Source organism: Ostrinia furnacalis, unplaced genomic scaffold (genome assembly GCF_004193835.3).
Source record: "Ostrinia furnacalis isolate ACB-3 unplaced genomic scaffold, ASM419383v2 OfSCF1734, whole genome shotgun sequence".
Classification (NCBI taxonomy): Eukaryota; Metazoa; Arthropoda; class Insecta; order Lepidoptera; family Crambidae; genus Ostrinia; species Ostrinia furnacalis.
The window spans coordinates 54,548-126,636 of NW_021131973.1; the positions used below are offsets into that span (position 1 = coordinate 54,548).

The 72,089-nt window shown below is 36.9% G+C and overlaps 3 protein-coding genes across 3 annotated transcripts; 2 read left to right on the top strand and 1 right to left on the bottom strand.

The window, feature by feature from the left end:
- Positions 1 to 19,509: 19,509 nt before the first annotated feature.
- On the bottom strand, positions 19,510 to 21,479 carry LOC114353540 (endoplasmic reticulum-Golgi intermediate compartment protein 2). The gene has a single exon (XM_028305582.1). It carries the CDS (start codon positions 21,382 to 21,384, stop codon positions 20,227 to 20,229), a length of 1,158 nt encoding a protein of 385 aa, XP_028161383.1. The 5' UTR covers positions 21,385 to 21,479; the 3' UTR covers positions 19,510 to 20,226.
- A 3,162-nt stretch (positions 21,480 to 24,641) lies between these two features.
- Positions 24,642 to 28,398, top strand: LOC114353536 (ragulator complex protein LAMTOR1-like). Its single transcript, XM_028305576.1, has 4 exons — positions 24,642 to 24,853; positions 25,600 to 25,745; positions 27,279 to 27,480; positions 28,027 to 28,398. Exons 1-4 carry the CDS (start codon positions 24,746 to 24,748, stop codon positions 28,117 to 28,119), a joined length of 549 nt encoding a protein of 182 aa, XP_028161377.1. The 5' UTR covers positions 24,642 to 24,745; the 3' UTR covers positions 28,120 to 28,398.
- An 8,945-nt stretch (positions 28,399 to 37,343) lies between these two features.
- On the top strand, positions 37,344 to 46,988 carry LOC114353532 (nuclear pore complex protein Nup214-like). Its single transcript, XM_028305570.1, has 8 exons — positions 37,344 to 37,581; positions 37,723 to 37,861; positions 38,234 to 38,400; positions 38,581 to 38,753; positions 39,232 to 39,443; positions 39,852 to 39,972; positions 40,159 to 40,246; positions 46,908 to 46,988. Exons 1-8 carry the CDS (start codon positions 37,543 to 37,545, stop codon positions 46,986 to 46,988), a joined length of 1,020 nt encoding a protein of 339 aa, XP_028161371.1. The 5' UTR covers positions 37,344 to 37,542.
- Positions 46,989 to 72,089: the final 25,101 nt, after the last annotated feature.

Below are 72,089 nucleotides of genomic sequence, written 5' to 3' on the forward strand. Positions count from 1 at the left end.
ACAGAATTCAAAACCCTGACGGGATCATTACCACATTTCATTTGCCAGAACATGTTCGAACCTAAATTGGCTGTCAAAATGGAACTGAGACTAAAATTGCCCTGAGAATTTGAATTAAACTTGAATGAGTTAACTAATCGTGATTGATGACAAACTGATTAATATTAAGCTGACCAGTTTGTGTACAAAGAAAATATTTAATTTACAAAACTGACGGCCTACGTACGACGCCTACGACGTATTAGGAAAACTGACAAAAAAGAAGTAAGTAGAGGAAATTCTTTTAAATTCTCTTTCTTTACTCCTAAAGTGTAGGAGTGACCTACTGTTGTTCCAGTTCCAGCTATTAAGAACACAATGTAATGAGTTGCCATAGACAAGTCCCTGACAAACCAAAAAATAAGACGTCCTCAACGATAGTATACATTCGTCAGGCTCTACCGCAGTACGTTCATGTCGCAAATGCTGTAACCTACCGTCTGTATAAATTATCTAATTTATAATTCAGGGTAACTTCCCGCATCCTCCATGGACCAAAATAAAAAGGTGGAAGAGTGGCGGCTTGCCTAATGGGGTTAATAAAATAACCTTGCTGTCTTGTACCCTCCTGGACCCCAGTGTAATGGTTTAAGAGTGGAGCTGTCAAGTCAAGACTCGGGAGGCTCTTGGTTCAATCCCTAATAACTTTAATGGATTAGATATTTGGCAGAAATTAGGACATGTAAGCTGAAAATGAATAGATAGTATGTACGAATACGAGTATTATTGAGAATATTAATAGTTTCATAATGAAAATGAATATCTATGGTGATTATTCTATGAAGGAGTTTATTGGGAAAGGAAATGGCTGTAATTAGTATGTAAACCCATGTAGATGAAAATTCAAGTTTTGGTTTATGCTTTAAATCAAGACTTTGATTTTTTTTATCCACAACGAGGAAGCTCTTGGCCTGTATCTCACCTGATGGTAAGTGACGATCAGGCCGAAGGTGGAAGCGAGCTTCACCCGGAATCAGCCAGGCGGACTTAGAACAAGCCCTACCACCATTTGATTTGAGCAAATGTAAGCAATAAAAATAGCTTTCTATGGGACGATTCGAAATCTAAGCGGAAAAAAGTTGAGGGCAGAAATTAGTAGCTAGTACGATCCTAACATTTTTTAGTATTTTGGAGTAGTTATGTCCATTGGATAGATGGAGTCTATAGAGATACTACTACTTTCTTTTCTATTACTATGGTTGACCCAAATAGCGATGGTGTAAAGATCAAAGTTCATGAGGGCCGGCCTGATCCCCATCAATAATGGAGGTAAAGATATCACAAGTCAAGTTTTGGTGCTTTTATAAAATAACTTATTCTGTATGTCTAGTTTGAAAAAAATTGTACAGGATCGATTGGTTTCAAACATGTCCAGTTATTCGGTAGTTGAGGCTGAAAGCATGGTACTATTACTTATTCTGTGCTGAAGCAGATAGCTTCTGATTCTATACAAAGATCAGCTTTTTATAATTCACGTGGTAAATACAAGGCACATCAAGCTAACTTCTTCCATTGACGATTTATTGATTCCATCTATATGAATGATAAAACTACAAATCGAGAGGACTTTATCACACAGAATCGTCAAACAACGTCTTTTCAGAGAAAAAGGGTAGAATGGAATCCACACAACGTATTTCGTTGCATCCACATAGAAACTCGATTGGTCAATTATCCTTTTGACTGGAGAACATCACAGTCGACAATTCTTTCGTAAATAAAACAATGTATTTATTGAAAAAGTTAAATACCAATACTAGTGTTGATATAGCTGGTAAACTCTACAGACGTGACAAAAAATCACATTTATAGCCTGACCAGGAACATAAAAACCCTGGCATAGAGGCGCGTCAATTGCATTTGATAGTGCAACACTGAGTACAGTCGTACCTGTGTTAAATTAATAGCCTAACTTTACGTATCAGGATTCAGGATTACGTCCTAATTTGATGTTTTCATAAATTAACGAATAAAGATTGTATAGGTAACCTGGTTTAAATAAATTAAATGAAACCATCAATCGAGCTAGTAGGATTTATTTTATTATTCATCAATAATCAAATTCAGAACTTGAATATTCCACTGCAATGTCTGCTCATGAACGCTTCAAACTCGGTACTTCTTTCCCAATTCCATAAAATTCAACACTTAGAAAGTGACAAAAATCTTTAAAATAGGTAGTTGAAACAAACCACAGCTAATTTTCATAGTGGACTGTACTATACGATAAACATGTCAGTCAATTTGACAACCTTTGTCGGAAACATTATTCAATGAAAATATTGTCCGAACCCTTAGTATTTCTCTTCGACAAATACTTTAACACATTGTGAACCACTTTTCTTTCACGACTATAAAAAGATTTTAGCAATTTAATTCACAAAATCAATTGCGCACATTTAAAATAAAGTTTGTTTACACTTTGACAGCAATAGACTGACATGCAAGGTGACATATCAATGAAGTTTTCAGTTACTGTTGCCATTAAAAGAAATTAGTACCATTAGTTTTCCGCAACATGGCGAGGGTTTTTATGTTCCTGGTCAGGCTATACGTAAAGATATCGATTGATGTCATGACGTCTGCGACAGCTGCATAACACCACGAAGACTTAATTAATTACTAATTAACAAGTTTCTGCGGTACTAATGAGTGAGCTTTAGTGTGAGTTTACATCGTCCTCACTAGTGAGCGCGTTAAAAAAATGTATGAAAATTTTAGTTTTTGAAAGTTTCCGCTAGGGGCGCTGTACAATCCGTCATACATTTAATGTCTTTTTTTACGTGCTCACTAGTGAGGACTTTTGATGTAAACTCACACCCAGTCCTCTGATCTTCTTCTGAATATCTAGAGCGGGTTCGACTCTCATCGGTGGCAAATTTCTGTGAAGGGTTCATGGAAGTAGGTATTTTGTATGTGTGGCTAGATAGCCACACATACAAAATACCTACTTCCATCTGATCTGATTAATGCCCGTTTTCACCACCAATCCCTAATTTTAAAGTGAATGAAAATAAAATTCCTGTTATGTGTTACCATAGAGGTCACTTAAAAATTAGGGATTGATGGTGAAAACAGGCATAAGTCCCTTATTATGTTTACAAGTAAGTACAATATTTAGTTGCTTTGACACTTGGGGCTATTATTAGATTAGTGTTACTTAAAGTAAAGGACAGCAGGTCAGACTATACATTTTACAGCAAAATAACATCTAAGGTGCTATTTAGCTTGATGTGGCATCGTGTAACATACTTCGAGGCTGTGCGTGTTACATTTTGTGTAAAATGGATGACATGCGTGAGCAACGTTACACCATACTTAACGAGACACTGCTGTATACATTTGTAGTGTGGCAATATGTTCATAATCAGTTTATTACATCACAACGATAATTTAAAAGTAATAACAAAAAGACCACAATGAATCTACTAATTAAACGAGAAAGTAGAGAAAACGGTATTATCTACGTATGTATAAATTATTTCACGTAAACGTGTTTCGTAATAATAATTTATGTAATACGAATTCCTCATTTACGACAAGTAATGAGGATATTAAGTTGTCGCAAAGGATTGACAATTTATATCAAAATACTAGCTTTTTCCCGCGTCTTTACCCGCGTGTAATTTCATTTGTCACAAATCGTCATAAGTTATGTTATAGCCTATAATGTATGTTATTCTGGGCTATAAAGTTTCATCAAAATCCGTTCAGTAGTTTTTGCGTGAAAGAGTAACAAACATCCAGACAACCAAACTTATAATATTAGTAGGATCAGTAGGATAAAAATACTTTTGTTCTGACAAGAAAGGTCGGATAAGTATTTCATTTGACCTCTACCGAGAAGACTTCAATCCAAACAACGTAGGCTAGACAAATAAAATAAATGCCTACTGAGATAAAGTATGAGCCCAAAACAGCCTCAAAATAGTATGTATCATTATACAATATACAATATACAAATCCTACACTTTATAATAAGAAATCATGGATTCTTTACCTCCCCTTTCTAGAAAATTTTGTCACGAAAGCTAGCCACTTCTGTCCTTATAAGGGTCCAATCTATCTCTGGATAAATCTAAATCTTTAAGACTGGGTTGCACCATCTTACTATAACTTTGACTAACATCAAAAATCTGTCTATCTCCATAATTTATTTATTTATAATGTACAAAAAATACCGATTAACGTTATAGTTACGGTCAAAGTTAGGTGTGCAACTCATAATGTTAAAACATTCTAAACAGACGCCTTTTAGCGCTAGTCAAATCGTGTTTCTAAACTCCCCATAACATTTAATTTCATGGATATTGAAATATACATTTTGCACGGTAAAAACAAACTATTTATATAGGCTTTCTTATTGTATTACAGAGCTATGACTAATTCTAGTTACGATCTGCTAGATTCCGTTTGACACAGCATGAGTCATACAAAAGTACCGGGACACTATCCTCCCTGAATACATGACGCACGTTTCCTGGAAAACCGGGAATAGCCGGATTAAGGGAAGAATCCTTGTGAATTGAATTTTCCGCGAAGTAATATGAAGGCAGATTTTCTTTGTTTGTGCTACTACAATATGCTGGAGTGTGTTGGTTGAAATAATGTTTGTTAATGATAAAGGTTTCCAAAATAAAGGTTCTGATCCAGGAGAGGCATGTTAAAGTCATAAAGCCATAGTCAATAGGTAGCACGTTAAGAAAAAGTACCTATTCAAGAAAGCGATTAAGCGTCTAACGAACTGCTACACGTGCACCATTATAAGTTCAATAGCATTTATTGACCTTGTCACTGCCATACTTATGATATCATTGTACGCTTCTGTCAAGATTCATACTCGTGTTATGATTTGTAAAATGTAAAAAATAAAAGATACTTTATTGGAATACATGCACTTGATACGTCCACAACTTATTAAGCCCACAAAGGCTTTCAACAAGTTCAACCAAGTGGTATATTTCCTGTCATCGCCAATCAGCGTTCAACAATCGCGTCTGTCACCAATCGATGACGACAAATTACTGCTCAGCAGACCGAGGCCGAGTGACTTTGGCATTACCATTTGCTTTGAACTCCTCAATTACGGAGTTTCACTTTCTGTTATTCTCTCCACTTGAAACGCATCATGTTTCCCAGTAAGGAATGATGATAAGGCATGCGACTGTGCCAAGATAATGGAGACTCAATACCATAGGTAAGGACCATAGATATCAAGACAAAGACTGTGGTATCTTAAATTACATGACTGTATTTGGTAATATTTTGCAACAACGATGTAACGATATGCTGTCGCAGCACCTACCTACGAGTACTTACGTACATACAGGTTTGTATAACGCTAAAACTGGTATCTGATCTTGACCTCAACTTTCCGCTCCGAGGGATAGGTTAGGATAGGTTATGCCGTAAGGATACACAGTAAGAAGCTTCTTTTATTGAATTTAGTCTCACAACGAATTAGCAAAATGGATGCCAAATAATGATAAATGTATTTTGAATAGATTAGATTAAGCAAAAAAGTGAAAAACAAGTGAGTTTTCTCTTACAAATGGTAACTCGTGAGCGAGGCGCGATGGCATACCGGCCACTAAATAGTGCTTACAACGCCACGCACCGTGACGCGTTGTCATCAGGTTTCTACCGACTCCGCAGAATGTGAATAAATGAGCACACGACTCAAGTATTTGATTAAAAACCACCAGAGATAACACGATGATTAACCATTTGTCAATTCTCGTTGAGGAATGTTTCCTAGGATTTTGTTTGATGTTAGATTCTTCTTCTTCTTGTCTTGTCGACAACAAACACACAAGAAAGGCGTTGTCAGTTACATTTCTTGCGCTACATTCGAGTTGATTAAATCTGACCCAGGATTGTTGTGACCTCTGTAGTTGTGTAACCTAAACCCACCTTCGCCATAGAAAAAGAAGCCCTTTAGATTTATTTGAATGTCAAACTTTATTTCACTCGCAACACAATACAATGCTGTAGGTATTTTATTTTCACAACAAACAATTAACTAGAAATACGTTTTGTATTGGAATATCTAACTACCATCTTACTAAATAAATAAGAATTCCGAAGTTATCAGAAGAATCTATTTTACGTAGACAAGTGGACGTTACTTTTGGCTTACAAAACAAATGAGTTTTATTCTATTGTTCGACTAAAGAATACACGCCTACACACAGCAATAACTTACGACTTGTGCATCTAGTTAATAAATAAATAAATGTTCAAACTATTATGTTTAGGTCCAAACTCAGAGAGAATTTATCAAATACTAGCTTTCCGCTCGCGGCTTCGCCCGCGTGGAATTTTGTCTGTCACAGAAAAACAATATCGCGCGCATATTTGCTCACCGTTTAGACCTACCCTGGACTACGACAAACATTTTAAAACCAAAATCAGCTCAATCGGCCCAGTCGTTCTCGAGTTTTAATCAGACTAACGAACATCAATTCATTTTTATTTATATAGATTAGTGATAAACAAGGTTCGGTAAATATACGCGTGTGTGTCCGTAATACGGGTATCGGAAATCCCATTTTCGGGATCACCTGTAGATTGGAAATATGGGATATGATATGGAATATTCATCCAGGCGAACGCTACGCTATTACGGGATATCACATTCGTTACAGGTTTTTTACGTCCAAAAGATTGTAGGTTCTGTTTTATACCGATTTTAAAACATAAACTCAGAACTTTTGTTATAGCACAGCAACTTCAACTAGCTCGGAAAGTTTCAAGTTTTATGTTTCAAATGCTTGGTTCGGGCACTCTGGAAAATGTCCCAGATGGTTCCCTTTATAAATCACTAGCTTTTGCCCGCGGCTTCACCCGCGTGAAATTTAGTGTCACAGATCGGCATAAATTATAGCCTTTATGTTAATCTAGGTTACAAACAATAATACTGTAAAGTTTCAACAAAATCCGTTCAGTGGTTTTTGCGTGAAAGAGTAACAAACATCCAGACATCCAAACTTTCGCATTTATAATATTAGTAGGATACTAATATTATAAAGCTGAAAAGTTTGTTTGTTTACTTGAACGCGCTAATCTCAGGAACAACCGGTCCGATTTGAAAAATTCTTTCAGTGTTAGAAAGCCCATTTATCGAGGAAGGCGCTATCACGCTAAGAGTAATAGATGCAGAGGAAAAAAAATGAAAAATGTTGCGAAAACGGGTTTTCGCGCGTACGAAGTCGCGGGCACAGCTAGTATAGTAATATTAGCGAGTGCACCAAGTTATATTTGCTCATAGCAAAGTTTTACAAACGATCCTTTAGAAAAATCTATTTATTCTTCTTTGTTTAGCTTAATCCAGTTTCTAACACCGAAACTATAAGGACTTTTGTTTTTTAATTAGCATTTCGCACTACTGAAGAAAACACTAATTTAATGGCCTGACGGCGGATGTCTGGGTCCAATAAATTAGTAACTTAGTTTGACATTGACACGGAAAGAAAAAGAAGTAGGTAATTAGATGGTCAAACTAGAGTAGAGCCTGGCTTCTTACTAGACTGTTCCTTACCTGGAGTTGAACGCATATTCCCGACGTGAAAAAAAGTATAGAACCTGGCTTTTGATTTGTGGTGGGATTTTCCCCCGGGACAAACTTAACCTTCATTGGTTGGGTTTTTGTGGCGGTTAAGCTGTAGATCCTGGCTACACAGGAGTTGCAGTGGTGGGAACGAGAGGTGGGAATAGTCCTGTTGTGGTGGGATTGTGGGAAGGTTGGTATCTGACCTAGTTACGGTCTAACTATATGGTAATGCCAAACAAAAAGTAACCATAATCGCCCTATATTCTCACGCACGCTTCCTGCGCGCAACAGTTTAGTGTATTATCCAGTAAAAAGTGCATTTGCTGCACGATTGGCCGCGAGCGCGCTTTCTGCGGAAGAATGCCACGAACAGCATAATTGTTAGGAAAAATCCGCTTTTGATTTGTGTTTGTTACGATATGCCTTGGAAAAATATGCGAAAAATTCGGTTGGTTTTAACAGCTTTTTGAAACCTGACCGTAAAGTGTTCATCATTTTTATTTCTTACTCCTAACTCCTTTCTGTCTACACGTGTAGTGTCTAGTTACACGTGGCAAAGACCTATTTTGTTAGGAAAGAAAATTTTATTTTTATACTAGTTATTTTCCCTAGATTTGTATCTATGGAAACCGTTTTCCTTGTGTAGGTACCTACCTATCCTATTACTTATTGAGTGANAAAATTTAAGGAACCATTTGGTCATTACAGAATCTTCTGTAGGTATTTAAAATTACAAAATAAAACTGCGCGCGCGTTGTCTCCCCACCGCCCCCTCAAGCCCTCCGCCGGCCTAGCGCGCCCATCGAATACATTTTTAGCCGTTTCGTTTTGGCTAATGTGCACATTAGCCGGCTAAAGATGGAATATTACGACGCAAACTAACATGTTATCGAACTTTAGCTGCTTCTCGAAGATAAACTTAAGTTTAGCCGGCTAATCTTAAGCTTATGTTCACAACTATCTTTAGCCGTAACATATATACAGGGTGTTAGGTAAATGGGTATATGAGCCGGCACTAGCCCATGTTAACATGGTCATATAAATGGTATGGTGAAGTCAGAAATTCGATATCATCATTTTTATGTTTTTTAATTTTCATACAAAATAAATTTTATAAAATCCGATTTGTATGAAAATTAAAATAATTTAAATGAAGATATCAATTTTCTGACTTCACCATACCATTTATATGACTATGTTAACATGGGCTAGTGTCGGCTCATTACCCATTTACCTAACACCCTGTATATTTAATATTATACCAAATCGGGAGACCTATACAATTTTCAGAGCCCTGTAAAAGGTAACTGAAACACCGTTGAGGAAATTTTATACGTCTACTAAGCCATATTCAATCAGTATAACAGGATTCATTAAGCAGTAAATGACGTGGAATATCCCACCTTACAAACTCAAGATGACTAGTTACATAATAAATACTCTTTATTGCACACCAAAGAACAGAACAGAAAGAAAAGGAACACAAAAGGTATTTGTAAGTAAATAAAATAAATATAAAGAAACACGCTGTTTGACGAGTTACACCCACTAGCACTTAGAACTGCCGTTGGCATTTTAGTTAAAAAAAGAAAATTAATATTTTATTATCACGTCTTTGGAATGTTTATTTTTTTTCTAATACGCCCAAGCAAACGCAGAAAAAAGATTTATCTCTCACTTTTTTTATACTATCATTTGTTTTATTTAATCTTGAACGACCTATAGTAGAACAAAATACAAAATGTTTTATTTCTCACTCCTTTCCTTTAGTCTTTTGTTTTCTTGGTTCCAAACCAAAATAAATGAAGGCAATCTGAACAACTGTCAGATGTAACAATAAAATGCGACGTTTGACACAAACATACATGGTAGCTGACCATTAGTGAGTTATCAGAAGCGGTGACCGATTTCCAAAGCTGTTTACAAGAGCAGCCATTTTGGTCAAGCCACAGTGAAATAAGAAGAGCCAGACGTTTGCTTTTAGATTGATATATTGCGTTAAAATACTGCAGGTAAAAAAAAACAATGTAACAAATAATGTAAGATGTTGTCATGAAATTGCTTTTGCTGTAAGTTTTGCTGGATATTTTTATTGTAATTAACTTGGTTAAGTAGGATGTAGTAGTAAGTTGTATTACAAATTATTTCCGATTGTTGTTCGCTTAATGATCCAGTTAATATCATAACATAAAACATAACCATGTAAGTATAGAAGTATACTTAATAGAAGCAGTATAAACAAAGCAGGCTTATTCTGTAGCTTTCCGCCCGCGGCTTCGCCCGCGTGGAATTGTGTCTGTCACAGAAAAACTTTATCGCGCGCGTCCCTGTTTCAAAAATCGGGATACAAACTATCCTATGTCCTTTCCCGGGACTCAAACTATCTCTATCCCAAATTTCATCAAAATCGGTTTAGTGGTTTAGGCGTGAAAGCGAGACAGACAGACAGACAGAGTTCAACGACCCAAAATGAATCTTGGCCTTCTGTTCTGTTCTGCGCCATCTCTCGCCAGTAATCTAAAGTTTTATCGACCTATTTTCTTTCACAATGGGCTGGCTTATCTCTTTGTCCTATGGTAAGCCACATCGATAGACAATTCCTCGTCCCACATGATCGAATCGCTCATTTAGTGTAATGACCGCCATTAGTATCTTTTGGGGCAGGGTCCACACTTAACGTGGTCATTCGTCAGGGGCCAACGCGGTTAAGTGAGAAAAATTGGTAATTAATTCTTAGTCGGCTATTAACTAATAAGATGCCCCCTCGTTTAATAAAAAAGTCATAGGATGATAAGTTTATTCATCTATGCACATTAATATAAGTACTATTTCGTAGTGCACGAAAACGTTCTATCTTCTGGATGGATTTGGGCCTAAATTGTGCAGTCTCTTTTGGGTACGTTTCGTTCCATTCTAGTTTTGTGCGGTATTCTTTCTACAAAATACTGTAAGTGTGATTTGAAAATTTTAATGATAGGTCAAACACAGTTTTCAACCTTGGTGTGACAATGAGCATGATTCATGCCTGCCATTCAAACCATAAAAATGCATAATGATGTTGTGATGTCTGTCTCAGGTCTAGAAACCAAACCCAAAACCTCCGGCTCTCAACTGGTAGACCAGTGTTATCAAAATATACCTATACATATAACTCAAAGGTGACTGACTGACTGACTGACATAGTGACTACCAACGCACAGCCCAAACCACTGGACGGATCGGGCTGAAATTTGGCATTCAGGTAGATGTTATGACGTAGGCATCCGCTAAGAAAGGATTTTACGAAACTCCATCCCTAAGGGGTTAAAACGGGATCCACGCATAGGAAGTCGCGAGCGGCCGCTAGTCATTCAATATACTCCATGAGTAAAAGCAACCAATGTAGCAGATATGTAAAATTCGTTATTTTCAACCTGGTTTCAATTAAAACGAACATTATCTGACCTTGCCACTCAAACCGGTTTATATCTTTCAAGTTCATTTGTATTTTTCGTTACATTGCAAGTAAGCAATTAACATTTAATTTGCTTGTTTCCTACTTTATAACATGATAAACATCCCACGATCCATTTTAAATTGAAATTATTCGTTTTATGGTCGCGTATTTTCGAAACAACTAACTATATCTGCTGGGTAACCATTGGAACCAACCATACATAACCTTTGGTTAGAAGTACGTACCTATCCTAAGCAACGTTTTAAAAGTAACATTTATTTACAGTATTTAACTAGAGGCCTCGTTTACACTGAACAAGTAGACCTACGGCACTCAAAACCAATAAACTAATTATAAAATAACATCCATGAGGAAAAAATATAAAATTAACAGGTATATCCCTAATAACATATGTTGACAAGGTCAACTTACATTTGGTGGAGAGATTAGGTACCTAATTTTTAGTTAAACTGGAATTTATTTACCATCCAACCAAGTTGATATGTTTGAGCCAACATTTGAACCAATGACCAACTCGTACATGGATGCCATACTGCTAGTATGGATATGGTGGATGGACGACGTTTAAAAAGCGGTCAGGAGCGATAGGTCATGATCGGAACGGGGTCAATCGTGTGATACGTTCGACTTCTAATTATATTAGCAGAAAAATGGAGCAATCTGCTCAGTGCAATTAGAGATCGCGTTGCAGAGATAGGGTTGTCTAATTCTTGATTTATTCATTATTTATTTGGTCTACCAGCAAAAGATACACCGAAAATATCTTATTAAATTATTACTAACAAGAATTACCTAGTGCAAGACCAATTTTAAAAGGTAAAAACGAAAGAGAAGAGCATGAAAGATGAAACTCAGTTTTAAATGCTGTTAATGATGACGATGTCGATATTATTACTGTACTTGGTGTTTAAAATCAACGAGGCTCAAGATTACCAAGTGTTGCCCCACTTACACACACTCATCACCAGCACAAGCACATGATTCGGCTCACTTCATCATAAGAAGCTCTAGTATTTACTCGCCAATGTGTCAATAGAAAATCCTCCCAAATTCCAAATTAACTTCTGAGTGGCAGCCCTAGCAAGCAAGGTAATCCACGGCCTTCATATTTGAACAAGTTCGCCTGCAATTAGTTCGCAGCGAGATCGGCTCACATTAAACTGGAATATTGAGTTCACGAGCAAACTTGCAGGTTTTATTTCATACTCAACTGGCAACGGATTTTCACAGGAAAAATTAAAACCTTTCCACGTGAATCTACATAATATCGTGAACTCTCTAAAAATGAATGGTTTTCTATTTAAAAACCTTAAGGTTGAGATAATGCAATAGGAAATGTGGTGGAAATTGGAATTTAGGAGAATGTAACCTTTCTGGTGAAAATAAGGGGACGACAATTCATCCGTGGACCACTGGGACAATTATTGAGTCCACAATTTTAAAATTCATTTGTAAACCACTCGGCACATTGAGTACCTTTAAAAAACTTGAACCAAACAAAGGCACCAACTTTAAATACTTGCAAAAGGCAGATGTTGCTCACGCGCACAACAGACTTATTCAAAAGGATGTCAAGAACAATGCTCTTATTGTTTTAAAAGCACGTATGTATTGCATAAGTTCATTTATTTATAGCCGACATTTTACACGCGAAATTCGTTCTTATTTAGAAAACGGTAAAGGAGAATGTGCGTTAAAGTATGTTACAACGATTTGCCCGACTGTGGAACAAAAGTTGCGTATCGGGTTGCTGCTGATTTATTAGCAAACCCTGGGTTTTGCACACAAATGTTTTCGATATTTTTTGTTGTGAAGTCGATCTAGAACTTTCTGACGTATTTTATGAGGGTCAGCTAGTTTTAGGACACAGAGAGATGTTCAATGTTCTAGCATTACTTATCATATTAACTACTCTGTCTGACGACTCTGGGTGCAAGGACATTCATTTGATGTGTCATCAGTTACCTACATTAAAGTCCGTTGTTTACTTACTCAGATATGAACAAAAGATGAATTAAGCACTTAATTTGTTTCAATCGTGAAATGAGATGGGCATAATATTATAATATTAGCTAAAAAAGATATTGTAATGATAGCTTACTATGAGAAGTTAGTCTGAATTTTAGAAAGTACTCTACTTACTTCACATCTGCTAAGAGCAATGACATCCGTCACAGTATGCAGCGGTGCAAATTCGTTTTCTTTACTTTTACTCGGTTTACTAACTGTAGCAAGTACATTTCAATCAACTTCTCAAATCCATTCCTGCGGGGGATCCCACAGTGACATCTTAAAAAGTAGGTATATCAATTGATTGTTTTATTGGTCAACGGACCAATAAGTACAAAAACAAGATACACTTTTGTCGCTTAACTAAAACAATCGACAATGTGAGTGTAATTTTAATTAATTTTAGGTTCAAGTAGTTAGGTGCTGATAACGATTTAAGTAGGTACGACACTTATTGCAGTTCTCTCTATCACTGACAAACAACCAGTCAATTCTCATACTTCACTAGAATCAATTTCACTTAAGCACTCTCCCAAATTAAATTCTAGTAACAACTCATTTTCTATAATATCATTAACCCATATAATCGTCTTGTTAAAATCGCAAAGACATCGGTGGAAAATTGTCAATTCTCTGGATCTTAATGGATATCATCGCGACTGTCGTCTGCGCGCACGCACGTCTGTCACGCAGGCCCGCATTTACGAGCCGGCTATTGTCTTAGCTACTGTTATTTTTCACATAAAAATGAGCCCATTCCAGTTCACTAACACTATGCACATAATATACGATCCTAAGCGATCATCATTATACCTCAATGCCACTAATATTATCTAGGTTTAATGTAGCATTCTTAAGCATGTTAACATCATCATCCATCATGACAATTTGAGCCAATGGTAGTCCACTACTGGAGATAAGCTTCCATAAGGAACGCTAGACGCAACAAGTCTCTTTCATCGAGCCCTTGCATCTATTCTGGTTAATGTCATCCGACTATTGAGTAGGTGGACTGGACATTCTACTCTACGTATGTGAGATACTGAGATATGGCCTCTAGACTCCCTTCGAAAAGCCGTTTATTCCAGTCCATTCCTTTCGTCACTTATGGCTGATCCACTGCTAGTTGCAGTTTTTACTTAGTTCTTCTGCTGAATGTCGTTAGATACGCACCATCTTCCATCTTTACAAATGTCTAATCCTGCTGCAAATTAGATACTTATTTATTACTTATGCTTTGAGCTATATTCGTTAGTAGTCTAGTTCTGTTTGGATATCATTTCTGATTATTGATTAAATAAATAAATAAATAAATAAATTAAACTTAAATTGATTTTTTTATAATAATTTGCACAGAAACGCAGAATTGAGACACATGGCTTTTCAAATATACTGCTGTGGCGTAAACGGTGATCCAATGATTTAGATAAATATCGAAACACCATGTAATATGAAACTACTATTTATGCTAAATTATGTATTTTTCATACAAAATACATAATTTAGCATGTCATGCCTTTTAAGAACTTCAAGATTTGTATATGAGTACGGACAGCATAGTTATTTGCGAGATCAATAGCCGGTAATATCAGTAATATAGCTTGTCTACACTGCAATTGGGTATGTAAAAATTACAAATTATTTCACGCCACAATTTTCCAAGATAAATCAATTATGATGAGAATTTCTAAGAGTTCTTCAACGACCGGCTGAAATAGGAGACGTGGGCGAGAATACATATATTATGTTGTAGGGTTGGTAGGTATTTTACTTTCAATAAAGTATTTCAATATTAAAAGTTTCTACGAGCAATTTTCTAAATTGATTACTGAAGAAATTACCTCTATAAAATTTTATAGTTCTAGCGTGGTTTTTCCGCAAACGTAGGTATTCATTAAAACCTTTGTGTATAAGAAATTCCGTAGCTGTGACGTTATATGTTTGCGAAATAAAACATGTTTTGTTAGTCACATGCACAGTGAAACCATCTGTTCACTATGTTCTACACCTGGTTGATGATTGTTTAAGGAAATAAGTCATGTTCTATTAACTACATTGTGTTCATTTGATTTCTAAGACGTGCAACTGTGATGGTATGGTAGTAGAGCATAAGATTGACAGTCTTATAGCTAGAAAGACATTTCTTCCAGACACTTCGGAAGGGGACAAGACAGTCATCAGACAGTCTGATGATTCTAGGAAGATTTAAAGTAGCCGATTCTGAATTTTGATTGTCATGAATGATAGTTATACTTTATTGGCTTGGTGTGGTTAGTGGTAAGAGTAGGTAATGCTATTGGAATAATTGATATAATATACGAACAATAAGATCATACATTTTAATGAAAGAAAGAGGATTACATAAGTCTTGAATGCCGACATAGACAGCATAGTATTACTCGAGAAAGCTATACCCGATAGAAGCCGTAAATAACGAAGCAAACAATTATTCCATCGCTTAATTACACGATCCGACTCTGCCACGGCCGCAATATCAAACACATGTTCAATATTCATGTTAGCTTGTATATTTAGGTCCAAACTACACCACGATGATGATATACATATTTTGCTATGTACATATTTTGCGATACTCGAACTTGTATAAGATCATAAGGTTAACTCGTTTGCTTTAAGGTTGAAAGGTCAAGATCCCTAAGACACTAAACCCTAAAGGTTTTTGATAATCCGTGAAATCCGGGAATCTTGAATGTTTTAAATTCTAAAAATGGGCTTAGGTATCTAAAGAAGAGTTATAAGCAAAAAGCTTCCAAGAATAATTAACGTTAAACTACAAAAGAGGATAAAGCTAGACTACAAAAAAAATAGGCGTTAGACCACTGTTTAAAACACCCCTTTGTTGTCAAGATTTCTCCAAAACAAATTGCAGTGTAGCTTCAGCCTAAGATTTTGCGATACATGTGTCCAAGCGTGACATTGCGGTATAAAAAGTTCAAATGGACGTCATTACAACCGATTAATTAACTTCTAACAAAATAGTAATGAAAGTCGTCATCGTCATAATTCTAAATGCGTCACACGATAAGCCATTCTCCTTCGAAACGATCAAAAATCATTGAACTTTAATCGATTACGTTTAGAGTTAAGTTATTTGTCCTTTCGAAAAGTTAGTTACTTAGATGTCTTTTTACTTTATTTTCGAGCGATAAATCCTATTCTAGTTTGTAGACTTGATGCAAGCGTTGGAAAAGCCTATGTCAAAAGCGATAATGACGAGCTCATTTTCGGCAAATGAGAAACCATTCATGTAAGGAGAGTATGGTGGAGACTTCTTGCATCATTATATTAGTTGTTACACATACTTTGAGATAGGTACTTAGCTTGAACTTATGATGCAATGATTTAGTGCAATGATAACAAAATAATCTACCTTCAGTTAAAGATCATCTTAGTAATGGTTATTATGCAACGCGCTAATAGTAGGATTTATTGGACAGTGTCTTTTAATGTCTTTTACTATTTATTTGATTTCGTACAGCGGAAGACTCGGTTTTTAAGGAAGAATTTATAAATTTAAAACAACTTTACATATTTTTTCTTGTAAATGACAAAGAAGAAATTACTTATTTTGATGATAACCTCATCGCTTCAAGCTTGAAATAAAGTTACGATCCCTTAAATAGAAAAACATAAAAACGCGCGCGTTCATCGATCAACTCGCGCGTTGTCAAGTGTAGTAGTGGATCAAATGACGAAAATAACGTAAAAGCGGCTTACGACACCCGCATCCTGTCTTTTTGAAACTTCAAAATATTGTAGGTACTAACTACATATAAAGCAGACACTTTTTGCCTTAGTGAGATAATAGAAAACCAGGTTATTAAAAATCTTTGTTACTTTAGGGACCTTTGCGATCATACGCTTACTTTATTACTTGAACGATCAAGACAACCGACTGGACATGAACTAAATCCAAGACCAAGTGGAGATGGCTTATAATAATGTAAGTTTGAATTGCTAAGTCAACGAGAACTCACGTTCAGGTTTATGAAGGGAGCATCTAATTTACAATGTCAGTCTTACTATAACTGGAAAGGAAATATTGGAGATAAAAGTCCTAGAAACTAACTGGCTTAGTTCATATATTCGAAAATGAATATTGCTAGAGTTTCTACCCTTTTTATTCAGGATGTAGTCACACACAGGTTCGTGAGTATATTTGAGCCCTTACATTATGACAAAAAACCCGCCCCCACAACTCAGTGTTAAATACCCATAACAACTTGCAGGTGGCTTAAATCAACAGACTCTGTTCAAACATTCATTGTCGAAATTCTGACTTGGAAATTTTCTATTCGCGTGAATGTAAACATTCCCAAAGTTAGGTTTGTAAGTATTTTTGTAGATTCAAATTTTTAAGGTGTTAAGTCATTAAAGAACAGGTAATGATTATAAGGTATGCCATTAAAGACTATTTAGCGATAAGAGTTTAACGAAATAATATTGGTAAACTAACCTTAGTAAACCCCACGACCGCCTTTTGAAATTTTGAAGAACTAACAGGGGGAGAGAGGAGAGCATCCTAGACTTTAGTTTCACGAATTTATATTATTAATTGCTTGATTACCATACCTATCTACATAATTGTTTTGCTTCATCTTGGAAATAGACAGTAGTTATAAGCCTGACCTCGCGTTTTCGTAGTTACACAAACGGGGCGATTTTAATCACTTCACGCGTCGATTATAACCGATGTCGGAACGAATAAACACTCTTAACCAGCAGTGTAAAGATAACCGTTATTTCCTATCGCTGATTGAGTAATTTCGATTTGCGTGTGCAACTTTCTATCTTCCTCCATCTTGTTCCTAATACAAATGCGTTGGGCGAAACAAATTGAAACGGATGCGGATGAAAACAAAGGTTTTTTTCTTCGTTTAAATGTTTATTTTGGACGTAGAAAGATTAGGTAGAAGTAGGTGTTCGACGAACTGGTGGGAGACCGTTTTCTACAGTTAGACGTAATAATTTGTTAAACTTATTGGATTAACAGATAAAGAGCTTTATCACTTAAATCCAGTAAGCAATACCTACGATTAATTTGTCGATTGCCGGTTTTACACATTAATCTCCTTAGTTCCTACCTAAACTTAACTAGGTAGCCTATAGGTAGTAAGTAGGTAGGTACCTACCTACTTTGTACGAAAATAGCCACAACCACAGTCGTTTGGTTAGGAGCCTAACACATTTTTTTCAGTTAGACGGCGTAGGAAAACCGGCTCGACGAGGAATGGCGATGCGAGTCAACAGGTAGGGAACAGGGCACTGACCTACAGTCGCCACTGCACAGCATGAATGGCACCGCTCAACGTTCAGCTGACAATCGAATACAACCTCAAATCGATTCTAAATAACGCCTAACAGTCAAATTATCACACGAAAAGGCTGGTAAACACTCTTATCTCACACGTTACTGCATAAAATAAACAATCACGCGTGTTATATTTACATTAAATGTAACGACTGCAGCGATAACCTTCACAAGTCTTCAACGGTATTTGGACGAATTACAAACAAATCCAACAATAAAAAACATCTCGTCTCGGTTTACTGTATTTTGAAGAGTAACTAAGTAGGTAATACAATCGAAATGCCACTCACCTTCCTCTCGCAAACTGCAAGCGAAACGAGTCGTTCCGAGCTAGTTGCAAGCAGCCCGTGTCCTTATGAACTTAACAAAGGTACTGTAACTTTCACCGGCGGACGCCAGCCCCAAGAATCGACCATATACGGGCTATACGGCCCTCTTGCTTCGCGATGAGCGAAGGTTCGTCTACTTACGCGCTTTTTTATTGAACGAAACAGTAACGTTCAATTGAAACGGTAAATTACGATTGCAAAAAAACTTAGACGCACTTCACAAACACTCGTATGACCACATTGAACGCACCGCACTGTCGCCGTGTGACATCCGCGAGGCGAAAGTCCTTTAGCGGGAGAGGTCCGTGTTGAAAAAAGTTGGGAAACTTTTCGTGTGTCGGTTCCCGTTCGAGCGTGCCGACACGTCTGTTCGGGGCGAACGCGTCGCGCGAATGCCGATTGCCGGCTCCGTGAGAGCGGACGAGGCGACAGCAGACAGCGGAGCGTGCGCGCGACAGAGCATCACGGAGCATGCGGGAGCGAGCGGGACGGGAGACCAGAAACCGTTTGTGCTCCCCTGCCCCCGCGTGCCAAAAATTAAGGGGAAGTTAACTAAAACACCTGCCTGTTCTCCTCATTTTTATTTTGGTCATTCATAATTTCGCAATTTTTCCGCTTCGATATCGGGAATAAATGACAATTTTTTGATTCATTTTTACTATTCTAGATAGGTAGGCTATGATATAATAAAAAGTTGAAACTAAAAAATACAGTAGATGGANTACATAGATGGAAATATAACTCGAAATTCTAAGTCAAAATGTGCGTATACAAATTTTTAGTTTTGAAAAATTATACTTAGTAACATGACATAGAAATAACATTATTGAAAGATTTCACTGGTTTATAAAAACACCCTAATAACAGTTATCTTATTCGAATACATCAGTCACAAAATTGTTTACTTACTAGGTACCTACAAATAATAAGAGAGAGAATGTTTATTTAAAAGACAAAACAGAATGTTAAAGTATTAACTTAATCAAAATAATGTAATTATGCAATGCTTGCAAGAAGTTTGATTAGCCAAAGCCCATTTATGTCATGTATATTTAATGGTAAAAATATGATTCAAATGCTAACTAGTGAAAATTCTCTCTTAAGTGGTAACATTTCAACTGTAGAAAAATAAACTTTGTAAGTCATCAAAGTTTTCAATTAATCTGCTAATTTATTGTACATCATCAAACATTTAGTTTGGGCATGTTATTTATTACAGTTTATAAATGAAAAATAGAATGATAGAGAGAAATACACTATGGGAAAATACACAAATAGGAAATGGCTTCCATGGCCACGCATATGTTAAATAAATTCATAAAATTTCATTTACATAGAAACATCTAAAGCACTCATATTTCACAATAGGTAAACAAGTACATATTTACACAGAATTAAGTAATATTAGCAATTAAAATTATTGCTTATTTGTATTCAATTAATTCATAATACATAAAAATAATCTCTTATATACAATACAAATTTTAATCCTAAAGAAAACATACTATCATTGCCGTAGTAAACCATCCGGAATACTTAGTTCTTGTGGAATTAGCAATGGATTTGCTGGAACCGGATGAAGTTTTGGCTCTTTCTTATACGCTGTATAGTCAGGTTTAGGTTTTGTGAAAAACTGAGTTCTTATAGATAAAACTATTGTATTTATAAAACTGATTATAATATAAATGCCACCAATAATGGAGAACAGTCTTAATGTAAATGTTAAAACGTTTTCCCTTTCCTGATATACTTTGACTTTTAACGCAGCCATGTCATATTTCAGGAATATTCCGGGCACTCCGTGAGACCCTTTGGAATGACTAATGGGGCGTTCCAACTCTTTCACTGAGTACTGGTAGGTTTTTATAGATTCAAATGTTGTGTCTACATCAGTGGGAACGACTTCAACAAAGTATTGGAACAACATGCTATCATCATTCGTTATCTTTTCGTCTCCTTCCAATGGGTAAATGATACCATTGGCAGGGCTGCCGAAACTAAGCCTGTTTATTCGATGACTGAAGTTCTGTGGAGTGTCATCGAATAACATATTCAAATGTATGTGTCCTCTGGGAAGATGCAAGCTCTTGCCAGCAGTTATGTGAAAGTTGCCCGCAACTTTGTTTAAAATTAGAACTCCATGCAGTCGACATGCATCTGGCCGTCGATTCGGTTTAGTTTTTCTTGGCGGTATCGTCGCGCGCACGGAACCATGGCCCTTCTTCCAAAGCAACTTCCATACTGAATGGTATTCCTCTCTTAGATACGAATTCAAATATTTCACCGCGTCGAAAGCATCTTGTTGTTCCTGAGTCAGTTCGAACCATGTATCCTCCTCCTGTAATTCTCCAAACCCGAAAACGCTTTGGGACGTCGAGTCCAATATATCAGCTCCAATATTAGAACAGGGCATAGCGACAGTGATATCTATGTTTATTGGCAACTTCTCGTCCATGTCTGTGTCAGGCATGAATTTAAACACTAAATTACTGTCTAAGTAGTAAGTTACTTCACTATAAATAAGCCACAAAATAATAAAAAAAGTGATCACTGAAAATGTGCCGCCGACCGGTGTACTGTCCACGTATTCTTCAGGAACTTTCGGGAAAGCGTCTAGTTCTTTGACTTTATCTAGAACCTTTTTCTTCCCACGGTACCTTAACATTTTATATGATGATGAATAGAGTAGCTAATAAATTATCAAATCAAAAACAAAAATAATTTCATGCACAAAGCAGTTGACGTGTTTTTGACTTTTGACACAACTATCAACTGTCAAGTAAAACGTCAAACAAAAATGATACGTCAGATCTTACGTTTTGCGTTCTGAAATTAGCAAATGAAAATAACGGCGTCGTTACTAAATAATTTTTAACATTATTCTGCCCTCATAAGCCAAAAAGCGGTATCTCAAAAAAAGTCAATTTTCAGATTTTTGTTGCATCTAATAGCTTATCAAATTCCCTATAGGTTAAATGAAGCTACATAACGCTATCTTACCCAGAACCTACCTTAAAACTACTAAGAAAATATTGCATATCTCAAATTAGCAACGTGACAACAACTTGTCAAAAAAACCAAGTCTCGCAACTCAGTTGTTCTACGGTAAAAAGTTGTGAGATCCATTTAATACCATGTCCAGGCCAGGAAATTTTTAACGTTTTACATAAATTATTGACTTGGCCATCGCACTAAATAATTTAATTTACACGTGTTTTCATGCGATGGCCAAGTCAATATATTTATGTAAAACGTTAAAGATTTCCTGGCCTGGACTTGGTATTACATGGATCTCACAACTTTTTACCGTAGAACAACTGAGTTGCGAGACTTGGTTTTTTTGACAAGTATTGTTTTTGATGGGCTCATAAGCCAAAAAGCGGTATCTCAAAAAAAGTCAATTTTCAGATTTTTGTTGCATCTGATAGCTTATCAAATTCCCTACAGGTTAAATGAAGCTACATAACGCTATCTTACCCAGAACCTACCTTAAAACTACTAAGAAAATATTGCATAATTATCTCAAATGGCAATGCCAGATTTTGTATGGAAAGTGGCGTCTTTTTTTTTTTCGCGCGGCCATCGATCAAACTTTGTTTTTTGATTACAAAATAGTGTAATAAACCAAACTTACTATGGCATGTATACCTCTAAACTCAGTCTGAACTGAGTTACGAGCATTAGAAGTTTGATGATTTTCATACTAGATTTGCTTTTTGTGCGCAAGTTTTGTAAGAAATTGCAACAAAATATTGCGCTATTTTTTTATTGCGCTGATTCTGCTCCATACTGATGTCTGGAGCCTTTGATGGATGGTATTGTTTGTTTATAATCTCACTAGTTTGTTGCAATTTCTTACAAAACTTTGCCATAAAAAGCAAATCTAGTATGAAAATCATCAAACTTCTAATGCTCATAACTCAGTTCAGACTGAGTTTAGAGGTATACATGTCATAAAACGTTTGATTTATTACACTATTTTGTAATCAAAAAACAAAGTTTGGTCGATGGCCGCGCGAAAAAAAAAGACGCCAATTTCCGGCATTGTCTTTTATACGATATTACTAAGAGGCTGAGATATTTACTTACGGCTCTTGCGCTTAGTAAAATTAGGCGAAAATATTTCGCAAAATGTGTGATGCCGCTGCACTCGCACAGTTTGTTGCACAAAAATAAACGCTACTAGATGAACAATAAGGACGATATTTAAATATGAATTTATCATAATCGGAACAATGTTTTTTACTCACTACTTACCAAAAATTTTATAAATAACGTAACTATTTTTCTACTTTTTAGTGTACTTTTTTGGAGTCAATTTATTTTGGAGTCAATTTATTTTGGAGTCAATTTATTTTGGAGTCGATTTTTTTAATAGTAGTTTATTTTCCGTAATTACCTAATTTTCCATAATTACATAATTAATTATGGAAAACATTGGGGGAGGCCTTTGTCCAGCGGTGGACGTCATTTGGCTGAAACGAACGAACGAGTTTATTTTATTTTTTACTTTAGTGTTTATAATCTGAACTAAACTCGGAACTGAACTAAACTTGCCGACTTGAGAAACTCGTTTCATATTCATAGGGCCAGGCTACTTTCCTGCCCTATTCCCCGCCACCTCTTTCTTAGGTAAATCGCGATTGTTGCAATTTTTTTCCAAGTGGCAATTAGTTTTACAATATTTTAATGAATTACATCCACGCGTAATTTTGTTCTCTACAACTTGATACAAGTTTCATCAAGATATCTCTAAAATTTCTGAAGTTATCGCTAAAAAACTAATGAGGATCATTTCGATTTTTAGCTGTGAATGCAGATTTATAGGGCTAAGAAATCCTTAATACACAGTCCAAAAATTTTTGTTCTACGACAAAAATTGACAAAGTTATGGCCAAATTACTAAAAAAGTTCACTGACCGCCCGGCGCGGGGACGATGACGTCACTATATCCGATCCGAACGCTGCCGGCGTACTGCGTGGATAGAAAATATTTTTTTCTAGCCAAACTATCAGTTTTAGAGAAAAACTTGTTATGAAATTTATTCATCAGAATAAAGTAAGCTATAGATAGGTAATTTTTAAAAATAGAAATTGTAAAAAATAACGCAAAAAATCCATACGCTCATACGATTCAATGGAACGCAGAGACGCGATTGGGGTCTCCGCGGTGGTATATTTGGCGATGATGACTTGCCTCTCCCCCCCTCCCACCAAGGCCAGAAGCTGGGTAAGGCTTGCCCCTCCCCCCAGGCTATAAGCTGGGTATGAATCTCATTTCTTTTTGTATTTTGTAGACAGCAGTTATGTATCTAGAAAACTGGACCGAAATTGAAAAATTTTACTCGACTTGGCGGTTGCACTACCGTGCCCCCAAATATTTTAGTTTTTCCTTGATTCATACACCAAACACTACTTATATTCCAAATTTGAAGCTTCTAGGTCTGCTAGAAGTGCCTTAGAATTTTGATGATCGGTGAGTCAGTCAGTCAGTGAGTCAGTGAGTGACAAAATTAAGTAACTTTGACCCGTTATAATTCTTAAACTACTGGTTCAAATTGAATGAAATTTTAAATATACCGTGTCTTTACAATGCCTGCATAGCTAATGAAAATTCAGCCTTCTAGTTTTATCCACAACGAAGTTACAGGCGCGTAGGCGGTCGAAAATGGCCTGAATTGCTTCGAGAAAAGGATGGTACGGCCGTGCCGCTTTTTTGCTCGACTTGGTGGGGGCACTGCCGTCCGTGTCCCCAGATTAAAATATTGTAAAAATTGCAAAAAATGCGCATAAAATAAAAACTACCAAACCAAATTTCATGTTCTTAATAACCAATAACGTTAATTATATGTAAAATATCGTTATAAATGTGATAAATTTTTAAACGTGATTTGACATTTGTTGACAGCTTGTGTCATCTGCAGATTTTTTTATCTGTGTTGTCAATTGGCTGTGCACGAAGTCGTACGCGACGAAATACGGAATTTTCTATTTTTATCCCCATTACAAGTTAAATACAAACATTTATGCAGTCCGACGAGGAGGACAGCGCTCTGCATTCATGCTTCGATTCGCTGAAGAGCGCAGTCATGGGCTGTTGTTATAGCATTTGCCATAAAGAATCGGATCCACAGGTATGTAATTTGAACTAGTTTTACGCGTATTTTGCGGTGTAGCGCATATCTAGTTGCTTTCTTACCGCATCGTTGTGCTAAACGTGCATATAATGCGGTTTTGTAGGTTTTATTTCGTTTTCATTGGTGTCATATTGGCGCCTGTTACTAATTTCCTCTGTAGTGACATTTGGCCTTTGTTATCTTCATTTCCCAGTTGATTGGCTTATTATCAATTGTTCTTTTTATTTAAAAATGTTGCTGTTTTTAACGCTTACTAGTTTACCGGCATTGTTTTCAACAGGAGTACAACCAAACGAGAAGTTAACTTTGTTCAGTTGCCTTTCTGTCTTGCTGTTGTCAGCTTTCTACTTTTGTGCTTAGTTATGCTTGTACTAAAAGATAAAAAGGTAGGCGTAATTGTGTCTTCATTAGAGCATAAAATATGATATGTTCATGATTAAATTTACTAGTTTTGTTTTAATAATTTTGTGCAAACTGGTTTAGCACACTTTATGAATTACCAAACATGTGATTTCACTTTCCAAGACTTTCATATTAATTATTATAGTTACAGCTTTAGTTTGGAGGAAGTGTTACTGTGATGATAGTTACTTAAAATGTATACAAATGTGTGAATGTTGATGTGAAAATTAAATGAACAAAGGACACATCTAAACTACAAACTTTCTAGTCCCTGTGATTAGGATTTGAATGGTTAAGAAAAACAAATGCACCGATTATCATCATTCATCGTACGTTTACAGGAGAACATAGTGAATGAGCGGACACATTTGCTAGAAGTGCCTGAACAACCGCAGGAGACGCCGGTGCCGGTGGCATCTGCATCCACCCCACCGAGGAAGCCAGATGAGCAGAGTGCACTCAACAGGATACTACATGAGACTGCCACGTAAGTATTGACTGATAACCTAATATTATTTTATGTAAATTGTCCTATAAATATAATATTATAGTGAAACCACAATTAATTACCTTTAATTCTTTATCTCATCATCATCTGTTCCCTGTTTACCTTTTTTAGTCCTTTCAACATCTTTTAATTGTTAAATATTAAAAATTAAAAATTAAGAAGCCTACGAGGGAAAGGATTGTACAGTGCACCAAAAGCCTGTTGCAGATTTAAAACCATTTTTTCATGATTAGAAATACAAAACTAGTGTTTGTACATATGTAACAGAAAACAAATAATTACCTCATTTAATAATAGCTATAATAGGATAAGAGCGTAATATTTTAACTGATATATTTAACTATGTTTATAAATAGTGGGTAAATAATATCTCCAGTTCCACTGATAAGTTGTGCATATGGCTTTTTACTATCAACCTTTTTACATCAATGTTAATAATAGTGTACTTCAATTTAATTTATATTGCATATTGAATGAATTAATGTGTGAAAGTATATCGCAACAATGTTTAAGAGTCATCCTCAGTTGATTGTTATTATGAATCTTATTGTTTTAAGATAAAAATATAATGAACATTAATTTTACTTTGAGAGCAGACACAGGCTCTTGAGACAGACTCTTAATCGCGGGACCCTTTGCACATATCCAGTATCCTAAGTAGAAAATAGGGTTGGTAATGGTTATGTGTAAAAGTGCAGCATATAAACCTGTTTAAACTTAAGCTTAAACCACAACGAAATCGCATACGATTCGTTGACGTCTGCGCCGCGCTAGCGCATTGTTCAATGAGGGCTATTGTTGTAGTTCTTTCTTTCTTTCATTCTTCGGCTGACGTTTGAGTGTTATCGGTACACCACGCTAAATAAATTGTCCATGAGTGCACACGCACATTACAGTAATGACGCTCGGGTTGCTCGGATCAAACTCCCCGCACCCCGCGCTTCCCTCGACCAAAAAATAGTGGGGCGCGTCTTCGTGGATGACACGATCTATGTTTACCTATATCCACAGTTACACGATAGACGTAGGAATTCATCGTCATTTCAGCCACAGGACGTCCACGGCTGAACATAGGCCTCCCCCCAATGCTTTCCATTTTGATCGATTGGTAGCGGCCTGCGTCCAGCGCTTCCCTGCTACCTTTACGATGTCGTCGGTCCACCTTGTAGGTGGACGTCTCACGCCGCGTTTTCCGGTACGCGGCCTCAATTCCAGAACCTTTCTGCCCCATCGGCCGTCAGTTCTGCGTACTATGTGCCCTGCTCATTGCCACTTCAGCTGCTAATCCGTCGGGCTATGTCAGCGACTTTTTGTTTCGTTTATGGATATCCTCATTTCTGATTCGATCTCGCAAAGAAACACCAAGCATAGCCCTCTCCATAGGACGCTGTGCAACTTTGAGCTTCTGTATAAGGCCTATAGTGAGAGGCCACGTACGGCACGTACGGACGGCACGGAGACGTAGGAATTGCCAAGAAAATAAATAATTATAATGTTTACCTGTATCCACAGCAACGTGATAGACGTAGGCGCTCTCGGGCCGTACGCGCTCGAACCAGGCGCGTACAGCGAGCGTGTTCGCGCGTACACAGCTCGCGTGGCGCAGGCGCCGCAGCCGCCGCCGCCCGCGCCACGCCTGCTGGCTGACGTGCCGCATGCGGAGCGCGCCGCGCTGCTGGCGAGGCCGCCGCTGCCGGCGAGTGATAGGGACCTGGTAAGTTGTTCATTTTGAACGGTTTCCAACAAAGCAAAGAGATGAAGTGGTTTCCGAACTGAGCAGAGAGATGTGGAAAACAGAATCTGATTGGTCTGAATCTAACAAAACACATCTCTTCTCCGCTGTGGTGGAAAGTGGGCCTAACGCAGGCAACCCTCGGGCTAGATTCTTATCAAGAACAAGACCATAATACCACATAAAAAGTTAGTAAAAAAAACCTGGGACCAACAAATGACTAGGATTTTGAAGTTGGCTTACAGAATTTTGTTCTATTTGAGCTCAACCTTACCTTCTTGCAAATTAGACACTCACAAGTTGCTTTGGGGTCACAAATTATGTGTGTTTTAAACGCTTCATTTCAGAATTTAAACTATAGATGTGCCGTTTGAACGAGGTCTAGGTTTTTGTACATATTTTTATTTTGCGTTTATAAAGAAGGAACGGTGTAGTCTAGACATAGATATAGTAAAACCTCTAAACCAACTCCTGTATAATAACGCCTAAAAGGTCAATGAAATCATCGAATCAACCTCCCATTTACAGATAACGAATGCCGTCAAGAAAGCGGCGGCAGCCATCTCCGAGCTTCGTGTGGAACACCACGAGGACCTGGTGGTGCCCTTCCGGGTGCCATAGCAGCGGACCCCTTCGTCGTGCGAGGGCGACCGCCGAAGCTACTGACGGCACCCCAGTGGCCCGTGGTAAGACGACTATTCGATAGAGTGAATGGAACGAGTGAACCGCAATGTTTGCGTTCATTCATTCTGTATTTATGAGGTTTATCTGTTATAATTCGGGGATAATTTCAGATCATTAAATGAATGAATGAATATTGACTCGTTCATTCATTTGATATAAAGAAGTTTGAACTTTATCTGGTGTTGTTTGGTTACAAATTGTAAACATAAATTGGATTTAATTGAAAAAGTTAAATGTTTAGCAGATACCAAAAAAAAAACAATGTTTAAAATCCCATAAAAAGATACATTTGTTACCAAACGATCCATTAAATTACGGTTTGACATTTGACTTTCACCATGGAATCACTTTTCATTAACTTTCGTAGTGATGTGCCGAATTGACTACTGCAGACCAGTTTTGATCGATAAATAATTTTACCGTACATATGTTGAAGGACTTAGATTGATCGGCGGACAACCTGTAACTTAGCAATCGATCTCAAAACTGTAGTTTTTAATGCAAATCAGTCATACATTATTGTAATTGAATTTACAAACAGTAGGTAAGTATTTATCAATAAACGTTATCAATGCAATTAAACATGTTTTGTTGGTTATCGTAATGACCACGTTGGATGTAGAGCAATGTTTTTGTGTTAATTTGGTTCAGATAATTTTTTGTTTTGACGAAGTTCTTTAACTTTTTTCATAAAAAAATTAAAACGTTCAGCACATCACTAATCGTGTAATACCGTCTCTTTCGAATCGTCGGTTTTAGAGATGGATAGAATATGTATTAGCTTTTTCACGTTACTAGTTGAATGTATGAATGAAACCACAAGACTCAGGCAGGAGAAATTTTCAAGGGGACAATTGTTTCAGAGACATTTTACATTGTTGTGCAACATTTCTCTTCTTCCCCTCCTACTTTAAAATCACGGTCATTGGTTTGTTTTTAAATATTTTAACTGTCTCGAAATCTTCATAATACCCTAGTGCCATTTTTATTTCAATTTTCTCAAAACATTTTATTTTTAAGATATAAAAACACTATAAAAGCGGTATATGAAGTGCCAAGTTCAATCAAGCCAAAACTAAACAATCCTAATAATACCAGTTTTTATAAACGTCCTTCATTTAAAAATATCTAGCTAATGGGCGATTTTTCGACTGCCAAACAATTTAAGTCATAAATTATCTTTGACAATTATGTCATTAATTTCATTTGAACAATGTCAAACTTGCTCTATGGTTAAAATTGTAGTGGCACTTGAATAGTCGACCTTGAGCTAGCGTGTACTGGTATAATATGTTTATTCTATTTATCCTTTATTAATAATCATTAATCATCCTGTATCATCGTGTGTGTAATAGTTTTAAGTTTTTAACCAGTATTTTCCTTGAAATACCTTTTATCATCATTAGTTCTACTTCTCCTACTTAATATTTATTTATCACTGTCCAATTTGTAGACCATCTTGTATTAATTTAAAACAGCACAATAGCAAATAATTACTAACATTATCATAAGTTTATTNACGATAGAGCCACAAGCCCAGTAGCGGACGTCCAAAGGGAAAAAAGGGGCAGAAAACCTGCTCCCTCAACTATTGCAATGAATTTAGACCTCAGTATCCTCCTAAAATTCATAAAGCCATACGATGGCAGTAGAGAAACCTTAAACTCTTTTATCATAAACTGCAACAACGCCTACAACTTAGCCACGGAGACCCAAAAACATATAGTTTTTAAATACATATTATGCCAACTTCAAGGGAAAGCGGAAGTCGCGTGCTCCATAAAAGAATTCACCAATTGGGAACAATTGAAGGAATTCTTGAAAACCCAATTCAGTGAACGTAAACATTATGCGCACCTGCTAATGGACCTCCAAGAAAGTAAGCAGGGCGGTAATGAAAACGTCAGCCAATACGCGCTCCGAGTCGAGACATGCCTGTCCCAACTCCTGACGGAGATATCGTTGTCGCAAACTAAAATCAAAGAAATTCCTGGTAGGACAGCCGCAATGGAGGATCTCGCTCTCCACCATTTCTTAATGGGATTACATCCCCGTATCTCCAATATAGTGAGATGTCGCTCACCATCAACCCTCAACGAAGCCGTAAACCTCGCCGTATCCGAAGAACGGATACAACAGACTCTATACAAAAAACCTGTTCCCGACCAAAGACCCAACAACAATAACAACAATCGATTCACGAGACCCCGTCAGAATTTCAACAACCAACAACAAAGTTCTCAATCTCAATCTCAACCTCAACCTTCGGGTTCCAACTCCACTGTCGTATGTCGATACTGCAAAGCCCCAGGGCACACTATCGACGTCTGTCGAAAACGAGAATACAATAACAGAATGAGGGGTCAAAGGCCTCCATTCAACACTCCAAATCCTCAGTTCCGTAGGGTCAACTTCAACCAGGACCAACAGGAGGACGACGAGGGTCATGACGAAGTTGACTTCAATCCCTCAGAAAATTTAAACGAGTAGTGGACTCCCGGCGGTGTCCCGCGAGTCCAAAACGCAAACCAACTCTGATTCCAAACGAAAAGACACCCACTGCATCCACTGTATCCACCGTATCCACTGTATCCGCCAAATCAAAGGCGACCGCTGTATCCGCTGTATCCGCCAAACCAAAGGCGACCACTGTATCCACTGCATCCACTGTATCCACTGTATCCGCCGAACCAAAGGCGACCGCTGTATCCACTGTATCCGCCAAACCAAAGGCGACCACTGTATCCACTGCATCCACTGTATCCGCCAAACCAAAGGCGACCACTGTATCCACTGCATCCACTGTATCCGCCAAACCAAAGGCGACCACTGTATCCACTGCATCCACTGTATCCGCCAAACCAAAGGCGACCACTGTATCCACTGCATCCACTGTATCCGCCAAACCAAAGGCGACCACTGTATCCACTGCATCCACTGTATCCGCCAAACCAAAGGCGACCACTGTATCCACTGCATCCACTGTATCCGCCAAACCAAAGGCGACCACTGTATCCACTGCATCCACTGTATCCGCCAAACCAAAGGCGACCACTGTATCCACTGCATCCACTGTATCCGCCAAACCAAAGGCGACCACTGTATCCACTGCATCCACTGTATCCGCCAAACCAAAGGCGACCACTGTATCCACTGCATCCACTGTATCCGCCAAACCAAAGGCGACCACTGTATCCACTGCATCCACTGTATCCGCCAAACCAAAGGCGACCACTGTATCCACTGCATCCACTGTATCCGCCAAACCAAAGGCGACCACTGTATCCACTGCATCCACTGTATCCGCCAAACCAAAGGCGACCACTGTATCCACTGCATCCACTGTATCCGCCAAACCAAAGGCGACCACTGTATCCACTGCATCCACTGTATCCGCCAAACCAAAGGCGACCACTGTATCCACTGCATCCACTGTATCCGCCAAACCAAAGGCGACCACTGTATCCACTGCATCAAAGTCAACCACCGTATCCACTGTATCCTCTGAATCAAAGTCAACCACTGTACCAAATGCAAAATCCACTACACCCAAGCGCAGGCCTTCCCTGACGACTCCGCTAACTGACAAAAACACACAAATTTACGAAATATCATTTGATCCCTCAATCAAATCGTTACCACACGTTGTAATCAACACAGCCGCTTCCGATATGCCATTGTCGCTTTTAATTGACACAGGTTCTTCAATAAGTCTACTCAAAAAGTCGTGTATCAAACCTCAAACTCCACTGAACGAGGAAAAGCTCAAACTTAAGGGCTTTAACTCTGCTGACGAATCCGTCCCAACGTTGGGCTCACTTAATTTGGCGCTATACTTAAAAGACAAACCCAAAGTTTCCATCAAACACAAATTCCACGTAGTGGGAGACATTGATTTCCCCTACGACGGCATCGTGGGTAACGACCTCCTTAACCAATTCAATGGCAGCATCGATTTCACGCGCGAAGTCCTGAAGCTTGGAAAACATATCCTGAAGTTATTCTTTACGGATCCTTATTACACCGTTCCAGCACGCTCAGAGAAAGTAATAGAGTGTTCAGTTTCTAATCCTGACCTTAAAGAAGGTGTCATCCTAGATCAGCATATATCTCAGAACCTACTAATATCAAACTGCTTAGTAAAAGTCAAGGAAAATGATAAAATTAACATAACAGTCGCCAATACTTCAGAACAACCAATAAATATCAAAACAAATCTCAATCTTCACCTGGAACCTCTTCATACCTCTGCGTATCCTGTCCATACTAGTAGACAAACGACATCCAAACGAACCGAAGAAGTAATAAATTCACTCAGAGCAAATCACTTGAACCAAGAAGAGAGAGATGCTCTTATAGATCTCTGCTCCCAATACTCAGATATATTCCACTTGCCAGGCGATCAATTAACTTTCACCACTGCTCTCGACCACAAAATCAAAACTACAGTCGACGAACCCGTTCACACCAAATCCTACAGATTCCCAGAATGCCATAAGCAGGAGGTAGAATCGCAAATCAACCAAATGCTTGACCAAAACATTATCGAGCCCTCTTCATCGCCGTGGAGCTCTCCCATATGGATAGTTCCCAAAAAACTAGATTCCCAAGGAAGACGAAAATGGAGAGTTGTCATCGACTATAGGAAGTTGAACAACATCACAATAGGCGAAACCTATCCCATTCCCCAAATCCATGAAATCCTCGACCAGCTAGGCAAGAGCAAATACTTCAGCACTCTGGATCTTACCTCTGGCTTCCATCAAATTCTCGTATCTCCTGAAGACGCACCCAAAACCGCGTTCTCCGTCCCTCAGGGGCATTTCCAATTCAATAGGATGCCATTTGGGCTTAAAAATGCGCCATCCACCTTCCAAAAACTCATGAACAACTGCCTTTCTGGCCTTCAGGGTACACGATGCTTCGTCTACTTAGACGATATCGTCGTGTACTCACCTGACCTATTTTCCCAAATCGACAACCTCAAAATCGTCTTCAACAGAATCCGTAGTTTCAATTTAAAACTCCAGCCGGACAAGTGTGAGTTCCTCCGGAAGGAAGTGGCTTACCTTGGCCATATCATCAGTGAAAATGGCGTTAAGCCTAACCCCGACAAGACCAACGCTGTAACAGAATTTCCAGTACCCCAATCTCCAAAAGATGTGAAATCTTTCCTGGGTTTAGTTTCCTATTATAGGAGATTCATATCAGATTTCTCAAAACTAGCTAAACCCTTAACTTCCCTCCTTAAAAAGGACACGCCTTTTAATTGGCAAAACGAGCAACAACTCGCATTCGAATCCCTAAAAAACAAACTTGTCTCAGCCCCGATTTTAGCTTATCCAGACTTTACACAACCCTTCCTTCTGACTTGCGACGCTTCCAACTATGCGATATCCGCAATATTATCCCAAGGTCCAGTGGGACGAGACCGTCCCATTGCATACGCATCTCGCACTCTCAATAAGGCGGAATGCAATTACAGTGTGACTGAAAAGGAATGCCTAGCAATCCTGTTCGGCACTAAAACGTTCCGACCTTACCTCTATGGAACCCGTTTCACAATCATCACAGACCACAAACCCCTCCAATGGCTNCGACAAAACCTCTCGTTAATCGCGAAGTGAAATGTTGTAGTACTTGCGTATCATCGCCGGGTGATCGTCAAAATACTAAAAATATGCAACAAAGTCGCAACATTGAATGTGAACTGATTATGAAATTTTCGAGAACAGGAAACAAACTGTATGCTCAGATGTAATCAAAAAACACACTGGACAGTAAAACAATCAATGATATCCGTAAAGTTATTAAACTTCTGTTGCTTGCTGTTGCTTGCTGAGTGATTGGTGGAATTTGACATATCTGTCAATGTCATGTCAAAAATAACCAATCATGCAGCATTTGGACCTCGGGTCTACGTATTGCCATCTGGCGGATTTTTCAATCGCGAAAACCCTCATTGAAAGAAGTTTTTTATTTTCTTAAAAATAAACAATGGAACAATACGTAAGCATAATTGCATAAAAAAGTAAAATAATTTCGTTTAAATAAAACCGACTTAAAATTAAACTGACTCCGAAAAAGTAAACACTAACCCCCTTATTAATAAAACTTACACGCTCGTTGATCAGTGTTTTAAAGTGACGTTTAGTATGGAAATGTCATTTTAAAACAAATCAACAACTGTGTAACTTTTTATTAGTAAGGGGGTTAAAGTAGAAAAATAAATTTACGTTATCTCCAATATTGTAGAAGTTATCGCTGGAAAACTAAACAAAGTATCGTATATTTTTTATTTAAAATTAATCAGTAATCGGAATAAGTGAATACTTAAAATAATATCGATTAAATTTACAGATTATTGTCTATGACTCACATGTTACGGCACTGATGTGTCAGAGACAAGTCATAGACAATATGGAGATAACCACAGATATGGATGAGATAACACATGTGGGTCTAGACAAAGTGCAAATTATAATCGCAAACCAGTCGATGGTGGTCGAAAAGCCCCTTTTTTGTATGGAGTTTTGACGGATTCGATTTTCGATTCGATCAAAAAGTGCGTTTTGTCTAGGGGGGATGATTTTAAACGTCAAGTCAATTTGACAAGTCTCACAAATTTTCATCGTCCACGTATTTTGCTAAAATAAATTGTTTCAAAGATTGATTTCAAACTTGTATAAACGTGAAAATAAAGTTAGTTTCATGGGCTTGTTAAATAATGTGTATGATATTATGAACACGTAAGTGATTATGGTGTAATTGTGTATGAAAGTGTTTGTTTACATCTCTGCTGGATTCTAAAAAATCAAGGTATAGATGACCCACGCTGAACTGTCCCGCCAAACTCAATGACAGGGGGGCGCTACCATCGTTCAACTATATGGTTTCCAACATGGCAAAAATCGAAACTAGCGATCCGGTATTGACGGTGGCGCCCCACTGTCAATGTCATGCATAGGACAGTATAGTATTTTGGAACTTTATATACGTTGCCGAGGCGGACATTTTGAACAAAATTTAATTTATAATAAACGATCAAAATAATTATTTTCGTCTTTATTTTCAAGAAATCCACATTGAAAAACGATAGGGGAAAGGTTTTTACATTGCACAAGATAAATATTTTTTACCTGTTAGGTGTTTAAAAAAGATGTCTCTGAGTAATGGCCCCGAATGTTTTTAGCTCAATAAATTTCGAAAGCCACAGCAAATAATATTTTAAATCCATCTATCTCTAATCTTTATCTCTCGCCAAAAAATCGTGTATTTTTTAAAGTCGCAATCTGCAATGTGCCAGGCGGCAACAGGTGGCAGCATTCAATGTTGATTGTTGGGTTCCTTCCTATTCAAACGTTCTTTCCCTTTCTTATCATCGTCTAGTCCCACTTTTACTCAACAGAGTCAACGCAAGTAAGAAAGAGAAAGAAAAACTATCTTTTAACTCTGCTGACGGCCGGCATGGTGCAATCCCGTATACAATACAATACAGCCAGTCAGCAGAGGATTTTATTTTGTACTGCCTAACTGCTTATGTATTACCACAGAATACATAAGTATTACTTTGCTCTATGCTGTATAGTGGTAGTCTAGGCATGGAAATGATTGCTATTTTTCGTTCATTTTCATTTCATGAAATGATGATTTTTATTCATGTGATTTCACATGTGAAAGGATGATGGGCACTTTTCTATGGAATCTGGGCGTAAAACCAACAGAAATGTAACTACTATTATTTGTTAGGACTTAGTATCAGAAATATATTTTTATATAAATAACTACCAAAAACTCCCGGGTTTGCTTGGAAATTGACATAATGTATAATAGTAATAGGTGCTTTATTGCGCTAACAAAAAATATTATTAATTAATATATCTACATTTATACATTAAGTTATTTATCAATTATTATGTCCAACAGTTCAGGAGTGGGGCCAACAAAATGGTATATAATAAACCATGTTCTACATTATGAGCGTAGGATCATACCTAGGTACCATTTAGAGAAATGACATGAACGAACACAGTCATATTTCAATATGATTTCTACCATTTAAGTTGTAGTGTTGTCGCATAAACGATCACGGATCGATTATTAATCGATACTGCCAAATAATGATTTATCGATTAACAATTCGATTAATCGATTTTATTGATCATCATCACTATCATTTGATTGTTATCGATTGTTGTCGATTCCTTATTTTCAGCAATATAATCGATTTATTGCAATCGAATAATCGATTATGATTTATTCGGTATACATACTTACTAAATCGATATAATGGATAATTGGATAGTAAGTATATGATACAATACTCTCAATATGATCGATAAAAGCAATCTAATTGGGCTAATACTATTTTTATTACCTTAATGTGATGTGAAATACTATGGAAACTTTGCATATTCAACTACCTCTATCTCCGTATCCCCACGTATTTCAGGATTGTTGTCGTACTATGAATTGAAGTACTAGTATTATAAGCTTTAATTTAGTATACTTTTTGTTTCTGTTGGTTTAACGCCCAATATGCCCATCATCCTTTCACAGGCAATGATTTTTATTCGCAGTGTTAAAATATAGCTCTTTCATATAATGTGCTACTTTTAATGAAGTATGAATTATGATGAACGATTGCTATTAGCTACCTATATTGAATGTGACTTAATATCTGTTTGATTTTATGTCGCACAACAAAAAACAAACAGTTCCACAGCACAGTATGTATGCAACAAAACAATCACTAACCGCGCGACTAGTGAAAAATCATTCATTTCATCTGCCTGCTATCTAATGAAATCATACGAATCATGACAAGGAAATCTAAACCTTACTCCTTTGAGTTTAAAGTTCATATTTAAAATGCTCAGTTTCGTTCGTCATCACATCTCTTGTCCTTTTCTAACACGCACATGATCAAATCATTCCTTCTTACTCGCTCGGTCACTTAGCAGAGCAGCGCTCACGGACTTCGCTCGAATGAATGAATGAAATTCATGTGATTCGTGATTTCGTTGACTGCGAAATTATAGCAGTCTATGTGAAGAAAAATAGCAGGTGTGATTAATGAAATTCATTTCATATGATTTTTCACCTGCTATTCATGAAATGTTCCATGCCTAAGTGGTACTGTGGAGGATTCAATCATTAAAAAATAAACTGTCAACTGATAGTGCAATCAATACTACAGCCTGTCATACCTGCGCGGTGCAAATTAGAAAAATAAATCAATAATCTTTTCAACTGAATGTACTGTGTTTGTCTTCAAAGAAATTTGAATTTCACAAAGGTTCAGTATTACATCAATTGAATCCTTATGCGTTTGTGAAAAAGTTTAAACTAGGTTTCAAAATGGAAGTGCAGTTCGGGCCCAATCCGGTAGATGAAAAGGTAATTTTATTCCATAAAACTTCTAATAGCTACTGTAAAGGCATACTTACAGAAATTTCTGAATTCTTTACCCATTGCATTAGAATTTATCTTGTATTGAGTTTGAAGAGGTTATAATGGGTCCAAAACTGCTATTTTCAGAACTTGGTATTTAAATTTCAACGAAAAATTAAAGTTTTCAACACTGAAGATCCATTACCCAATAGAGGCTACAATCTAGTGGCTAGCAGCTCAAAGTATGGGATCGTTTTTGTAGCATCCCCTGATGGTTATTTGTCGGGTAAGTACAATATGAATGTTTGTTTCTATTGCAGTTCAACAAATCTTTTCTAATTTATGTGTGGGTGTGTTCTTCAGACACACCTTAGCTTAGTTTGGGATAGATAGTAGAGGTTCACAATGAATTTCTGACACAGTATAATATTTTTAATTAAAATTTTTGCATTGTAAAATGTATTTATGTCACAATATCACAAGACCATTCAAAATGATCAAGTCAATAATAAAAATACAAAACTATTAAGTATGAACAGTTAATTATATTTGTTTATTCAGCTGAAAATGTATCAAATTTCATAATTTTTGGTAATGCATATCAATATTAACTGGTCTTTTGCATTATTTTTTTATTTATTTTGTGTTTCTACAACAGCCTATAGTCTTAGTGAGCTTATTGATAAGTCCAAAGATGGCTTACATCTCACTGTCAAACTCCAAGAGAAACCAACACACATTGCCGTGAGCTGTGACAATGAGCTTTTGGCTGTTACGGGAGGCCAGCTCTTGTGTATTTACAAGGTCACCGACTTCCAGAACCAGGTTAGACATTATTTTGTTATATTTTATAAGTGTTGTTTTTGTAAGTTATTCTTGTGAATGCTACAATGTAACCTGAGATGCCTGCAGTATCTTTTTTGTAAATAGTAGTAATGGATTAACGATTATCATACTTGGGATAATTTAACTGAATTTCACCTCATCATTTTCAATTTATTTCAGAATGTTTCACCATCTCTGTCGCTCAGATGTGATGTCAGCCCCTCTACATTTGTGTCGGCTATGCAATGGAACCCATGCATCCCTGATTCTCTAGTGATTGTGTTTTTCGATGGCACATTACTGGCTTGCCAGGCTAGCACTTCTCAAGTTAAGAAAGTGCAGTCTAAGGGGAGGTAATAAAACTCATAACACACTCATACATTCCTAACTGTTATTAAATTGTCTGTTCACAAATTATAGTCATAAAATTTATTATACATTTATGTATAATATGTATTTGTAAGTTTGGTATCACAGTTATTCTCAAGTTACTGATATGGTTTAATCCCTGTTTCTGTTGATACTGTTATGGTGCGTCCACACTGGGCGCACGGGCTGTCGCGGCACACTCGACATCCTGATCACTCAAGAGCAGGGTGAGCAGGATGACCAGCGCGGCAGCGTGCCGCGCGAGCCCGTGCGCCCAATGTGGACGCACCATTAGATTAAGTGAGCTGCCACATCCGCCGGTGTGGCAAGGCCCTAAATTTCACTACTATTTGTAAAATATTGTGTTAAAGTGTAAGGTCAAATTGTGCTTCTTGACTTTGATTTTACATGTGAAAATAATATTTCTTATATCATTCAATAAATATAATTTACATTTTACAGATGTCTTTGCTGGAGCCCCAAAGGCAAGCAATTTGTAACGGGCAACAGCGACGGAACCCTCACTCAATATAAGCCAGATCTGACAGCCGCTAAGTCTGTGCCTGCCCCTAAGCTCTTTGAGGGCGCTCCACTAGAGGCCTTGGCTATATACTGGATCTCAACTTTCCAGTTTGCTGTGGTCTATAAGAATGCTACTGATAACAGTCGACCTGGTGAGTATCAATAAAATCCTAAGATATTGTTTTTGGGTAGCTATAATATTCTTACATTTTTACTCTTCATCATCATCATTTCAACCACAGGACGTCCACTGCTGAACATAGGCCTCCCCCAATGATTTCCACATGGCCCAGTAGAGGCCCCTATCCAGCGCCCTCTTATCGTCGTCGTCGTTTCAGCCGAAAGACGTCCACTACTGGACAAAGACCTCCCCCAAGGAATTTCACGAAGACCGATCCTGCGCCGCTCGCATCCAGGCACCTCCCGTGACCGTCATCAGATCACCCTCTTATACTCAGCTTTAATGTTTTTTAATCTTCCAAAATGTTGGAGCATCTTTGTGGCCCTATACATAAGTAGGTAAAATGATATTGTAAAATTAATAAATTATTTCTTTACAGCTGTAACCATAGTAAACACCCCAAAAGCGGGTCAAGCAACGTGCTTGAATTATGAAGATGTTTGCTATAGCACAGGGTCAAACAGGCCCTGGTATTACTATTTATTGGGTCTTGCTCCTTGGTAAGATTTAATGAATTTTAATTATTTACCTTCTTTACATTCCTCTAGCAAATAACCTAAGGCCAGCTTTTTAAACGCCTCTAGAAAATTGAGACCAGTCTAGGGAAACACTTTCTGAAGAATATGTCTTGTATAGTTGCATTTGTCTTTTGACTATCTGTATGTTAATCTTTGTCTTCCTTTCAGGAACTTAATATTGGCTTCGTCATCGAATGGAATGGAAATTGCAACAGTAGCGTCAGCTGACGGCACTAGCTGGGTGCAGTGGTCTTTGGTAATTTATAATACCTTTATTTAAAACAAAGATACTGACAAAATTATAAAATAACTAGCTGACGCGGCGAACTTCGTACCGCCTTAGCGTAGAGATTTTCTTAATATTTTTTTCCGTAAGAACCATCCTTGGACTTCCACAAACATTTTAAAAAAAGAATTATCGAAATCGGTTCAGCCGTTCACACGTGATGCCGTGACAACGCGAAACGGGTTTCATTTTTATATATATAGACTAGCTGTGCCCGCGACATCGTACTGTTACATCCCTCTGATGTACATAAAACCCCTGATGCCCAGAAAATCCTGCGGCATCAGCATTTTTGCCCGAGTTGGCTCGCCCGCTTCACGGGCTCGCCAGTTCTTCGCTACCACTCGTGCGTGACGGCTGCCTCTTTCAAATCCAATCATTGTATTTTATTTTAGCTAGAATAATTAGCCTTTTTTAAAAAGACTCTATCAAACCTCGGCCTAACATTGGTGGCAGCTCAAGGGATTTATAAAATCCTCGGTACCGCGTCCGAAGTATAGTATAGTGAACAAACAGTGTGTGTGCAAGTGATCCAAGTTCGAACTCAGAATCTCACCGTATCTCACTGNCCTCGGCCTAACAGATTGCTATGCAAGAAATGTTTTTAACTTCACAATTTTCTTTTTAGTTTCCGTCACGTTTTGATTTTCATACGCGTCATCAGTAACATCGTGATCGTAGCAATAAGGTTCTACTGCTTGGCTTGGCTTGTGCCTGAAGGGCCGCTCAGGTGGCCTGAACACGGCTCGCCATCCATTGTGAATCTGCAAGGAGTACGGTTACCAACGGATTCCACCTTCATAAAACCGACTTCGAAAATGGAACTACCCCATAAACTTGCAATGAATGAAACATTATCACAATTCTGACTGGGAAAAGCTTACAAACATAAATCAATTGGTGGCTAATAAGGAAATCGGCAACTTGATAGAGTAGGTACTCGTACAGTGTTAGACCTTTACGACTGTGGTAGGTGTAAGTAATTGGTACTTGAATAAAAGTCGCCTGTTATCTTACCGCGTCTTTGGAATGCTGTCTGCTCAGTTTTTCAAGCTGCCATCTGTGCAATAGAATGTAATTGATACTGACATTTACTTGCAATATTTTATATGAAACGCTCGTTCCTAGTAATAGTACGTTTTCCAGTAACTTGCCTTTTTACAAATTGCTCTTTTTGTGTTTGATATAAATATGGGTTATGCAAATTTTCGCCATAAATATTACCTCCTAGCTAGCCTTTCTATTTTATTTTATGTTTTTATATAACAAAAAGAAACTACATTTTATATTGGATGAAAGTCACAAGAAAAATACATCATGGCTATGAACCATAATGAATATTTATCAGGTTAACTTTGGGTAAGAAGATGCATACCAGGCAATGCGTTGTTGGCAGCTGAAGAAAAAATGCAATTTAAGAATGCAGGCACGTCTACTCTTCGTTATTATTATTGCATAAGGTCGTGAGAAAATAAGCGATATTAATTAACAAATTGTTAATAATAACGAGCATAAATAGCAGTGGCATTTATAAAGTTTCCAGTCATAGTTAACGGCTTGCTTATTCTAATTACGCTATACTCAGCATTTACTCAATAATGACCAGTGTTCAGTTTTATTGCACTTTACCGTCCTAAGAGGGGCATTACTTAACATTCATAGAGCATTACAAGTCTTGAATCTTCGTATAATTAAATTTTAAATTGGAGCACTGTTAGAGGAACATCGGAAAATATTATGAATTGATTGACGATGATTGTATTTCCTACATAGACTATATACATATTATGTATTACTTTTACGTTTACACAATAAATTCGAAACTGCGAAATAACTAAAATATTTACGTTTAAAAAAATAGCATCCTACTGGGAAATCAACCGCAAGTCGGGCTAACGAATTTAGTATCTTGGAAAACCGAGTTATATGTAATACAGCGTATTTTTGTATGTATTAATAGTTGGTAATATGAAATAGTTTATAGCAATTCAGGTAATGCATTTTATATCTAGGATGGCGTCATGAACAACATATTATTATGGAAAATTTAAACGTGCCTGCCATGTTATACTTCGCATTGAATGAGGTCATGTCAGAAGATGAGTCTAGTCACATATTTTATTATGTTTATAATTATTGAAAATAGATATTAGAATATTTGCCTGTATTTCTAACATAAGCTTTAATGGGACAAATACAAAGCGATGACTGATTTAATCATAAAATTTGATTATTTAATTAATAAATCAAATGGCGTTAAATTACTATTCATAATGTTGTATACTATTCATAACCTATAACGCTCGCACACTGCGTACAGACGTGAAGCTAATGGAACTCGAGGAAGAATTGAGCAGGTTACGGTGGGATATCGTAGGATTATGTGAAGNCCCCGGCCTAACAGTCCGTTGAGAGACCACACATGACGCAACCAGTTTGAAACTTTCAGTTTCAGTTTCATTCATCAGAATCATCACAAAGTTGCAGTTTCGTTGCAGTTGCGTTTCACCGTCTGTTCTGGGCCTTACAGTTTCTGAGATTTCGTGATGAGTGAGTCAGTCAGTGACTCGACTACTGTACATTTGCACTGTGTATGCGACATGGCACTTACGAGTACGTGCGTATATCCACGGACGGGGAAAGTTGGAATCGACAGATTTAGGAAGGAAGTTTGTTAAAATGTTTATTGATGGAAGCGGAGCAATTGAAAGTGTATCCGAGGCTCCGGCAAAATGACGCGTATTATTGAACTCGGTACTTTCTTACTTCCAACTTTGCAGTATATTTTTTTGTTAAAATTAGTAATGCAAAACCATAATTATTCTTCAATCTGAGATGAGATGAGAGCCTCAAGATGATTTTAGAATAATAATTGGTAGTAACGCGTTGGTAGATGTCATTATTACTACACTTCAGACCCATCCAGAGTTCCTATATTCGATTCCCAGTGAAGGCAAAGTTATCGGCACTAACTTATAAGTAATCTGGTTGTTGGAGGTTGTTGGTCGATTTTGCATCAAAAACGTATAGTCTGCTATATCGTCGTCTGTACAACAGCAAAAATTTAAGTCAAAATCCTGGTATCAATCTACTATTTGTTCACTATTGTTCAATTATTATCTATTATTATTGTCATCTGACACGACTGAACCATACGGCTTGGTACGGTCTCCTACGCACGAAATCATATTTATTTTCTTTCGTACCCTTGACAAATCCAACCATATTTGCCGCAAAATAAAATGCAAGACCCGAAATTAAAATTTTGCCTCATCAGGGCGGGCTCATCAAAAAGTTCGTAAGCAAAATAACGGCCTGGTAATTGTTACAAGTGGAGCACTAATTATTTCGGCAATCAACCCCACCTAACCACAGACAAGATAGAACAGTATGTTTTGAATTTACGTCGGACATGAGGGGTGGCGTTTGTGATTTATGATGAAGTGCCCATAATATTTTTTTAACCCTTTCTTTGAGTTAGGAAATTGGCAGAACAAATGCCAACTGTGCCTACTTCTTTGCTGTATTCATGAGGATGTGAGTTCTGATCATGAATTTTATTGCAGTGTCGACAAAGCAAATTATAACGTTGTTGACCATAATACTACTGATTTCACTTACCTTTTACACACAAAATCAAAAATATTATTTCAAACAAATGATATTGTTTGTACCTATACTGTACTGTACACAATCTTAGCAGTGAATTTAGCACAAGACTTGCAGGTATGTACTGCAGCAACTGATGATTTAAGTAGATATACTCACGCCCGTATTCACAAACATTACTACGAGGTCTCACAGTGCACGTGGACGCACAGGGTGATACCAGATGCACGAACCAATCACAGAGCTCTGTTCAACTCTGTGCGCCTGATTTGCTGCTTCACTTAAGCAACTTCGTTTCTGAATACGGGCGTCATTCTATGTACAATAATAATGCTTCTTCCACTGGCTGTTCAATTTGTGCTGTGGCACAACTAAGCAACTCCAAATCCCTCCTTTGCCCCGAAAAAATCTTAATCATCCAACTTGATAACAAACGCCTTTCAACTTTGCACAACAGTTTTTTTCTCTTTGATGAAAGAAATTGTATTCGCACTTTCGTGAGTTCAAGTTGTTTGCATTTGAGTTTATAATTTACTAGGTAGCTCTCTTTCTTCTCAGCTACTACTTGGTAACGAGCCTCTTAAAATAGGTCTTACATGTATTTGACTTTCACATAATCGTTCCTTTCATTTTATTTACATAATTAGAGCAATATTTGGTAGTCCATTAGGTGCAACGTTCATTTCAATCAAAGGATACCCAGTGGACAAAGGCTTTCCCCAAAGCCTTCCACAATGACCAGTCCTGCTTTATTAACATCCAGATGTTTTCCATGACCTTGACCAGAGCATCAGTCCATCGAGTGGGAAGAGACCCGAAAACTTTTCTGCCTCAACGTCCATCAGTTCTACGAGTTGTGTGCCCCGTATGTGTAAGGATTTAATGTCCTCAAACTCAGGGAACAAAAACATAACCAAAACAAACCATGAATAAGCCAAAGCTTAGTTTATATTAACAAATCCACTCATATATCTGGCCAAACTGCTTGTAAAAGTACTAAAAACTAGGAGGATTCATAGATTAATTCCACATTCTGCCCTCTGGCGGCAAGCGTGGAAATTAATGTCTTAATCTTGGAAATTTATTCATTGCAGCCCGTGGCGTGCCCAAATTAAAAATGCCCATGGAATGTAATAAAATAAGCGCTGGTATAATTCGTTTCCTTTTATTATATTTATAGTTTTATAGTGATGCTAAATTGCCAGTTATCTCCCCAAAAACTGCTACTGTATTATGTTACCTATATACCTGCGCTTCTACACCACTCAAGCGACCACTGAAACCAACGTTGTGCTAAGTGGGAAGACTTTTCGGCTAATAATTTGTCAATTTTGGAATTCTTCTGCATATGCTAAAAATAAATTTCTATATATCCTACTATCTATTCTGTTCAATAAGGCTGGGTTGCACCATCTTACTTTAACTTTGACAAACGTTAAAAATCTGTCAAATTCCATACAAAAAGCACCGGTTATCGTTATAGCTACGGTCAAAGTTAGGTGGTGCAACTCAGCCTAAGATTCATGTCGAAACAAACACTTTAGAAAATGTTTTTTTTTATAAATTATTAAAATTGAAAAATGAATTAAGGCCCTAATAATACAACAATGAAAATAAGTAGAATTAGTCTGATATTTTAATATGAAACCAAAATTCACTGAATATTAACGTATCCAGTTTTTGTGGGCACACCGTTTCGCGTAACGCGTTAAGTGGGACCTCAATTATTCTTCTGAAATCGGTCGTAAGTTGTAAGTCGCGAGGCAAAGACAAAAACTGGACCACCACATTTCAGGGGCGAACTCTCCGGAAACCTATTTTTAACACCCCTGTCAATAAAACTGCGGGGCAAATAAACCGCTGAAAACACAACTTGGATAAACTATAGAATGTATTATTCATGCTAATCACTATGAAAGAGTATTTAAATAGCTTGCTTTTAGATTTGAAATTGGGCAATTCATAATTTTTTAAATTGTGGATTTTCCATTGAAGTAATATTACTACGTAGTACATTATAACTCAATGGGATTTTCAAAAGTTTTTACTGCTCTCGTTATCATAGAGTACATTGAGCATTCTTATCCGACTTCAACAAAAAGAGGAGGTTCTCAATTCGGCTGGTTTTTGTTTTCTATACGTACACCGATTATATTTATAAGTTCGACAATAGCCCCACATTGTGGTCAACTCACTTCTAATATAAACACGTATCTTCTACGTTTAGTTTATAAGGATAATCGAGATTGAGAGAGTAGTAAATATTGGTACACTACAAATTACTTTTTAATAAAAAGTACTCCAATTTTTACACTTTCAAGCAATAATGTCATCAAAAAATACAGACATCATTACAATTCCACAAACAAGTCACAAACAAAAAACAACTGCCCACAAAACTTGCAAAAAGGCAGGGGCGGTCAACCGCTCGCGCTGTTGCGCCCTAGAAACCTATTTTTAACACCCATGTCAATAGCAGTTCATAAATAAGCGCAAGGAGCTGGCCAGTAAGTAATGAGGCAAACGTATAGTGTGACTGGGCGCGCCGTTAATTGATTGGTGGGCGCGCCGCGATGAGATCTGCAGTTAACGTGTGGGCGTGTGTGTAAACACGCTTGTTTTAATGGAGAAAGTGGAGGTATACGACCTTATTACTAAAAAATGTTATTTCTAAGGCATTTACCTAACCCCATACTTTACTTGAATTGTCATCATTGAAATAGGTTAAGACTTATTGTAATTACAGAGTGAATACGTAAATAACTTTATTAAGGATAATTTATAATTCCACCAGTTGGCCCGGTGAACTTCAGGGTACTCTACCCTAGCACTACCTACCGGGAATTTTGTGTTTTCAAACGATCTGACGTTGGGCCGATTTGGTTGAAATTTTGTATGTACTCGTATTCCTGATACGAGTACATACAAAATTTTAACCAAATCGGCCCAGCTGTTTAGGAGTATTAGGTAACAAGCACACGTACAGAATAATTTTAAAGATAACCTTTATTTTTTGTTTCAGGTAAATCAACTTTTGCCGTTATTCCACAAGGGTTTGATAATAAGTTGTAGAAGTTGTTATTATAACACTGCCAAAGTATAAACGAATGCAACTTTGAGTGTCACGCGACGCGTTTTTTGCGGTATCTCTAGCACGCGTGACATCTAAATTTTCAATGATTATGTACTTTTCAACCTTACTAGCATAATGATAGGACTTATTTTATAACACGTATCTCACGCAAGCTTGCATTTTACTGCCACGTCTTGTAAGTAGCTTTTAATTTGACAATTACTGACCTTGGTTGCACAGTGTACCTATAAGTTAGGATTACTAAACTATCATAATTACGTGCTGCATCGTATTTTCAAAAACTACACCATACAATCTCTTGCTTACACACCGTAAATTCCAGCATCAAACACGGCTTGTTCGGGTTCGCAGGGCAAACATAGGCCTCTATTAAGCCGGAGCCCGTCCGTGCCTTCGGCCCACTGTGCAGGATTAGCCAGGCATGGGTTACCAACATTGCCAAGACCCACTGTTTGAACTGGAAATTCTGTGATAAAAGTCTGATAGTTTGGGAATGTGTGGCTGGGTGATGTTGCAGTTTGATGTGATATAAATATTGGTACTAAGCAGCTTTTCTTCTATATTTATTGATTCTGAATACGTGAGATAGAGTTAAAAATTATATGGTGAGCTATGCTGGCATTTAGGTCCTTAATACAAGAATGAAGCGTAATTTTCTGTCTATTAGTTTTATATTTGGATACATGTCTTTCAGAATTAAAATGAAAATAAATAATAAAAAATACATCGGTATTTACACCAAAAGAGCTTACTCAAAAATTTTTGCATATTTATTTTTGTACCTTTCATATCGCAGTTTCTCGCAATAACGTTTTATTGAGTGGATTTCATTTGAATAAAAATACGTAAATCTGTACACGAGCCTGGAAAGCCATCATTGCACAAAATTTGTTAAATAAAGAATACAGCCCGCTCGAAAAATCCACGATCACATCCCAGTACACAAAACTTTTGATTAAAACTGCGTCAAAGGTACCAAAAAAGTTATTTTTTATGAATACACGGTCACTTTTGAAAAATGTGCAAACATTCCGCTTTGAAAGAAATGTCTACTGAAACAAATATTTACTGTAAAATGCTATGCGTCGCCGGTGGCTCTTCTTCTATCCATGTGAAATTCTCCTTAAAATATTCTGGTGCTGATCAACTTTTAGTTATGCTTACCTTTTGCAAAAACGTGTTAGCTAGAAACTATAATTTTTGTGGCAGCTACGAGTATATCAAAACTGGCAATAGATAATAATGAGTATTGAATACGTACAAAAAATTTCTTCCTCCATATAAAAATAGTTTTTCCTTAGTTACAGCTCAGTTATTTTTGGGGTAACAAAAATAGTTTAGCCTCTTACTTTTTAGTGTGAAAGAAATACCGACCAACCTTTGGGAGTTATGTAAATTCCTGAAATACTGGCTGATATCCGAAAATAGTATTAACTGTTCTTTTTGGAAAGGTATTTTTAGGAGCGGATCAATAGTTCCAGATAAAAGATTAACAAAATCAATGAACTAATTGACACTGGCCTATTCAATGAACTAATTCAATCTTACTTGAAGACATCCAGTGGTTTTCAAAATTAACTTCATCACTATGAGTTTTTGAGTATATCTATACCTTGATATTATGTCCTACTCTATATTTGTAGCAGGGACATATTAAGCAGATAAAAGTGCTTCATGGCAAAGGGTGCCTTGTCGACGTAGATAAAAGGTTTGAAATAAGTAAATATCTATAGATCGTTTCATCCACGAAGACGCGCCCCACCAATTTTCCGCTAATTGAGTGTTATCGGTACATGCTAAAGTATCCTTGACTGCACACGCACACTACAATAATGACGCTCGGATTGCTCCAATCAAACTTCCGCGCCCCGCGTTTCCCTCGCCCAAAAATTGGTGGGGCGCGTCTTCGTGGATGAATCGATCTATACCGGTGTGTGTATGTATATTATACATAGAGTCGCACTAATTATACGTCTGCGATAATATTATTTATCTTTATTCCGCCCTCCCGTAGCCTCCCTGGAGGAGCTTGGACATTTCAACTGAAACTAAAGCGGTGTGTGCATTAGACAGAACATACTAAAACTAATAAAGCTGCAAAACTGAGTCCTAATGAGTGCATTGTTAGGACCCCATTCAACGTCTTTTTGTCCACGAGATGTAAAGATGCGTTCACACTGTTAAAATAAAAACAGATTTGTGAAAAAACTTTTTGATTATAGTAACTGTTAGCACTATAGTGGTTTACTATTTGTTTGGCATTAATAAACTTTATTTGAACTCTCCTTGTATTTATTATTGAAAAACTTACCATTGTTTGTCTTCTAGTGTGTCTTGTTGGTTGTCCTATTAAATAAATAAAATAAAAATACAAATACTAAGCAAATAGGTTGTTTGAGTCCATTCTTATATCTGACAGAATTAATTATTTAAATGTGTCGTCCTACGCATTAATAGATAGCTAGCTATATTGTGTTACAGTCAGCTTCAAATAGTTCTTGACACCCAATGTGGCCAAAAAGTTGGCAACACTCTAATTCCAATTGTAACAAAAACGTGTTACAAAATTTTCGTCTACTTGAGTGCCACGAACTATTTGACGCTGACTGTACAACAACGGGAAATATTATTTAATTTCGCCTAAAAAGCCCGTTTAAAATATGCATGTACTCGTATGTTTAAGTCCCATAAGACTTACTCTTCCAATTCTCGCCTCAATTTCCCATAATTTCCTACGACTGTCGTATAAATAGGGACGTACCGTTCAAATCGCGCTTCGCATCTGTGTGTTGTTTGCTTTATCGTACTTCTGTCGGAAAATGCGATTTCCCCCCGGTATTGTGATGGCCGACCGCATGTTTTGATACAAAGTAATTACAGGACAGTAGTGCAAACAAATTGTGAGACTTTGTGTAGTGAGGTAGGTCTGGGGATGTCGATATTCTTTTATTTACATATGGCACACAGTAGATTACAAAATAAATATTGCTGTAAAACGTGGCATTGTTTTAAGGTGCTTTACCCAATATTTTTTAATTCAACTTGTCACATAAATAGTTTAATAGATACATGACATTATTTTTGGGATTATTCAGCACCTTTTAGCTAAAACAAGTATTTGTTGATTTAACTGACAGTTGTTACTTACTTTATTATTGAAATTAAAGTCTATTAAATTATTCTAATAAATTTTATGATTCTTTATCTTCATAATCATTTTAGAAACAGGACGTCCACTTCTAAACAAAGTCTTTTCCCAATGACTTCCACATCACACGGTTGAATTATTCAAATAAGTTTATTTTATATTATTGTTATTTATTCTAAAATATTTGTAGCAGGTCTTTAGCGTCTATCGATACATTATCACAACCCTATTCGTGCACAGGCAACATAATTATGCAGAGGTAAAAACATTTAACAATAACTCTCTGTAAGTCTACAGAGTTCTTTGATATGTAGGAATTTCTGCGAAATTGAATTACATGTGTCTTTGAATATGCTTTGTCCAGTTTTCCTCTTCTTTTCAAAATGAAAAGCTTTGAATGAATGTCAAAAATTAAATAAAATCTGTTCAACCAACTAAATCACATCTACCTGGTCACTATTCTATGTAGTTACGAGTACCTTCTGTAGTTCACTGGTAAGAGAGCTAGACTCTCTGTCTTCTTAGCAGTTCTGGGTTTCATAACCATAATGATATGGGCATTTCTACGGGGACGACCGATCGACCTACTGGGGCGAAAAAAGTACCTTTAAAATTGAAGTACGGACTTGAAAAAAATCACACGTATTTATAGGACTCTTGACTTGATGGAGAGCATATTTAGAAGACCGCCAGGTTTTATATCTCGCCTTGAAAAAATCCGAAAGTTCAAAAACGGGCGAAATTTGGCCTAAAATGGAGTGTCCGGTTTCCAGAACTTACTCGTTTTTGCTTCATAACTTTTGAAATAATAACTTNCCCCGGCCTAACAAAACGTTTCAGTATTCACATAAGGGTTCGGGTCGGAAATTCGTTTTGGGTCCTCTCGTTCCACATCCACAGTAATTGCGTATCAAAATTAACGGTTTTCTATTAACCGGTACGTTTTGATTCGGCACAAAGGTACCTTCATCGCTTGTCGGCGTGTGCTATCGTGCGAGCCAATATTTGCGGAACGTGCGCTTCCGTGGCCGATGTGTGGACACATATCACTACGTCTCCCGACTCCCAATGGAATTTCGCAAACACACGTTTATGGCTTTTTGACAACACATTCATCACAAGAGGGTGGAGAGAGATAAAGCATAAGTAGGTACTACAGGTTGGCACAAACTTACACGTTCAAACCTACTCTCGAGAATGAATTTGCACAAGATTAGACATACGATACTATGCTGAAAGCTTATGAGCGTCTCGTTTCGAAGGGTGTATCCATCTCTTACATTCGTGGATGAATTAAGTTTAAAGCTTCCATCCATCTCTCATTTCACAGAGATGGATGGAAGCTTTAAACTTAATTCATCCACTACTACAGGACTCAAATTTGACTTCAACCAGTCCTCAACTTGAATCTTCAGTAGAATCAAACTTTAGTAATGTTTTCCCAGTCTGATAAACTTTTTCCAAGGCACTAAACAAGCTGTTTAGTGAACCTAAATAGATGATGAATGGCTGGAACAGTTTTTAAACGGATTCTCCCAGCGTTTTATCTGTGACAGGTGAGACGGGCCACGACAATGACTAATGTCCTGTCGCAAAGGGGTATTTATCTTAAACATATAAAGCAACATTTGACATTTATTCTGTTATTTATTTACGTATTTACTCAAATAAAAATAGATTTACTGTACTGATAACAATACCTATTTTTTATAGCAGTTGAAATGCGTATAGATCTCTACTATCTTTAGATACTTACAGCAGTATTCACAAACGATGCTCTCTCAAGTGAAGCAGCAACGCTATGCGAAGTCGAAAGCACAGCGCGAGCGTCGAAAATAGCTTTGTGATTGGTTCGTGTGTCACTTCGCCACTCAAGAATGTCTATGAATAGTCTTTGGGACCCTGTGCGTCCACGCGCACTGTGAGACCTCACATTAATGTTTGTGAATACAGGTGTTACAAAGACATTCCGACCTAGATTCACTTACACGTCTCTACTAAACGAATACGAATGAATGAAGGTATAATTTGTACCTTTACATATTTTAACCTTCACGCCAGGAATTACCTTTTTCCCTTGGGAAATGTAACATCTGAGTGAAATATTAAAACATTTTGCGTCTGAAATTCGTTAACAATCACGCGAGTAGTCATGATCGTTATTCCGCGCCGGTGGACTTCGCCAGTTCCCGATATTCGATAATATTCCCAGTATGAACCGGGAGCTCTCATGTAAACCAAGCCAATCGGCTCACATGCACCGCATCAGTGCTTTTGGTAATTATATAACTGGTTGTTTGGCGAGTTGTTTCTATTTGTAAACGGCAATATTCAAATACGTTTGCGAGCAGGAAGCTTTTATACGCGCACGTGGGATCAAAACCACTTTATTTTATTGAAAAGCAAAAAATATTATGATAACTTCATAGCATAGCTTCGTCCTTAGCTCGAGAAGTCACGCCCGTGTTCACAAACATTACTATGAGGTCTCACAGTGCGCAAGGACGCACAGGGTGACACACGAACCAATCACAGAGCTCTACTCAACGCTGTGCGTTCGATTTGCTGCTTCACTTAAGCAAGCATCGTTTGTGAAACGGACACGGCTCTTTTTTTCTTTGCTACATTTCAGTTTTAGAATGTAATGATATAGGTTAAAATAAAATTTTTACACAGGGAAAAAGACCGCATAAAACTCCACTGAACTAACATACACAAGCACTGCTAGTGCAGTTAGGGACGGTGCAGTAAAATTCAGTCAGGTATGCAGCCCGGGCGGTGTTTACAAACAGCTCCGAGCTGCGTCCAAAACAAATTACCCACACTGCTCCACGGAACTTAAAGTTGAACGAGGAACGAATAAATACAAGTTGAATTCTTCTAGATCTAGAATATCATTTAACTAGCAAATAACAAGATTTGCTGAGGGCATGGGAAATGGAGGAAAACATTTAAGGCTAGGATTTACCGCCTCGATGCCGTGCATTTGTTTACCTCAGCCCCCGCACACCTCGCACTGACACTCGCGCTGACACTCGCGCGACGCGTTGACGCCACAGTGTAAAAACAAACCGTAAGTTGGATGACGGTTTACGTAATCTTCAAATAGTTAATAAATAAATAATAAACTCTAGTCTCAAACTAAGCAAAGCTTGTACTATGGGATATGAAAATACTTAAATAAAATACCATAAATAAATAAATATTATGGTTAGAAACCGTGCATAGTGCAGTCCACACAGCTTATGACCGCAGTCTGTNAAATCCAATCCTTGTATTTTATTTTAGCTAGAATAATTAGCCTTTTTTAAAAAGACTCTATCAAACCCCGGCCTAACAGTGCGTTCGATTTTACTTATGCAAGCTTCGTTAGTAAATACGGGTGTTAGTCTCTTTTAAAATGATTTTTGCATATTTTGTAATTATTAACAATATTATTAATACCTAACTATTGTGTGAATTGATTTAAATTAGTTAAGTTCGTGAAACGCAGTGTCTTCTTATCTGAATAACTTTTGGTATGTGCCAAAAGTTCTCCAACTGATTGTTAGAATGTAAAACACGTTTGGACGAATTCGTTTCGGCCATTCAAAAATTGGCCTTATTGCAATTTGGCCACGTACTATTTCTACGATATCAATAGTAGAGTCTGCGAGCAGACCACAGGTCTCTCAGTAATAGTTAGCTATTCTGTTGTAAACTACGGCTTTGTATTTCTAATTGGTGCAATTCCCTGACAATCTCTTGCTCCGAAGAGTTGAACAACTACGATTTATCTAAATCGCAGACGATTTTAACTTTCGGATTGTTTGACACTCAATAAAATGCTGTGCAACTTTTTATCCAAAGATCTCGGTTCTTATCTCGTTAAAATACAGTGTGTCCGGGCATGTAATCAAACTTTAAGGGCGTAATCTATGGACAATTTTATCAGTGAAAATGCTTTAAATTTGGGGCTTGACCCATTTCTCGCATATTTACAAGGATTTAAGTTTTTAATTTTAAGTTTTCACCTCTTCCTTCAAAAACAAGTGATAGCGTGAGTAGTTCAACATTAATAAGCAAAAATTTTATATCATGCGATAGCCAATAAAATTATCTATTAGTAAAAGTAGAAAACAGATACAAGTTTCATACATTTTAAGGGTGTAAGAATGGATTTAATTACAAATAAACATGATTTTTTTCACATCTTTTTCAGTTATTTCCCAACACAAGAAAAACCAGGTCGTTAAGTTATGTTTTATTTGCATTGTATTATTAGTATTTAAGCTATTCTACAAAACGAATGTAAATTTATTATTCTACGTCTATTAGTTTCGACGTAATTGTTGAACAAAGATACCCCTTCCCAGCTGTTTCCATAGCGCACGCGACATGCAAAAATGCACTGCCTGAAAGAATCACACAACCTATTCCGATTACTATGGAAACCGCTGGGAATGGGTATCTCTGTTCAACAATTACGTCGAAACTAATAGACGTAGACTAATAAATTTACATTCGTTTTGTAGAATGGCTCAAATACTAATAATACAATGCAAATAAAACATACCTTAACGACCTGGTTTTTCTTGTGTTGGGAAATAACTGAAAAAGATGTGAACAAAATCATGTTTATTTCTAATTAAATCCATTCTTACTCTCTTAAAATGTATGAAACTTGTATCTGTTTTCTATTTCTACTAGTAGATAATTTTATTGGCTATCGCATGATATAAAATATTTGCTTATTAATGTTAAGTTACCCACGCTATCACTTGTTTTTGAAGGAAGAGGTGAAAACTTAAAATTAAAAACTTAAGTCCTTGTAAATATGCGTGAAATGGGTCAAGCCCCAAATTTAAAGTATTTTCATCGATAAAATTGTCCATAGATTACGCCCTTAAAGTTTGATCACTACATGCCCGGACACACTGTATAAAAAAAAACTAATAAGATACAAGTTTTTAGAACCAATCCATGCACTTGACAATGATTATGGTAGGTAAATGATATTTTTTATCAGAAATGCGAGTGATTTTATACAGCACAAAGATGACAATCACAGGACACACAGTCAGGTATTATTATACCTGAACGAACACCTTTATACAGAAAGATCATCAGGAAATAACCACAGGTATAAGTCTCTAAACCACAGACAGAAGTTCAATAATGCGCTACAAACAGTCATCAAGTAGAAACTTTTCAAAGTGTACCTACAATGATAGCAGACTCTCAGACTCTATATTTTGTCGCAAAATAGTACTTATTACAAACAAATAAGATTCCACGGCGTTTACCTTGATGTGCGTTGTCCACGCCATTAATTAGTACCTACACTGACCTTTGCTTACGTCACTCACTGACGCTCATACTGGCGGTAGTCGCGAATTACGGCGATTGCTACCATGACCACGCACACTGACGAAACTTCCTAGAAAGTTCTGGATTCTGTTCGTTCCTAGGAAGTTGATAGGAAGCCAGAACCATAGGTTGAGTTAAGCCTGTGACACACAGTTTACATGAGTTGCCACTTGAGAGCAACTGCAGCGTGACTTTACTTCAATTGCGGCTGTATGTGCACGCACGTGAAATAGCGTGATGCGAGATGAGACGGAAGAGAGTGAGATGCAACGAATGCTGTACCTATACATATTATTTGCATTCTTCTTCTTCTTTTTTTCGTGTCGACACAGTGTCAGCCCAAAACTCCGCCACAAGAGTGGCGTTGTCAGTAGCACTCATCAAATCCTCCTGAGTGCAGTTGCTTGGGCACTCAGGGCATGACATCAGGTGCTACATCGACTGGGGAACAAAACCGCACCTGCACTCCATGTTTAAGCCATCCAAGAATCCCCACCTGACCAGATTGTCCTTACTACGGCCTACCTGCGTCCGAAGTCTACTTAAAGACTTCCAGGTAAGCCAGGGGAGCTCATGTCCAGGTGGAGGACTCTTTTTCTTCTTTGCATTTAAAAATATTGAATGGTTTGGCGAATGGTGATAAATTCACCTTTTCACCCAAAATGATGCTTATCCACTTGTACCGTACTCGGCTTTGGGTTGATAAGAATTCGAAAATCGAGAATTCTACCTTTTGACTGTATGGTGCGGATATCAGGTATGTCTACCGTGTAAAGTTGGTATGCAAACGAAACGCCGCAATGTCACGCTACATAGGCCTAAATATGAAGTCCAAACACACAGGTGTACATAATACATTGTGATACCATATCTCCAGTTTCGGTTTCAATTGTGACGTACTATGCGACGAACTTGAACGCTAAATATTCTGTGCTCATTTTGATTGTATAAATTCTGAGTATATTTGACTTGTCATATCTTCAATTTGTCGAGTCTTGGAGTAAAATTAGGCCAGTCAGCACTAAGTTTGTGACCTGATTAGAGGCAATTATTCGGTATCTACTTACCTTGACCTGTTCTTCAAACAATAACTTTGTTTGTTTGTCAAATTACTTTTTGTTTCTTTTCAGGAGTAGTTAGATGACGCAGAATGATATTCAAGGTTATCACTAAAAATTTCATGGTACTAAATCGTCATTCATACAATACAATTTGGTTGTGTTAAGCAAGCTTAAACAGCTTTCAACTTTCTAGACTACGTTTTGTCTGTGCGTTGATAGGACAGTCCGTCACAGGACAAATGACTTTATAACTATCGACTTATCAAGATTTAGATCTCAACCAAGATACACACATGCTTCAATCGGCAGCCACGATTACAACGCAATGACCATGCTCAGGTGGGCATCGTAATTACTCGAGCTGATGGGCCACGTCCGGGAAACCAAGTGCCACGCGCACGTAAACTATGCTTCAGGAAGCGAATGGGAAATTATGACCTTTATCGTTATGGATGTAAGATTCTAGACGGTATGATCTCAGGCAAGGATATTGAAATTAGAAGGAGACAAAGACAGAAGTTGAGAAACATCTAAAGCTAGGTTGCACCAACAATAACTTTAACAAACGTCAAGTCTGTCAAGCTCCACACAAAAAACACTGCTTATGGTAAAGTCACGGTTAAAATAAGGTAGTACAACTCAGCTTAAAAAATATCTTCAATATGTCAGCGGTTCACGTTAACTAACTAAAAACGACTGCGCTAATTGCAATCAGGATAAAATACGAAATAGCCTTGTTATGAAAGAAATAAAGGTGAACCAACAAAGCCGTAGATGATATAACGAAGAGAAATATAAAAGTATTAACTTATTGACAAAACGTGACTAGTTTTCGAATCACTATGACAAGTATGCGCCAAATCTGAAAAAACATTATGAACGTACAAAATGCTGGTATAGAACAAATAAACATCCCTTTAAAATGTTTTTTTCGTACTTTTATTCTGTAACTAAAATTTCTTTTCCCTGTATTTCTAATGGTTCTATAATTTTTTGAACCAACAATTCTTTTGGCAATCCTTTGGTACTGAGTTATGCTAAAAGTGTTTTTTTTTTCTTTTGTTATATTATGCTTTATTTATACAAACTTAGTGACATAAAGTATACTGTGAATAGATTTTTTATGCTAATAAATACAAATAGTAATTGGCATTTACAAAAACAAACAAAGGAATTTATTGTGGTCATAGGATTTATGTAGGACTAGCTTTCCGCCCGCGGCTTCGCGCGCGTGGACCCCTGAACCCTATGTTTTTCCAAAACAAAATTTAGCCTATGTTACTCGTGGATAATGTAGCTTTCGAATGGTGAAAGATTTTTTAAAAACGGTCCAGAAGTGTTTGAGCCTATTCATTACAACCAAACAAACAAACAAACAATGTTTTCCTCTTTATAATATTAGTGTAGATAATTCAATCATCTTTTATAAGGAAGTAAAAGATTAGAACAACGGCCCCAAATTAAGTTTTAATGTCTTCAAAGAAGTTATTATTTAATATACTTTGGGTAAGTATTTAGGGGAAACACCTGTACTCTGAAGTAATCATAACATTAGAAACGGGAAGCACCCACCGTAAAATAAATAATTGTTTAGGTATTTGGTTTGGCGAGAAAATCTTCTTTTATAATTACTCATGTTTTCTTTAATTAATTTTACGAAGTTTTTGATTGTTACATCTTATAAATTAATTTCTATTAATTATGAAATCTGCCGATCGTACTCAAACAAAGAAGTAAGTTACTTTTGCGCAGCTGCAAGCAAAAGTTGAAGTTGCGGTCAGAAGTTTATTCAATGTAAAGTAACTTTAAGTGGTTTTCCTGGTTAATGAAAGCTTTATTCGGAAGATATTAACACCAAAACAAAACAGAGGTTATATAATTCAGGAAAAAAAGAAGTATTTTAAAACTTGTAAGTTTTTTTTTAATAGTCCTTTACGACTATTTGTAAGCACTATTTAATCTATACTAATATTATAAAGCTGAAGAGTTTGTTTGTTTGCTTGAATCTCAGGAACTGCTGGTTTGATTTCAAAGATTCTTTTTGTTTTGAATAGTCTATTTACTGAGGAAGGCTTTAGGCTATATAACATCACCTTACAACCAATAGGGGCGGAGCAATAAAGAAATTTATTGCTAAAACGGGAAATATTTTCAAACTACATTTATATTCACGCGTACGAAGTCGCGGGCATAGCTGGTAATCTATGCAAATGAAGAAATTTTTGGCTGTGAAATTGACTTTTCTGTAATAAAAAAAAAAAATACTTACCAGTATTTGAACACCATTTTTCCAAATAATCCCTCCGAGTTCACAACACAGGACACTCGATCGCGTGACACTGACTATACTTATGCGTTATTTTAGTATGAGGCGCGGTCGCATTGGCCACCGCGGCAGTTTTAACTGAAAAGCCGTTGCAGAGCGGGTTGCGTGCTTGCCCGTGGTACACCCACCGCCTTGTCAGATGTCGGAAACTTTTGGTTATACTAATATTATAATTCATAAAATATTTCGAACGCGGCAACACTTCTGCTCACTGGAAGAACTTAGACACGGTTATCATGATGTCGTCAACATATTACTCGTACCTACTTAGTAAGGATAGGTTTGCTCAGTTTTTAAAAATTGGTTCCTTAACGCGACTCGGTCAGTCCTCGCGGTAGTTAAGGCCGGNTATCGTAAAGGTAGCAGGGAAGCGCTGGACGCAGGCCGCTACCAATCGATCAACATGGAAAGCATTGGGGGAGGCCTATGTTCAGCAGTGGACGTCCTGTGGCTGAAATGATGATGATGAACCACATGCAAAGATTTGTGAATTGCAACAACTATAATTTATTATCCAAGCTCTAAATAATCGTGAAATATATCTAAATCCAAGCTCTAAATAATCGTAATCTTGAAATTCTTCTAGCCGGCGCGGAACTTCCGGAAGGTCGGGTGACGCCACGCCTCTTTGAACCGTTTTTACTTTGGCAGTTATATTCTATATTTATTCGATTCCAAAATGTGTATATCCCCAAAAATTTTGAAAGTTGTTTTAATTTGTATCACTTGGATATGATTTGTATTTGAGAAAGTGCTGTGAGTGTGACGCTTGAACGGAAGGAAGTCAACCTAACCTAACCAACTGCGTATTTCTAAACTGCGTATTTCTATACTGTGTAGCTGCGAGAGCTCTTTGGCGCGCTGTCTTCGGCGAAGTATTGCGCGCGCAGATTTTGACAGCGCGAAATACCTACTTTAGCAGAAATACCAAGCCTTAACTGAACTTACTGAAGTAGAATGTCGCATGGACAGATAATAGTTACTCATCGTCTGACCAGACGTCGACAACTTTTGGTATTTTTAATTTTTGGTTGGCATATAAATAAAATAACGAATACTTACCTATGTTTTTAGTCAACACCATTTAAGCATAATTAACTATAATTTAATTTTCACAAGGACTTTTCTCGTAACTAAATTTTCACGCCCGGGAATTTCGTTTACCGTTCGTCCCGTTTCAATTTGAGAAATAAGTATTTAGGTGTGAGTAAAACACTTGTAATAAAATTAATTATGTTCATAACGTATATCAAAGTAATTTCTGTCTTTTCTTTTAGCGACACTCGTGTAGGGGGCGTTGCCATGGTTACAGAGGTCAAACATTGTAGAATTAACTAGAGTTATTTGATGTTTAGGGCATAAATGTAATTGTCGATACAATTGTGATGTTTTAACATAATTTACATTTTATTTACTTTACCACTATAGAAATTGACTGTAGTTTCAGTAATTACATAATATAATCATAAAATATTTAAGAATGTAGTTCAGTGGGTTAATAAAATGTTTTTCACTTCTGTGGCAACGCAACGACGTCAGTGTGACGTTTGCCTTTGCTGAATATGATCACATATCCTTCTGGAATTGGTTGGCTACAACCCAAGTTCAAATGTGTAATTTCTATGAATACCGTAGTAGCATTACTTATTTCCGGTATATAGTAAAAGCATAAAGAGTTTCTAGATTCTTTTGGTTTATTGCAAATAGGTTTGCTCGTGACCTTACTTTAACCGTTAGTCTAAGTTTTTGATTGTGGCCCGATCTTTTGAATCCATTTTGAAATATAGTGCGAGCATGTGATCTCAGAAAATGTATGTGATAGAATTTTAGATTTTAGGGGGTTAGAGACTGGGATATAAAGAAAGTAATTACAGAACCCTCAAAGCTTGATCAACTCAAAAGTAAGTCCTCACTGATATGTAATTGCGGGCCGATTATTGTCTTTTATTTGTTAATTTTTACCAAAACTATTTATGATGCCAAAATGTTGCGCATCCCTGTCTAACGACCGTTCTGCTAGCGACATGACATCGACTGCGGCAGCGACGTCGGCGATGACGCCGGGCCCGCTGACATTGACCACGACTTGACCACACAGGTCAAATGCGTCTTTCCGAAAATATAGTTGTCCAAGACTGAACCGTTCCAGCTATGCCATTGTCAGGAGAGCGCTACTATCTATACTGGATTATTAGTTCCAATCTTTGTCACGTTGGACGAACATATGTATAATTATGACATTTACAGGAGGGCGCTACTGTCAATACTGGATTTTTAGTTCAGATTTTTGCCACTTGATGTTTCAGAATCTTCTGACTATACTGTGGATTTTGAAAAAAAAGTCATCCGAAATGCATGGAAACTTTAATCCATTCTTAGTTTACGTGTTGCGTTGAATTTTTCACTTTTTGCCGTAACAAACTTAAATTCAGATCTTTCACTCATGGGAGAGTGTGTTTTACAACTGTAAAATGCAGTTAGTTTTCTAATTCAACTTTTTGTTTGAGTCTACGTATTAAAAAAGAGGGAAAGTAAGAAAGAAGAGCAATAGAATTCAGAGTTTTTGGATTATTTACTTTCTTTATACACCGGATCATACAAATGCCTCAACAGGTAGACTGAAATTCAAATATCGACAGTACATCAAAGGTAAAACACATAACCCTCCTTCTGGCGCAGTCGGGTAAAAAACGTGATGTGAAATGGACCTAAATACGATGTCACAGTATTCAGCTGAAGGTAAAAAAAACGTGACATAAAATAGACCTATTACACAACTTTAGATGTCACAGTGCTTAGCTGAATGTGCTGTCATTGTACATTCAAAGTTAATCAGCGAATCGAAATCGACTGCGCTCGCGTGGAAGTCGAGTCATCAATTTTCGTTGTGGTCATCCATTAGGTGTAACAGTTGAACTGACACTGACCAGTGACCTTACGGTTGTCAGGGTCACTGCGACACGTTGCGACTGTCGCTTTCTTGTGGCAGACGATGCAGGGGTACTAATTAAGTTTTGGTATATCGAAGCAGTTTTTTAAACTTTCAACAACTAAAAGGAGTCCCTGGGTCTTAGCTATTTTGATTGTCCTTTTTATTTATTCGATTATGCTGATGCTTATGATACTTCTAAGCCTATGCCAGTCCGTATGTTCGATAGCTTGCAAAATTGTAAACTCTGTTCTGACGAGCTAAAACTTTGGTCAGTTAGCTCCATACCACTTCTGTATGATCCGTGTTATAGAACGAGGCAGTTAGTTTGAAAAAAAAAAAGGAATATTTTATAAAGTTTTGTAAGTAATGCAGAGTTTCTTCCACATATTTTTTTAAATATTTTAATAAATGAAAAGAATCACCATGAAGTTTCTGCGAAAACTGATATCAATGGGATACTTTTCTAAGAAACCAGTTTTTAAGTTCTGAAAATAATTTCCCTTGACATATTTGAATGGCAATATTACAGCTCATAGTCCAGTCATTATAGTAAGTTCACCTCGGAATTCGAGATACCCAGCTGTAAGTCTGTAAATACGTGTATATTGACACCCTAAAAGTTGTCTCAAAACCTACATATGGTAGGGTGTAAGCAACTATTAAATTTCAAGGTCAACGGTCACAAAAATCGGTTTTTTGCGCTTTTTTTAGAAATATCTCATTTCCTGTGGGTTTTTTGCTATTTGTATTGATTATAAATATTGTAGAATACTAAATTCTCTACAAATTTTGTTTAAAAACTTTTTTTATACGGTGAACCGTTTTCGAGATAGAGGGCGGAGAGCGCGCGGTCACTGCATCACTTCAGGTCTACTTAAGCGGTTTAGGTTTTTCATACAAAAGGATTTTCCCGCTAATTCCCGTGGGAATTTCGGTAATTACTTGTTGTAAATAAGCTTTAAGTTTACTAAGGTACCTACATGCCAAATTTCAAGCGTCTAACTTCCGTTAAGCGTTTAGATTTTTCATACAAAAGGATTTTCCCGCTAATTCCTGTTCCCGTGGGAATTCCTAAGTAAACTATAACCTGCCCAGGTGTATGAAGAATAATTGTACCAAGTTTCGTTAAAATCCGTCGAGTAGTTTTTGTTTCTATAAGGAACATACAGACGGACAGAATTCTATACATGAAATATATTTTCAAAATAACTATCAGGGGGTGATTAGTGATCGATACTGATGCCAAAAATGCAATCAGTAAAATTTTTGTCTGTCTGTCTGTCCGTCTGTATGTTCCTTATAGAAACAAAAACTACTCGACGGATTTTAACGAAACTTGGTACAATTATTCTTCATACACCTGGGCAGGTTATAGTTTACTTAGGAATTCCCACGGGAACAGGAATTAGCGGGAAAATCCTTTTGTATGAAAAATCTAAACGCTTAACGGAAGTTAGACGCTTGAAATTTGGCATGTAGGTACCTTAGTAAACTTAAAGCTTATTTACAACAAGTAATTACCGAAATTCCCACGGGAATTAGCGGGAAAATCCTTTTGTATGAAAAACCTAAACCGCTTAAGTTGACCTGAAGTGATGCAGTGACCGCGCGCTCTCCGCCCTCTATCTCGAAAACGGTTCACCGTATAAAAAAAAATTTTAAACAAAATTTGTAGAGAATTTAGTATTCTACAATATTGATAATAAATACAAATAGCAAAAAACCCATAGGAAATGAGATATTTCCAAAAAAAGCGCAAAAAACCGATTTTTGTGACCTTTGACCTTAACATTTAATAGTTGCTTACACCCTACCATATGTAGGTTTTGAGACAACTTTTAGGGTGTCAATATACAAGTATTTACAGACTTACAGCTGGGTATCTCTAATTCCGAGATTCTTACCTAATTTAAGCTTAAATGACTGGACTATCAATTAGACCTTGACTTAATAGGTTTTCAGCGATTTTTCTCTTGGTCACATAAAAGCTTCTAAGAAAATATTCTAATTCTTGGTCTAATGAGATTGAAAGGAATCATTTTTATTTCCTAGTTTATTAAGTACACACGTTTCTTTGAGGAAAGTACTTTGCTTAAATTTTAATGTATTCCTTTGCTAGTTTTGACGGTTGTTTTATTCATTATAAAAACTAAAGTTAATGTTATTTTTCACAATTATCTTTTGCGTTACTTAATTCCTAATGAGGAGTTAAAATGTGTGCTTTAATTTTCATTGGCTTTAAAAATCCTATTAGGCCTGTTAGTTATTAAATTGTAATGTCCATAAAAAGTCCATAATGCGATGAAACCACCTTTAAACCCTTAATACCAAAGACAGAGAGAGAAAATATTTGTTAGAATTAGAAAATACTTAGTTACAGAATATTCAGTAACTAACTCAGAGTGATTGATAAACGCTTACTATAGACATTGAATTGATTCATTTATTTAAATTAAAGGCCATTCTTACTGTAGTAATTAATTATCCCAGATTCCTTTTGACCTTTCAACTATTTTAGGCGCTTTTGACAACTTTAGGACTTCCCAATAAGTTTCTAGATGTCCAAGAACATCTTGATAAATGTTTCGGTTTTGGCAACACTGGATTCCAGGAATTCCACGTCTAGATATTCCAGAAATGTCTTAAGTATTTCGAGTTGGTTTTCAATTTGGATGAAAACCTAAGTGGTAAATTAATTTGTTGCCGTTAGAATGGCTTAGCTTTGAATAATGATTGTTGTTAGTTTAAGTGGGCTATTATATTTTTTAACAACTCTCTTCTGTGTCTTCTTTCATGATTTTATGGTGATATTGTATGGGTGAAATCTGTATCTAAATAACTCAAAGATGACTGACTGACTGACCGACTGACATAGTGATCAACGCACAGCCCAAACCACTGGACGGATCGGGCTGAAATTTGGCATGCAGGTAGGATGTTATGACGTAGGCATCCGCTAAGAAAGGATTTTACGAAACTCCACCTTTAAGGGGGTAAAATGGGATCCACGCTTACGAAGTCGCGGGCGGCCGCTAGTTCCATTGTACAGTGTGATCGAAGGAAAAAATGACAAAAAATCTCAGATATTTTTTGAAAATTTTCCTTCGACAAAAATAAGTCGTATTACCTATTTTCACATGTGCTCTTTATCAAGACTCCACTGTATTATGCTATAAAAACTCATTAAACAAATTCTCATTTTTTCCTTAGATATGTTTCAAGAAATGCTAATATTTAGAATAAAGTAAGATAACTACTAAGCATAACTGTCACTAAGTATTTCATAGACAATCACAGAAAACTGGTACTAATAAATTTGCACATAGAACTAACTATATACCATTTTTTTTCATGACTATGTAAAAGTCATTTATGCAGTTTGATGCAATACACTAGTGAGTTCGCAAAGCATAAGTAGATGACCGAGACGTATGTCCAGACGTTCCGTTATTTATTATGAAGAATGGTTCCGCAGCGGTCCGCTCATCCGCGGTGGAACTCCAATTGGTTACGCAACTGGTTTGAGTTAGAGGCTGACCACGGAATAGATAAATAGCAATCAGTTCTGGAACTGGGAGTAATCTTCATTGATCCTCATTAATTCTGGATTATTTTTAAAATAGTTTTTAATTGTTGCCATTAGAAGGGGTTACAACTTTTACCTACTGTAAGATTATTGTTAAATAAAAAATGCTTTCAATTCCAGCAAAATGCAAACAAACTGATTTCTTGTTTTTGCTGGCACCAATTGACACCATCATCCCCACATAAGAGTTTCATAATCATGCTTGTAAATTTGAAAACTGTGAACTAGTGTGAACGAAGAATGTTGTATCTTACTAATATATTATCTTATCTTACTATCTTACTATAATATTATAAATGCGCAAGTTTGGATGTCTGGATGTTTGTTACTCTTTCACGCAAAAACTACTGAACGGATTTTGATGAAACTTTACAGTATTATTGTTTATAACCCAGAATAATATATAGGCTATAATTTATGACGATCTGTGACAGACTAAATTTCAAGGTGACTAAATTTCGGGTGAAGCCGCGGGCACAAGCTAGTATTTTATAAATATCACGAAGCGCACCCATTTTGAGGCACACAGCGCACCTAAAATATCTCTCCTCAAGGAATAGATACCTATTGCCGCCAATATTTCTGGCCCTAGCAATACATACTACTCTACGTTTATATGTGTCGGTGTTTAAATTGGAAACCAACAACTTATCAAAGTCGTTCTTGTGCTTTTGAATAGGACGAAGTAGTTAATTACTGGAGTTGTCAAACGAAATACTATATTTATAAAGGTTAGAAGTCAAAGCTTAATTACATTTCACACTAAATAAATGTTTTAGGATATAGGAAATAAGTACGGCAGTAAACTAATTACTCACTCACGTAAAAGGAGATAGGAATTTGTATAATAATTCCTTCATAGAGGCGTTCAAGTATAAGTGATCCTGTTTCATTAAACAGTTTTCCGTAAGGCTAAGTACTAAGAGATAAAATAAATTTTTTTGTCGTGAGAAATTATTTTTTTCAGTCTGAAAATTACTGATTTCAACATTTGCTTCGAGTCCATGATATTCAAGCGATAATTAAATTGTATCAGTAAAAGCACTGCACCATTCGCACAGGGAAGTGTAAAAGCATATGTCACCGGAAAATAACAAGACTCGTAAGTTGATCAATTTTCTAGGTAGTTGATCAACTCTCGGAAAATAATAAACGGCAGTTGAAATGTACTATTTAACGCATTGAATTTTAGCTAATTGGTCAACTTACGGTACCTAGCCGTAATTTAATAATTAACTATATTGCTACAAGTAAAATCATCCACAAATGGACCAATCGTTGCCCAGTGTACTATTTGACGGTACACTATTATCCGTCACTTAATACACTTTTCTCTGATTGGTCGACAGCATTAATTATAAGCATTTAGCAAGAGTTTATTCATAGAGTTACAAACACTTAGATATGTTGTTTTAATATTTATATTTTAGAGATAGGGATATTCAAGTTCGTCTATGCTATATTAGTTAAGTAAATGAAAAATGTTTAAAAAAATAATTGGAGCTCAGAGTTTTATTATTGTAAGTTATATAAATAACTAGCTTTCCGCCCGCGGCTTCGCCCGCGTGGAATTTTGTCTGTCACAGAAAAACTTTATCGCGCGCGTCCCTGTTTCAAAAACCGGGATAAAAACTATCCTATGTTCTTTCCCGGGACTCAAACTATCTCTATGCCAAATTTCATCAAAATCGGCTGCGAGGTTTAAGCGGAAAAGCGTAACAGAGACAGACAGACAGACAGACAGACAGAGTTACTTTCGCATTTATAATATTATTAGTTGGGATAAGTATTATAATCAGTTTAATCAGTCAGTACCTACAATCAGTGGGCTAAGTACAGAAAATAATAAGTTTATTTATTTTCTGTACTTAGCCCACTGTAGTACTTTTGTAACTCTGCATCAAAGTGTTCTCGATCGACAAAACTAGTATTACTCACTGATTGTTCGTTTATTTCTACCACTACAGACTCCATTTCACTCATCATAAATAAAATCACGCGTTATAATAAGAATTATTACCAAACAAAACAACAATTGCTAATTTTACTACTGTAAATAAAGATAATAGATAGATTTATTTACGTTTAAACCGGTAATGGCGGCGGCCGGGTGGCGGGGAGCGGTATAAAAGCACGTGAGTCTTTTAACCAATCAACGTGCACCTTGCCTTTGTCGGATGATTTAACGGCAAGACGCCGTAAATTAATCAACTTACTAAAATACATACGTAAAATAGTACATTTCAAATGCCGTTTATTATTTTCCGAGAGTTGATCAACTACCTAGAAAATTGATCAACTTACGAGTCTTGTTATTTTCCGGTGACACATACATGTATAAATTAGCGTGCTCAGTAAAAAATACACACACTATATTATGCGGCGGACGCTCAAAGTTAAGGTGATGATACACATGCACGGAAAAGTATCTTGCATGATTTTTAACGGCATGTGCATAATGTGGATTCAATTCGCGCCCTTGTATGCCTCTACAGGGTGGCCAAAACAGTGAGGTCTAAAAGAAAAATTTAGATTCCTTACATCAAGGTGTACCTAAATCACCCCCATGTATGTAATACGATTGTGCTTAGTTTAGGAGATAGAGTTAATTTTGTGATATTTTAAAATTTTGTGACCTTGTAGGCTTTAAACATTTTTATCTTTTTTTTGGGGTGACTTTTCTCAGATTTCTTTTTTTCGACAGATTTGTTATTAATTGCAGATGTTTGAAAAAAATAATCACCTTCCTACCTTTGATTCAAGATGCAAAAGTTTTGCTAGAAACATAAAAAATATGCTTTTATCAGAACACTACCAAATTTTCAACCTAAAAGTTTAAGTAAAAAAAAGAACTTCCATAGGTCCAAAACCATTATAAAAACTGCGCCGTTTCCTGAACATTCATAATAATACAAAAAAACACGTACTTAATGGGCCACTATTTCCTGTAATCGTTCCACTAAAGTGGTAAGTCGGAGATTCCGTTACATGTTTTTGACTTTCTTAGAGTGAATTAATATTGGGAATCCTCTAAGTTTACATTACGTAGAACAGATTTAGAGCAGTAACTGGACAGAACATGTATTTATTCTCAACGAGGAAGCTCTTGCCCTTCATCACACCTGGTGGAAACTGATGATTAGGCTGAAGGTGGAAGGGAACTTCAACTACAGAGAAACTATGGCTTCCTACCTCCTCCTCCTCCAAATGCCGGAATACAGTAATGCTATTAACATTATTGCTATAGTGACAGACTTAGGAAAATAGAGTTGCTAGCCAGGCAGACTTAGATCAAACCCTACAACCAACCAAACCGAGCAGAAAATTTCACCTCCACTAGGAATCAAACCCGGGACCTCTGAAGCTTACCTCTTACCACTTGAAGACAGAGGCAGTTGTTACATTTTACTATTACCCTTGAAATACCTACTACAGTGATAAGAAGAAGGAAGGATATTTGGTTTATGTTCATTAAAACTTACTTAAATAATAATGTGTTCTGGATTTTGGAGGTAGGAAGCCATAGTTCCTTTGTAGTTGAAGTTCCCTTCCACCTTCAGCCTAATCATCAGTTTCCACCAGGTGTGATGAAGGGCAAGAGCTTCCTCGTTGAGAATAAAAACATGTTCTGTCCAGTTACTGCTCTAAATCTGTTCTACGTAATGTAAACTTAGAGGATTCCCAATATTAATTCACTCTAAGAAAGTCAAAAACATGTAACGGAATATCCGACTTACCACTTTAGTGGATCGATTAAAAGAAATAGTGGCCCATTAAGTACATGTATTTTTGTATTATTATGAGTGTTCAGGAAACGGCGCAGTTTTTAAAATGGTTTTGAACCTATGGAAGTTCTTTTTTTTACTTAAACTTTTAAGTTGAACATTTGATAGTGTTCTGATAAAAGCATAATTTTAATGTTTCTAGCAAAACTTTTGTATCTTGAATCAAAGATAGGAAGGTGATTATTTTTTTCAAACATCTGGAATTAATAACAAATCTGTCGAAAAAAAGAAATCTGAAAAAAGTCAACCCAAACAAAAGATAAAAATGTTTAAAGCCTACTAGGTCATAAAATTTTAAAATATCACAAAATTAACTCTATCACCTAAACTAAACACAATCGTCTGATATACATGGGGGTGATTTAGGTGCACCTTGATGTAAGGAATCTAAATTTTTCTTTTAGACCTCACTGTTTTGGCCACCCTGTATTTTCAACTAAAAAAAAATTTTTTGTGTGATCTTGGTACTCGCTTGCGATATACAGGCATCTCAGTTAGACTCGACGCCCACGCAGACAACAAACTTTTAATCGGTCGATAGTTTGGTAAGCTTCCAATTTGTATGAAGAATCAACTGATACCAAATCAGTGTACCTACTTAATGTTCGCACTTCCATATACCTATGTTTATACTGATTAGCAGTCCAACCAAACTATGGGCCGATAAAAGGTCTTTTGCTGCTTTTACACTGCGCGGAAATTAGCCAAGTCAAGTCAAAAAAACAGTGGGGTGGGGATGAAAAATGAATGAATTTCATCCTCACTCCTTTGTTTTTTTGACTTGACTCGGCTAATTTCCGCGTAGTGTAAATCCGCCATTTAGTTTGCTGGGTATCTTAACGTATTCACAACGACAGTTGTAACTATACTAGTATGCAAGTGTACCACTTACTGTTATGTGTATCGCCACCTTAACAAAGATTGTGTGCAAGAAGTTTCCAAGGCGAGTGTGGAAGAGCGATGTTAATGACTGCCACTGGGTAGATTGCCAGCACGACCTCTGTTATCAGCGGCCGCCAGCCGTGACCTTGGCGCTGATCGATCGTCCGTCCACCACCCGCTTATCAACCACCACTGCCTCACCTGGACACCACTTTTTTTTCATTTTTGGTAATTTTTGACAAGTTATGTACAAGTATTCACGCGTAAACTTGTAGCTGTGGGCAGCGCAGGACCGGTTGTTATGAAAATCCTCAGGGGAGACCTTTGTCCAGCAGTATTTGGCTAAAGCGAAAGAAACGAATGAAATTCCCGTGAGAGGTTTACCCCTCATAAAACGATATTTGTCTGGCCAAATCGAAAACCAAATAAAAATTAAGTTAGGAATATAGTAGGTTACCTTTACTTAATAAAATACATTAGGTACTCTTAGAAGAGCCTTCTCTACACTCATTTATTGCCCAGTGAAGCTATACGGTTACCAGCTCAGTCCAATTAAAATTAAAATAGCAAGGAATTGGCTATTAAACAAACTATGATATGTATCTTAGATAACCAGTAAAATGGAAATTCACCGAAGTAAATAAAAGTAAAACGTGCAAATCTTGCTAACAGAATGAGCAGAATAATAATATTTAATAATATTATATTACTGACCATAATGTGTAAATTGTTAACACGTTTCTAATTATCAGTGAACACGAGCAATGACAATGATAATATAATAAATAAACTGGAAATCTTATCTGCAAATTTTTTTGGTGAAACACATCTAATTTATATTTCACGTTCAAATAGAAATACGTTTCTTAAGAAAGATAGAGGCTAAGTGAAGCATGGTCTTATTTATTACCACATTGTCAGTAGATTGATATCTGAGTGGCTCAGGAACATGAAATTTAGATTTAAATGAATGCGGGGTTTTGGGATTGCTGTATTGTGTTTAATATTTCTGTCAGCTTTCCCGCAAGCTGGATGACATGCACATTAAAGGTCTGCAACTAAAATCTACCTGCATAAACTACACAGTATACTGAAATAGGATTATTGTTCAATTTGGTAAACTGTAAAATGAACCGAGTTTGTGTGAAATAGTAAAATTACGGCCGCAAACGTAATAAATAATTTAATGTTGCTATAAATTAGTTTGAAATTACTGTTACACGGATGTTAAGGATAATTAATTGCGAAATTAACGTTATTCCCAACTAAGCAGAAGATGATTTAATTGTTTTAGATTGTGTGACGAACGACAAAACCTTTTTTTGACAAGCCAAGCAAAATCACGTGGTAAAGTCACAGACAAAAGCTCTACCTAAAGTTAAATAATAAATTAGTTATCTTCGATAAAATCTTTTATTATTATTATTATTATTTATTGACAAAGATCTACCAACAACACAACTTTACATAAACAAGTAATGCATGCAATGTTGACAAGACCAAAAGATGTGTCTTTATAGGTAAATACAGCTTACATACAAAATAAAAACTTGACGACCGAAAGTACAATACTAAGAGATCATGTTAAATTAGATTAATAGTTAAATTACATTCCACTTATCCAAACATTTCTTCTTAAATGAGTGCACGCAATCATGAAAGATGTCGATGTCGCTATCTTTTAAATCGTTGTATGTTTGCATACACCGATGTAGGGGAGCAAGATTAGGGGACAAGTCAAATCTTATGACGAAGTCACAGGCAAAAGCTCTACCTAAAGTTACCTGATAATTATTAGACATGTAATAGATCGTTTCATCCACGAAGACGCGCCCCACCAATTTTTGGTCGAGGGAAGCGCGGGGTGCTAATCCGAGCAATCCGAGCATCGTTATTGTAGTGTGCGACGTGCGTGCAGTGCACTCATAGATGATTTAGCGTGTACCGATAACACTAAAACATTAGCGGAAGAATGATGGGGCGCGTCTTTGTAGATGAAACGATCTGTACCTTTCTTTTTTTATTTAAAGTTATTATTACT

Excerpts from the sequence above, each read along its gene's own strand:
- LOC114353532 (XM_028305570.1), top strand. The coding sequence starts at position 37,543 with ATGGAAGTGCAGTTCGGGCCCAATCCGGTAGATGAAAAG. Across the intron at positions 37,582-37,722 it reads CCAATCCGGTAGATGAAAAG|AACTTGGTATTTAAATTTCA; the intron begins GTAATTTTATTC and ends TGCTATTTTCAG. Across the intron at positions 37,862-38,233 it reads CCCTGATGGTTATTTGTCGG|CCTATAGTCTTAGTGAGCTT; the intron begins GTAAGTACAATA and ends TTTCTACAACAG.
- LOC114353536 (XM_028305576.1), top strand. The coding sequence starts at position 24,746 with ATGCAGTCCGACGAGGAGGACAGCGCTCTGCATTCATGCTTCGATTCG. Across the intron at positions 24,854-25,599 it reads ATAAAGAATCGGATCCACAG|GAGAACATAGTGAATGAGCG; the intron begins GTATGTAATTTG and ends GTACGTTTACAG. Across the intron at positions 25,746-27,278 it reads ATACTACATGAGACTGCCAC|CAACGTGATAGACGTAGGCG; the intron begins GTAAGTATTGAC and ends CTGTATCCACAG.
- LOC114353540 (XM_028305582.1), bottom strand. The coding sequence starts at position 21,384 with ATGTTAAGGTACCGTGGGAAGAAAAAGGTTCTAGATAAAGTCAAAGAA.